We start from the raw sequence: 72,089 nt of genomic DNA, 5'->3' as shown, positions 1-72,089 counted from the left end.
CAGAGACGATTGAACATTGTTTTATTAGCTGCACCGACGCCATACTATTTTGGGATGTCCTCCAACGGACTTTAAAAAAAGACTTGGACATCAACGCTAATACTGTGCGATACCTGCTGCCGATCGCTGATAATAGTGAAGCTTTCGATATGTTTTTTTTCTCTTCGGAATGCACAGTTTGTGGAATACGCGAATGATGGACCGAAACGCCGAAACGGTTGTACCTACAAGGGTGAATTTCATCCAAATGACCCTACACCTAAAGCAGGTTTATGATGGACTTGATACCCAGCCGGACTGGTACCCCATTTTGGTGAGGTGCCTATCCTTACCACCCTTCTAAAGTGAAACCACATTTCTACCCACAGTATGAACGATGCCTTTTCTCTGAGTGACTATCATCGTGCTCTCCATTCTCTGACTATGCACAACTGGTGAATATCGGGTTGTTGCTACTGTAATAAATACCAGGAAAGAAAAAAAAAAGATAGCGTGGCGTAGTGGTAAAGTGCCGTGCTTGGGATCTGTAGTTCGGACGTTCGAATCCTGGTCGGAGCAGTTCTATTTTTACTTTTCTTACTTTTTTTATTGCACTAAAACGCTCGTTTTTGCTTTCTGTATTCCAAAAAATATATACAGTGTCCAAGCACCGCGCATTTAACGCGTTACAGCTGTTTTTCGCACGGGCATAGCCAGTGCCTCCCAGTACGCCGCGCCTTCCCAGCGCCCCAGCGTCCAGCGCGCTGCACTGGGCCCATAATCCGGCGCACTGGGTCCCAGTGGCACTGGGTTTTGCAATAGGGAAGTTTGAGCTGCAGTCTTTAATATCAAATTGCATTCACAGGCAGAGGAGAAAATCAGCTTTATCGCGCAATCCCTGGTCCATATACTTTTGCTCACGGGCGTACATGGCATCCGCCCAACTTTGTGTTTATATCGGCTAGCTGCACCGCCCACTTTAACTACGCGCACCAGGTATGACTGGTATAGGCTCAGAAATGGTCCTACCTTCGTTCGCGCTCAATCTTCTACCATATATGGCTCACTTCCGCGCCACATTTATTCGGCCTCCTTCCCTGCACTCTAGGCTGCGGGCGTGTGCGTTGCGCAACGCCTGCGGCTCACATTTGCACAGTATTCATAATTTCCTGGCCCGCCACCATGGGAAATTTGCTATGACCAAGTCCTGCTGAGCACGATGTCACTGAATCGGTTCCCCGCAGTAACTGCCGCATTTCGATGGGGGGTGGAATGTAAAAACGGTCGTGTACTGCGTTTTTAGTGCATCTTAAAGAACCCCTGGTAGTCAAAATGAATGTATGAGCACCCAACTGTAGCATCCCCACAAACTCACTGGGCAATATCGCGACAGTAATATCCGTAACCTTCTTTTTTTTCCCCTAATTTCCGAGCGCCGCATTCGCCAAGCTTTTCGTTCGCAAATGGTTTTTGACGTTGGCGTGCCGCCTTCTCTAATAATATAATGAGAATAAGATCAAAATTACTAAAAATTTTCTCATTGTGATCAATTCTAGCTTAAGAGGAATTTGTGAATAGAGTGACCGTTTTGGGATTCTTACCGTCATATGGCAAGGCACCTAAAGCTGAGAGCTCCTTCATGCAAAATTGCACACTGAAACGTTTTGCTATATTACGAAGGATGGCTGGCACTGAGGGTAACCTTCCTCATTTCATGACCTCATTAAAAGCGGCATCTCGCAAACTTGTGACCAGATTTTACTATAGCTTCGACGGGCACTTTAGTGAATTTAATAGCTTCTGTCGCAAGCACAATCCTGAGCATAATTCCTTGGCCAAAAGCAGTCGCCGGAAAACGAAGTGCGGAGGTGCTGACATAATGATTGTATTTAAAATCTGATATAAGAAGAAATATCAGAAAACGCGTCATTGAAAACTGCATGGCCACCGAATATTTCAGTTTGAGGGAATATGTGGAAAAGGAAGGTTGGGGGAGCATACGTAAATTAAACATCGTTTTTAACTGTAAGTTCAGTAAAGTGGGCAGCTTGTTAATGGCAGGCATGTGCGATCGGAAGAACGAAACAAACGAACTACGCGTGAGCAGAATCCACGTACAGTCATCGCTTTAATATATGATGTGTATATCTTTTCGCGAAAATGGCACCATTCCCTTTTATTTCGCGGTGGAATCTCAGAGCGAGCGCTGCGAGAAATCTTTTCCAGTACTAACGTCCACCTAAATGAAAAGTCACGAAAAAATATTGTGCAGAGACCATCGACTATGTACGTGAATAGTCGAACACTTCTGGAACGCTATTTGCTTTATTGAACGAATGATGCGCTTGAAGGCGTGTATTGGTTGCAGCGAGAATAATAATTAGGCAGCCTTTATTGCTACACTCTAATTGCACAAAGAACAGAGCCCTTTACCAGCACTTCTTTCCCTGTAGTATAGGAGGGCAGCAGGCGCGTCTAGGAGGGCTTTCTTTGTTGGCGTTGGGTGGCGTATGGTTGCGTGAGGGCGCGTGCCCCTTTTGCTCGAGCCTTCGCATCGGTGGGGAAAAATACCACCTCAAACATCCAAACACCAACCGGGAAAACGGGCGACAAAGTGAAAGATAGCTATTCGATAAAAATGAAAAAAAAAAAGATGGAGGTGGTTAGCACGTGAGGTCGCCATATAGCTTCATTGTTACATTACTCAAGGTGTGGTCTACAAAAGCAACCGGAACGGTGTTTATTACAGAACCATTCGCGATTCCAACCCTCTGTCACACTGTTCAGTGTGACAGAGGGCTCACTGCATGCCTTTCAACTCGAGTTGATGAATGAAAATTGTAACATTTCCTACCCGGTTTATATCACTGGCATAGACGATCGACGACAGAGCACTGAAAGACGAACCAGCTAGAGGGCGGACGCGTGTATTTCCGATAAGTCCAGGTCACCGCACTGAGATCACAACATGCTAAGCACGGATGCTGCGTTGTCATCGAAGCATCATGCACAGCTTTTATTATGCAGCCTGCACCGTCAATGACGCGGCCGCGTAGAAATGACTGTCCTTGGTGGGTTCATAATTAACTCGCTCACTTTGACTTACTTGCTCGGAGTAGTCGAAAACAAGCATGCAACAAGTAATCTAGCACTGAGCAATAGAGTCATATAATGCACATTACCGAATAGGAACGTCTTGCCGCGGGGAACGATGAAAACAAAACTAACGGTAAATGCGGTTGTTTCGCCCTCCTACAAAAACGCAGGCGCATGTCTTGACAAGCTGAAAACGCCGCAGGAAAACCCCTCAATTTGAGGGTCCATCGATAGCAACTATTATTGCATGTTATTGCTCGTTGGTCCTGAAAGTGAAGCTTATATTGCGCTGCAAAGTGCGACTACCCTTTTCTTGCGGGCTGAATACAGCACTAACGTATCGCAAGACCTCTGCTATTTATAGATGAACCTGGGAGAATTTACCTTGTACTTAAACCGCGAAACGTTAAAGTCTCGACCATGTCGTCCATCCTGTCTTAATTATCAAGCACCACCGGTCGCATCAGGTTTAGACTTCGCAATTATTTTTTTAAAAAACATACGTAAACAAGCATTTCTTAAGCTATGGTCAATTTTATACTATGCTATATTGGGTGTTTCACGTAACTTGAGCCAAACGTTAAATATATGCAAATGCCACGAAGCGGCACCGCACCAATGTAATTTCGTTTGCCGTCGCTTGTAGATACTCAGATTTTTTGTATTCTGCCTAATTATATAATTAGTCTAAATTCATAAACTTCTCAATTACTATAATTAGATTAAAAGTGACAATGAGAAAATTGTAGAGCAACATGAAAAACTCCCGATACAGCTGTCTGTTGGTTAATACTAAAGTGTTTTTCCGGGCATGAAAGAAGCCTACAAGTACACGCAACAAATGCACGACTGGTCCCTCGAGGCACTTTGGATGTATTGGCGGGCTACTTTCACAAGTGAAACACACATTCCTGTTAAGTGAAACACACTGTATAACCCAAGGCAGAGGTGTTATTTACCTGGGTGTGTGGGTGATATGATCTGCTTTTTATTGAATTGTTGATACACAGTAGCTTCGATTGATTATTTCAGGCAGATGGACGAGCTACGCCTTAAGCTGACCTTCATCGACGACTACATAAGGTATCTCCTGGGAATACTCCCAGGCAAACTGTTCTACAGTGATATTCTTCCAAGCCCAGCATCGAGACGTTCTGGGCATCTTTTTCCTGTGAGTAACAAACTGCACAGCTGAAAAAAATATGTATAGCTTTCCTGCTTTGCCTTTTTTTTATTCTGCGCATGGAGTACGATAAAAGTAGAATTTCTATAAATTATATACAAGAACGCATACTGGAACTGTAAGTTGAGACAAAAGCGTCTCAACTCCGTCCCACACACTAAGCAAAGGAGCCGGGCGATGGTTTACCCTACAACATATTCTTAGAGGCTTATACTGAATGAACGCCCACAAAATGTGAATTTATCGTCGTACCTCGGCGTAGATTAAGTAAGGAATAAGTTCCATGCACTCAACGTAAATACTATTGGTATCGCGTAGTGGGAAGGGAACCACACTTAGCGCGTGGTTTTCGCGCAGAAAAGATATCAGCATCGTGCAGTATCGAAGGTACTCAACCGAACAATATCCGTGTCACATGGGCACGGAAAGTGGTATTAACTTCCTAATACCTTAAGTTTTAATGTCATTTTCATGGTGCCACACGGGTAAATCAAATGGCATTCGCCTTAATGCCACTGGCCATCGAAGGTGTTCGCCAGAACTCGTACTCTCGACGCCATAGCTTGCTCAATGCGGTTTACATAAATTATGTGAAACGACGTCCTATTTAGCTGGAAACAAATTTTTCAGGTGTTTAAGCCATACAGCACGCATAAACATGATCATCAAGATTTATATAATGCAAAAAACAAAACGAAAAAAACGACAGATCAGATGCCATTACGGCAGCGCATGATTTATCGTGACGTCACACGAAGCAGCTACTAGTTTCGGTACCTTGTTTATTAGTTATTTGAAGTTATTGACGAGTTTGTAACCAAATCTAACCACAGTATCGGTGACAGGACTGGCAATGTCATTTGAAAATGTCAGTATACTAATGTGGTTAAAGAAACGCCGGAGTTGACCTTTAAGCATCAAGTGAACTCGTTACATAGAACTTGTTAGAAGAAAGAATAGCCGGTGAGACACGGAGTGCGTAAAGAATAAACCCGTGTGCAACTTTAGTCTAATTTCCTAATGGAATTAAAAACGAAATTTATTAAATTCTTGAGTTTTTGTGTGCCAGCCAACGATATGATGATGAGGTGCGCCATAGTGTTGGACTCCGGATTAATTTTGACCACCTGGGCATCTTCGAAATGCACCTAATGCACGGCAGACGGTCGTTTTGCATTTTGCCCCCATTAAAATGCACCTAGTGTGATAAACAGCTCAAAGACATTGGAAACCATGAAATAACGAAATGTCATCCGCTTGAAAAATTTAGGAAACAGAAAATGTGTCAGACTAATCTTAGTGCATGTCTCCGCGCATCTATTGTTGCCGGAACGGACAACTTGATCTAGATGTGTAGAATAAGCACGATTTGTCAGCGCCTTAAACCTTAGGCGCGGTTGCGTTTATGTGTGTGCTGGTGCGTTCATTTGGCTACGGCCGCGCAATTGCGATACTCGGAGTTCCAGTGCATACAGTGCACCAAAATCGGAATGAACGCGAAAGGCCTACGATGGAAACTTCAAAGATACCGAAGTATCCTCTGCCATCTTTATTGTTCGAAACGCACCCACACCCGAGTGCGATGGGACAGTATAAAACAGTCCTAAATCAGTACTCCATGCAACTTAGGGTTGCAGTTCTTTCATGAAGTCTTACAATACATACAAGATATAAAACTGTTCATAAAATCCATTAAAGCACACTGAAAAACCACGTATATGTATACCCCACTCATCATAATGATCTACTGTACGACTACATTAATGGCCTACAAGAGAAGTGTGTATAAATGGCAGACTAAATTGAAGGCATAAAAGTCGTTTCTCCATTTGCAAGGTTACATATTACGTTAAAACATGCACATTTACAGGCCTAAGTGCAACGCGGTGCCTTAAGTATTGGGAAGAATTTCGGTAAATTTAATCGTCCAGGAACGCCCGCGTGGCGCCCTTACTAGCAATAAAATCGAACATTTTAAAACGTCTACAGGGGGACAGCATGATAAGACGAAGGACAAGAAAGGGAGCACATACCAGAGCTGGTGTGTGTTCCCCTTCTTGCCCTTCGTGTTTTCGCGTTGTTCTCCCGTAGAGTATACACCGACTAGCCCAAGCCGCCACGGTGTTGAATTTTAAAACGTGGCAACAGCGTAGAAGCGCCACACAGAGATGGCACTGTAACGTTTTTGGTAAAAGTTGCAGGAAAGGCGCGTCCTGCAGCCATAGGAGCATAGAGTTAACTCTTGTGTGCTCACACGTCTTAGAAAATGGAATAACGTTTGCACAATATCAGCGTCTACGGGGCATCAGCGCAACACCAAGCGCTTCAAGATAAGCACCCTCGTCAGTGTGGCTGAAACTGGAGCCTCCCAGTTAAGTTCCCCTCTCGTAGAAAGCTGGCACGAGAACAGACACGGGAAATACAGCGGCACAGGGCAAACATTCCAAGGGCCGAAAGATGATGTTGAACGCTTCGCTCCAGAAGGCAATACCCAATAATGCACGCGAGTACTGTTCACTCCATAGGCTGCTGCCTTTGTGCCCGCGGCGATCCCGACCCTTCTCGGGCACTTGTCACAGAAAAGGTCCGCGCGATAGCGTTGAGGCATCTCGTGGAAGCAGGCACGTGTGGCACTGCGGCTCTGACGTTAATGTAAGCTCTGCTCACAATACGGCGTACTTCCTCCAGTCGTTCCCGGCGAAGCTTCAGCGAGAAATCCTTGCTTGAGAGTGCTGAATCTTCAGATCCACCCGGTTTTTTCACGTTGTCACTGCTGACACAAGGAAGAATAAATGCAATTTCAGCAGTGATTCTGCTACCACTCGTTGTAGACTTGCAATATAAGCTCTAAGAATAATCCCGATGTATATTATTGATCTACAGTGGTTGAATAAAGGATGTGTCAGTCTGGAGCGAACGTTTCGGCAAGAAACCATCTTTGTCAGGCCTTGTCTTCGTGTGAGTATTAGTACCACGAGTGGTGGCAACGGCATAAAAGTACTGCATGGTCACTGCATTTCTAAGTATTGTTAAAATTTATAACCAACTAATGGCTGAGCGTCTAACGGAGAAGGCGCTGTCAGGTCTAGCAGACTTTCGATTTTTATCCTATTTATGCTGCAATAACGAATTCTCTGACGTCAAACTTGAATAGTTTTTGTTTACGCTCTACAGTAGCCTCTAAGTAACACGGTAATACCAACGTTTCAACGAAGTTGCGACCAAGAGGCGTTGGTGACATTTGCACACGAGCCTTGACCTCATGTAAGTAAGGGAATGCATGCGAAAGGCACGTGTATTATTTCTTTAAGAAAGAGTGGAATATCGGATATTCGCATTAAGACGGAGAAAATGGCTAGAATAGCAGCTTGGGCTTGTTGGTTTTCCATCCTGCTATTAACAGCGCAAAATGCAGACAAGAGACGAGACAAGAAGACGCCACAAGCCCTGACTTTCAACAACGTTTATTTTGAAGTAACACGGCTTCTTATAACCATTGCCCACACGTGTCGCAGTCACGTGATCGCAGATCATGCGAAACATGCATTTTTCTTTTTTGCACTCAAAATAGTGGTTGCACATGCAAAAGCTGAAGTTTTTTTTTTGTCAGTAACAAGGACGGCGTGCTAACGCATTGGTCACGCAGTCTGGTAATCTCGGCTGCCTCAATTATCTCCCGGACCAGCTGGTCATTGTGTTTCTTCAGCACTTCACAGCATCGGAATTCTGCGGCGCAACCTTTTGAGGGGCAATCCCTGACATGGATGCCTAGACTCCTCTTAGCTTGCTCGACGCTAAGTTTGTGTTCCCTTTAGTCTTTCATTTGTGCATCTCGAAGTTTGCCCTATATACCTTTTTCCGCATTTCAAAGGTATTGAATACACCACGGCTTCTGTGCACTCCACAAAACGATTCTGGTGATTTATCGTGCACCCTTGCTGGTTTATCGGCTCTTCAGCGTTGACGCGTCGGCAGGGGCTTTTAGTTTTTTCGGGGCAGTAAGCACTACATTAACTCCAGCTTTGCGCCCAATCTTTCTCAAGCGGTGAGATAAGTTGTGCACGTATGGCAGGGCCATGGTTCTTCGCTTTTCTTTCATGCAGCATACTCTGTAGACGTTAAAGATTTATATTATTCGACCCCCCAAGATGAAATTTTGGAGTGCGTGGAAGAATGTATAGATGCACACGGTGCTGTCGCTTTTCAGAATGCCTCAGGGATTTCAACTGGTGGGTTCCTGGAACTCCTTTCTGTATATTTGAAGTACACTTATGTTACGTGGGAAGGGAATGTGTACCTCCAGCAACGCGGCATCTGTATAGGGTTCATGTATTGCGCCAGCACTTAGCGATTTGTATCTTGCCCAGAAAGATAGATTACTTCAGAACGCCCTAGCGAGAACAAGTTTCCGGGGAGTATTTCGGTATGTTGACGATTAGTTCTATGTGATGGCTCTGGCACGAATTCAGATGCCGCAGTTTCGCAGGCAGTAACATGCTTTAATCATGTGCTTCAGCCGCTTGCTGTTACCCACGAGGTCCCCACGCAAGGGTCTTTGAGATTCCTTGATCCCAGACTCGAGCTCTCCAAGGGGAAGGTCTGCTGGGCCTATGAACCCAGAGGCGACAAGGCGCCACTGCCATTCGAATCAGCGCATTCAAAACTGGTGAAGAGAGCAATTGCAAACCTTTGTCTAGCAAATGCGCTCAGAAAATCGTACATGTATCCACGCAATGGAACATAGTTTTCTTCGGCAGGTTGACCGGCTTACTAGGCCTGGTTACCCGTCGCACCTTCTTGTGTCCGTTGCAGAAAAAACGAGCAAGAACCTAAAACTCGAGCGTGTCCATGGCGAGCCAGGAGGCGAGAAGCCAAAAATGATAGAAAAGCGAAGGACCGTGGCCCTGCCATACGTGCAAAACTTATCTCACCGCTTGAAAAAGATTGGGCGCAAAGCTGGGGTTAATGTAGTGCTTACTGCCCCGAAAAAACTAAAGCTTCTGCCGACGCGTCAATGCTGAAGAGCCGATGAACCAGCAAGGGTGCACCATAAATCACCAGAATCGTTTTGTGGAGTGCACAAAAGACGTGGTGTATTCAATACCGTTGAAATGTGGAAAAAGTTATAAAGGGCAAACTTCGAGATGCACAAATGAAAGATTAAAGGTACACAAACTTAGCGTCGAGCAGGCTAACAGGAATTTAGGCATCCATGTCAGGTATTGCCCCTCAAAAGGTTGCGCCGCAGAATTCAGACGCTGTGAAGTGCTGAAGAAACACAATGACCAGCTGGTCCGGGAGATAATTGAGGCAGCCGAAATTACCAGACTTCGTGACCAATGCGTTAGCACGCCGTCCTTGTTACTGACAAAAAAAGAACTTGAGCTTTTGCACGTGCAACCACTATCTTGAGTGCAAAAAAGAAAAAGTGCATGTTTCACATGATGTGCGATCACGTGACTGCGACACGTGTGGGCAATGGTGATAAGAAGCCGTGTTTCTTTCAAAGTAAACGTTGTTGAAAGTCACCGCTTGTGGGGTCTTCTTGTCTCGTCTCTTGTCTACATTTTGCGCTGTTAATATCAGGAGAAAGTGGGCTGTGCTTGCCTGCTGCTCTACGCAGCCGAGACAGCACAAGTAGAAAAGTGCGGTTGGCTCATGCTATTCTGCAGAGTTTGAAAGCCCGAGGAATTCAGTCGAAAGTGTAAATACACAACAGTGCAGCACCATGTATTTAATCTTTTCGTCACAGGAGTACGTTATACCGGCTTAAAAATTAAATTGTGGGGTTTTACGTGCCAAAACTAGTTATACAGCCTATTCACGATGTTGTTCCATAGTAAGCCATGATACTAAATTGTCTACAGACAGCAAGACAAAGAATATATCTGAACACATTTTCTTGCCTGCTTCCGCGGATACTCGAAGCGGTCGTGTTTTGGTCACTGTCGACGTCGGAGGACAAACTGCTGTCTGTGGATCCTGTATCTTTGATGATTTGCCAGCTGGAAGAAAAAAGGAAGAGAAATCGTTCAAGCTCTGGAAACAAAAAGGTTACGGAAGTAATGTGAAGGGCATTTATCAGTACTGTTAAGCGCTACCGGTGATGGCGAGCCTGCAAAAATTACACACGACTAAGGAAAGCTCATGTCCATCTTTTCTCGCAAGCTGCTGCCAGCACGCGCATGGCTAAAGAAAAGCGGGACAAGGGAGTGGAGAAACGACCACTCGAGAAAAAAAAACTCTGGGGCTTCACGTGCCAAAGCAACGATCTGATTATGAGGCACGTCATAGTGCAGAACTTATTAATTTTGACCACTCGGGGTTTTTTAACGTGCACCCAATGCACGGTGCACGGGCGTTTTCCCCCCGTTTGGACCCCATCGAAATGCTGCAGCCGCGGCGGGGATTCTATCCCGCTTCTTCAGTCATGGCAGTGCACTGCCAAGGCCACTATACGCCACCACGGCGGGTGACCACTCACGAAGTCTGAATGCAAGTAGCCTACCTTCCACCTATCATTTACTGCACATCTACCACTCACTAAAGCTAAAACGCCGCTTCCTTGAAATTAAGTATTTATGCAAACAAGAAAGAAAACGGGAAAGGAAGCGGAGAGAGAGAATGTCTTGTACTGAAAGCTGGACACTGGATTTGCCGTGACGGCTGATCTGTCCTTTCCATTAGGCCATCGCTGCAACTAACTGCTTGTTTGCGTTATCGTGTCGTCATCAAGCAGCCTCATTCTAATCCTCATTCTCTTTAGGAGGCTAACAAAAAAAATTACCGACGATTACGTTACTTCCTAATGCGAAATTTGAGCTCAGCAAATAAGCTGTTTCACCTTTTCGATAGATTGAGGCAAAGAAATCGAGCAACACATGTATGCGCTATCACAGAATTTTTTTTTATTTTTCACACGTATTCCTTTAACAAAGACTCCACTAGGTAAGCTTCTGCTTCGGCGGCACGCACCTCTGGATTCTGACGGCGACGGCGCTGGGCCTCTGCTCTGGCAGCTCGTTTAGCAGCAGCAGCAGCAGCAGCAGCAGCAGCAGCATCAGCAGCAGCAGACGGAGGACTTCCATCGGTCGTCTCGCTCATGGCTCAGAAAGAACTGGCAGATAATTTCGCAGTGGCGAACGGCAGCGGCAATTTCGGCTCGGGCGGTGCACATATACAGATCCGCCGCCACCGATCTGGCTCTCTGATTGCCACCGCACAGGGCGAACGGCAGCGGCAATTTCGGCTCGGGCGGTGCACATATACAGATCCGCCGCCACCGATCTGGCTCTCTGATTGCCACCGCACAGGGGTTGCATTGGAGGAGGAGCGAAGAAAGGAATTAAGTTCGAGCCGGCGCTTTGACAACCGGAGACTCGCAGGAAGAGGGGGGAGGCGTGTACACCCAGCAGCAAACGATGGGGGCAGAAGCGCGCGCAGCAAGCGGACAACACGATAAAGGGAGGAGGGAAGAGATAGCAGCGACTGACTGATGCCGCTGAGCCGATAGTGAGTCAACCCCAGCTGCGGAGTTGGTTTCAGGGACAACGCCGCCGATGCCGACACAAACAATATGATACCCTCGCTTCCGCAGCGCTAAGAACCAGGTCTAGCCGTGGGAAGGTGGTCACGTATTCGTCGACGTGCCGGGGCCTACGTGAAATAACCGGCGCGTCGGCAACTGAAGAGCACCCTATCCGCCACACAAGAACAGGGGGGGGGGACCCTTTCCTCCTCTTTCTGCATCGCGGCGACGGTGTTCTATGCAGTGACGTTATCTTGACTCGATAGCGGCGTCAGCGGCATCCAGCGGTATCAATCGGTCGCTGCTAGCGCTGGGGGGATGAAAGGGGGGCGGAGCTGGTTACGAGGCCGACGACGACGCGAAACCCAGGAACGGACGCCAAAGAGCTGCGCTCTAAAACGCAACAATAGCCACGGGGTTATCTGGATGCACTTTGCAGCGTTGTCGCGAAGCTTAGGCGTTTTGTCATTTGTGACGGCATTTGTCCGACACGCTTAGTTAGTCGTGCTGGCTCTGCAGTGATTTCGGAGGTCTGTTCCATATATGCTTCAGTGGACCAAGACGACATTGTACCGGGTGGTCCTTTATGAAAGGGAACATGCCAGCGCGTGGCCTGTGCTCTGTGGAGGCTGCTTAGAGCGCCAGCAACAGGCATCAAGGGGAAGCACGTCCGCTTGTAGTGCCATCTACTGGCGGCCAGAATAAGCAGACACGGCTGATAACCAAGCGGACGTGGGCTGCCTCCCACGCCAGGTGGATGCGCAACAGACGGTGCCTGCAGCGCAGCGTCTGCTGCTACCAAACCGCACTCGGTACACTAGCACATTGGAAACGTGAAACGACCAACATATGCCCGCTAGTTATTAGGCACTCCCAGCGTACTTTTATGCGTAAGCATTCTTCGGCGTGTACCTCAGCAAGATGTGTCCGCCAGATGAAAAGTGTAATGCCTTGTATCTGCACAAAAATGCGTAATGTGCGAAGTTACGACATTTATGCATTATAATAGTGTAAGTGCAGATTGGTAGCTTTATAAGCGATGAGTAACAAGTGAAAAAAAGATTGATTAGAGAGAATAACCATACAGATACATAGGGCCCACAGAAAATCCATGGGGAAGCCTATAGTAGGGGTGGGCCAACACAAATTTGGGAGTGGGCCAATTTATATTTAGGGGTGGGCCAATTTATATTTAGGGGTGGGCCAACTTGAAATTTGGAGGTGGGCCAACTTGAAATTTGGAGGTGGGCCAACTCGAAATCTGAGGGTGAGCCAACTCGAAATTCGAGGGTGAGCCAACTTCAAATTCGAGGGTGAGCCAACTTCAAATTCGAGGGTGAGCCAACTTCAAATTCGAGGGTGAGCCAACTTCAAATTTGAGGGTGAGCCAACTTCAAATTTGAGGGTGAGCCAACTTGATATTTGAGGGTGAGCCAACTTGATATTTGAGGGTGAGCCAACTTGATATTCGGGGGTGAGCCAACTTGAAATTCGGGGGTGAGCCAACTTGAAATTCGGGGGTGAGCCAACTTGAAATTCGGGGGTGAGCCAACTTGAAATTCGGGGGTGAGCCAACTTGAAATTCGGGGGTGGGCCAACTTGAAATTCGGGGGTGGGCCAACTTGAAATTCGGGGGTGGGCCAACTTGAAATTCGGGGGTGGGCCAACTTGAAATTCGGGGGTGGGCCAACTTGAAATTCGGGGGTGTGCCAACTTGAAATTCGGGGGTGGGCCAACTTGAAATTCGGGGGTGGGCCAACTTGAAATTCGGGGGTGGGCCAACTTGAAATTCGGGGGTGGGCCAACTTGAAATTCGGGGGTGGGCCAACTTGAAATTCGGGGGTGGGCCAACTTGAAATTCGGGGGTGGGCCAACTTGAAATTCGGGGGTGGGCCAATCTAAATTTCTCGGTGGGCCATCTTGAAATTTGGGGGGTGAGCCAACTTGAAATTTTGGAGGTGCACCAACTTGAAATTTGAGCGTGGGCCAACTCAAATTTGGTATTGGGTAAAGTTGAAATTTGGGGTTGGGCCAATCTAAATTTGGGTGTAGCCTTATGCATATTTTGACAACTTCAATAGTTTCTGCGTACTCTTTGCAGTACGGAGCCCTGGCTACACCCTCCCCCCATAGTATGAATGAACGTCACCTGATTTGGAGCGGTTTAGGATTGAAGTGCACTCAAGTGTATCGTAAGCTTAGCTAAATAAACGTAATTATTTTCTTATTTATTATTCAGGCTTAGGTATTTCTATAATGACGACGTTGCTTAATTACTTTAGTTAAAATTATGATGACGTTTATATATGTACTTAATAATTAAGATTACTTAATTAGGTCAACCTAATCTTAAGGTACTCTTAATTCTTGATTAGGCTCCGTTGATCTAACCTAAGCAACTTTGGATTAGTCTAATAATTTACCATACATTGCTTTTAATTAGCCTCAGCATTCCTATTTACCCTCCATTATTCGCCGTTAAAATTAGTTACGATAAAATAAGTGTATTAGTCTATTAACCTTACTTACACTTGTACCTCTCAGTACTCATTATATATAGTCAAAATCATAACTCTCAATAGTCATACGTAGTTATAAGGCATTCTCATATATACCTCCATAGCACCTCATGTATATTTATGCATGCAGTGCATCGTGTCACGCGTTACAGACAGAAAAATTGGACTGACGGACGGACGGACAAAGTTCCGAGGGAAGAAGCCCTAGAATGCTTACGCATTAATATAGGTACGCCAGGAGTACTTAATAACTACCGGGAGTATATTGATGCTCCCACGTTTCCAGTGCACTTGCGTATCCAACGGGGTTTGCTAGCAACAGCGCTGCAGCCCCCGCTCCTTGCCCAACAGTCATACGAGGAGGGTGGGGAGGAATACCAGCTAATTCTAGCGGGTGCTTGCCTGTCGGCCATGCCTGGTTATTCTGGCCGCCAACAGATGACGCCACAAGCAGACGTGCTTCTTGCTACTACTTGGTGGCGCTCTAAGCGGCCTCCACAGAGCACGAGCCACGCACACGCGTGTTGCCTTTCAAAAAGGACCACCATGTACACACTGCAAAAGAGTAGCAGTTGAGGAGGTGGTGGTGTGCGACGCTACGAGAGCCACCTAGTGTTGCAATAAATGAGCGATTTCTCCGCTCCTGAACTCAAGTCGCTACAGTTTTTTTTTCAAGCGCTCCAACACATAGTCCAGATCTAAAGGTTCTTTGTTGTTTCTAAAGAACGGCTCACGAAGCAAAAAAAAAAAGGAGAGAGAAGCAGGAATCGTGTGCACCGTATACAACGCATGTCTAGCGCATTCATTGGTTGCCTGGTACTGCAATGTGCAGGTAGTTTGCATGGTGTATGGTTTGCTGATGTGGTTTTAGTTTGTTTCCATGGGGTTAATTTCCGCTTATTTGTAAGTGATCTTTATGTTAATGTTTCAATAATTGTAGTTCTATAACTTGTTCGAAACTCACTCACTCTGCGCCCCTGTAAGTTATCGTTAATGGGGCCACGCTCAAATTTTTGAGCGTGAATTATGCATCGCATGTTGCACTGTACGCGTCCCACATCAATACGGCAAACTTTGAGCGCATTCGGCGTAGCAACAAATTTATATTAGAATTTTTGATATCGTAGTTGAACCGCAATACAGCTGTCTGACAACACTAACTGGTGACGAAATGACTCAAAATCCCAGTTACGGCTCGCTCGGAGTAACGAAAGCCGATCGTGACGGTCATGTTTTTCTACACTGCAAGCACGTGGAAGCAATTGCAGGAACCTGCAATGTGGCATGGTCCGTTATGCAGTGTTGTTTTTGCATGTGCATCTCGGCGGTCGCTTCGAGATCATTTCTCTGGGCCTTGTCTGGTTTGTGCCGCTTTTACCGCGTGAATGAAAAAAAATTGAGGGCGCAATTCAACGGCGACACCTTCGCCGCATCGTTGCGTGTCTGAGCGCGCGCACCAAGACAGCCGATGTGGGTTGGGTCTGACGAAGCAGTCAGCACAGTGGAAACCTAATACTTTCTGGCGTCACGCAGTCCATGCCAAAATGGCGGTCGTAGTAGATGGCAAAGGTCTAGAAGCAGCGCGATTTCAAACCTAAATTTAGAAACAAAGTTAACGCCGAGAGCCAAGTTTGTGTGTGTGCGCGTGTTACTATATTTGCCCCTCTACTTTCAGTTACAGTAGTAAACTAAGAATATTTCTAGGATCATGTAGTCCCGTTAAATAATATAAAATTGGAAAAAAATATGTTGCAGCGGGACTTCATCAGTAGTGAAAGAGGAGAGAAATGGGGAGGAGGAAAAATGCGGATAGGCAGCAGTTTTCTCGGGAGAATGGTCGGCTGGAAGGTCTACAATGTCGTGTCGACGCTGTCTCGAAGTATGACTCCCGTTGTAGATACAGGGACACTAGGTACATAGAATCAACAAACGTTTGAGGGTCAGTTTCTGCGCACTCACGACACAAGTGAGATTTGGTACGCACAAGCCTGATTTTGAGCGCCCATTATTTAGACGCAGTTGTTAAAAGGCTGAAGGAGTGCCGGAGGAATCACAAGTATACAAGCAGGTGTATGCTCAGGCACCGATCTGCAACGACTTTACTACGACCCACATTTTGTGAATGGCTGTGAGCTCGTTTAAGGGAGGGTTTGATGACACTTGCGTAAGAACTGGCATCTCGACTCCCTGGACGTCGTTACCGGTAAGAATTTCGAGACCGGCGACATCTTGGCCACACACAGAGGACGAAGTTTTTTCGGCTGCCTCGTTTCTGCAGAAAAATGAGCATTGGGCTTCAAGGCGAAGAAATGTAAATCCTATTCGTAGGTACGTTGAGTTGAACAGGATGCAACTGGAGACGTTCGAAGCAGTGCACCGCCAGTTATTGCATCTCACATGAAAAACTAAATATGCTTTAAAAATTATTAAATAAAAGACGTTTAGGCAGAAACCATCGGTAATTGTGTAAGTCAGCATTGACTTGCTCGCGTAAACTGCTGCATATACCCATGCCAACCATGAATCACGTAACCTTATGGACACTTAGCAAGGTGGCTGACTGGGTCCCCTTGTTTCCTCTTGCGCTGTACACGCTCCTTATGGGCACATCAGCAGACGCACGCAGTGGCAGTCTTGTTGCCAACCGCAATGCCGAATGATCCTGTCAGGCAGAGCGACGCGACGCCTGTGACAACACGCGAATGCAGCGGCACAAATGCCGATGTTGGCGACTCCTACAAATTAAACCAAGCTGCAGGCGTAATGCATTGGTCGGCATGGGCCGCAGCTTGCTTCGGCGGGGTGTTCCCGGAAGCTCGCCCTCGAACCCGCGTAGCAATGTTGGCCGGAACGTCTCCGTTAACGGCTCCCACATCATGCGGAGCTCGCAAACCAGTGCGGGGGACACGAGCAGCAGTGATCGTTTTCTCAACGAGCGGCGGGACACCGATTTGTGACTTCGAGTGCAGGCCACGGGACTGCGACTTTGCTGAGTGTCATAGCGGGCGACGACTACGGTGGTCCTACTTCACGACGGCTGGAGGCGTTTCAGCACTGTGGCTTGGCGGTGGGCAGGTGGTGACTTTTGCCCTGGACAGCCGTGAATGAACTGGAGAGGACCCCGTGAAGCAGGGGTATTACGCAGACCTTAGTGAAGTGTCCGGCGAGATGGATAGGGGAAGGCGCCCAGTGCGGATCATACACACACACAAAAAAAACACGAACTCCATTTACTGCAGTCCGAGTCTAGTCTCATCAGCGACATATACAAGACCCAGCTTTCTTAGTAGCGGCCTGCCGTGGAGAAAGGCGCTCGCGAACATCACTGAATCCACGAGAACATATCTTCTCGTAGTCACTGTACCCGAGTTTAAACTTCGCATCAAACCCCGTTATCCCAAGTACCTGGTTAAAAGTTTATTGCAGTGAATATCCACCAAGCAGCCGCGCTCAACGCGGAGGTTCGCTATTGCGGATGGAGTGCTATACCTTTAATATATTTGTCTACATACTCTTGCATCACACCTTGGTACACCCACTCTGTGGAATTGACCAAAAAAGGGCACATCATCATCAGCCTGATTTATGTCCACTGCAGGACGAAGGCCTCTCCCTGCGATCTCCAATTACCCCTGTCCTGCGATTCCAACCGATTCCAACTAGCGCCCGCGAATTTCCTAATTTCTTCGCTCCACCTAGTCTTCTGCAGTCCTCGACTGCGTTTGCCTTCTCTTAGTACCCATTCTGTAACCCTAATGGTCCAACAGTTATCTAACAGGCGCATTACGGGACGTGCCCAGCTTCATTTTTTTTCTATTGATGTCAATTAAAATATTGTCTATACCTGTTTACTCCCTGATCCGAACCGCTCTCAAGAAGCTCATTCTCAAACTTCTTTGTCGATCTCCAAGACTGCCCAATATGTAAGCACTGGTAAAATGCACTGATTGTACACCTTCCTTTTCAATGATAATGGTAAGCTTCAAGTCAGGAATTGTCAATGTCTGCCGTATGCGATCAAACCCATTTTTATTCTTCTGTGAACTTCCTTCTCATGGTCTCGGTTGGCTGTGATTAGTTGACTAGGTAAACGTACTCCTTCACAGACTCTAGAGGCTGACTTGCGATATTGAACTCTTGTTCCCTTGCCAGGTTATTTATCGTTATCTTTGTTGTTCTGCATATTATTCTTCCGCCTCACTCTTACACACTCCCTGTTAAGGTCCTCAATCATTTCTTGTAACTCGCCCGCAGTGTTGCTGAATAGAACAATGTCATCGGCAAACCGAAGGTTGCTGAGATATTCGCCGTCGATCCTTACTCCTAAGCCTTCCCAGTTTAATAGCTTGAATACTTCTAAGCACCCAGGGAATAGCATTCGAGATATTGTCTCCCTGTCTGACCCCTATGTTAATAGGTATCTTCCTGGTTTTCTTGTGTAGAATTAAGCTAGCTGTAGAACCTCCGTGGATATTTTCCAAGGTATTTACGTAAGCGTTCTGTACTCCTTGATTATGTAATGCCTGTATGACTGCTTGTATCTCTGCCGAATCAAATGCTTTTCGTAATCTATGAAAGCCATTACAGATGTTTACTGCACTCTGCGGATTTCTCGATAACATGATTAATGACTTCGATGTGATCCATTGTAGACTATCCCTTCGTGAAGTCAGCCTCTTCCATCGGTTGGCTAAAGTCCAGTGTTGCACTTATTTGATTGGGAATTCTCTTGGTCAAAATTTTATATAATACTGGAAAAAAGCTAATGGGCCTATAATTTTTCAATTCTTTAACGTATTCCTTTATTTGCGTTAGTTTAATGTTGGCATTCTTCCAGTTCTCCTGACCCTTGAAATCGTGAGATAGTTTGTATAAAGGGCCGCCAGTCCTTCAAGCATTAGGTCTCCTCCATCTTTGAATAAATCGACTGTTATTCCATCTTATTTTGCCACTTTTCTCCTTTTAATGTCTTGTAAGGCCCTTATAACTACATCGTTAGTTATAGAAGGAGCCTCTGTGACCTGTTCATTACTACTTCGAATGGAGGTATCGTGGCTGCTCTGGGTATTGTGCAGGTCAGTAGGGAATTCTTCAGCTGCTTTTACTATATCTTCGAGATTGCTGATGATATTACCCTGGTTACCATTCACTGCATACATCTTGGTGTGTCCTATGCAAAGTTTCCTTCTCACTGATTTCATGCTGCGTGCATTTTTTACGGCTTGTTCAGTCTTCCTCACGTTATGGTTTCGAATATCACTTGTTTTCGCCTTGTTGATCAGTATTGACAGTTCCGCGAATTCTATCCCATCTCTTGCGTTGGACACTTTCATTTTTTCTCGTTTCTTTATTAGGTCCTTTGTTACTTGGGAGAGCTTGCCTACTGGTTGCCTTGCCTCCCACTTCAATTGCTACTTCTGAAGCCAGCCTAGTTACGGTTTCATTCATCCCCTCTATGTAATCTTCATCTCTATGTTCTAAGGCTGCATATTTGTTTGGAAGTGCCAGCCTGAATTTGTCTGCTTTTACCCTTACTGCCTCTAGGTTGACCTGTTTCTTCTTGAACGGGCACATACCTATATCACAAACGCTGTGCCGAAGTTGTATGCTCTGTGGCACACATGCAGTAGCATACAGCATACCATGGCACATACCCGGTAACCAAAGTTGTTTGCTCGGCAAATGAGTGGCCAGCCCGTACCTAGTTGCCCAAGCTAATATACAACTTCGGTCACATGGGAATGTGCCGCTGTTTATTGTACGAGATTGTCCAACTATCCTCCGCGGCCAAAGTAGCCAAAGAGCACTCTCACTTTAAAAACAAATATTATTTAACAGGCGTAAACACTAACACATACAAGAGAAAAGAAAAACCAAAATATACGAATACGAGTCACTCCACGGAATGATCCGCACGCTAGGCACCATTTTTTCTTGCGTGCAACCTATGCGTCTCATGCGTGTTGAATGATGGGCGAGGACATGGCTTACGTGTTGCAGTAAAGTTGCAAGTAAAGGAAACAACTTTGCTACAAACTTAGAGCTCTGCGCAATCTACGAGTATCAATTTTGGCCATGGCCAGCTAGTGCCCTTGAAAGCACACCTTTCAATGCTGTGAAAGACTATTAGTACAGCTTATTGGTAAATGCTTGCAATTCGGGAATGAATATTTATAAAACGGAGCATGGTAAATCTAGCGTGATGGTGCTTCTAGCGCACGACCTGATAGTTGCTGTGCCATAAAGCGACAATGCGGCACCGGTATGAAACTCTGCTACAAACACAGAGTACTTATAACCATGTCTTTAGCCTCTTAGTTCTCTTATGGGATGAATAGTCTTAGGCTCGGGAAAATAAGCGTTTCTTAATTAACGTGTTCAATTTGTACGCGCGACCGAGCACAGTGTGAAAGCGAAGCTACGGAACTTCTGCTCACATCTTAACCGCATCCAGGTAACGAGCGCCTTCCGCGACGGCTCTCGGCCGCTCACGTGGTGTTTTGCAAGTAGGGTATCAAACCAGGACTGAACTATAACGTTACACTGTTGGCTCACTCTGGAATGAAAAAAAAATTGATTTTGGTTCAGATTTACGTCAGCGAACTTCTCGAGGGCTTTTGAATCGTTCCCTACACTTGTGGCTAACCCACGTTATCTCGTGTGAAAATGCACACGAGCTCGCTGCTATTTCTTAGGTGTCGCGTTGGGAATCGGACATGTTAGTAACTAAATACATTCGCGAACGATTGAAATTGACGACTGTCAAATAATCCTCGGGTAGAGAAAGACCTACATAAGGGTAAACCCTGACATGAAAAAAAAACGCTCTATAGTTAACCAGTCACCCTAGTATCTAAATTTAGGTGAGATAGAAATGACGGATTGCTTCTGAGGTGTGCTTCTGAAATGTTTCTTTCGCAACTACATCCGGTCCGAAGTAAAGAAAGCAAATCATTATCTGTCCTTCCGTGCGGCTCAGGAGCACCTTTGAGTTTCTTCCGTTGAATCAATTTATTCTGTTTGCGTGTTTTATTCTTAATTTATTTCAACAGTTTCTGTTTGGCTCCTGAGACGAACCGGAATTGAAGTGTTATTGTTTTAACGGAATGTAAGCTGGAACGAAAACAAATTTGCTCGAAATGGTTTGCAACGAAACGCAACGTGGCACTTCTTATGTTCAGACCACTGGTGTAAGCACATGCACCGTCTCAGAGCAAGGCGCGATGAAACGATCATCCGAGTGTCACCACCTGTCTGTTACGCGTCGCGAAAGCGCTGCTGATGTTCTTGCGAGCAACCAGCCTTAACGAAACTTTGTAAATATCTACGCGCTATATGTACGTGTGTGACTGTATGTGCTCTTTATGGGTTTATCAATGTATATATCATAACAATAACCCAGCGCCTGGAGTATCAGGTCAGGCGACACGCCAGGCTGTCATCTCCAGCACGTCCTCAAAGCTTCTCTCTCTCTCTCTCTCTCTGGAGTGTGGAGTAATACTCGGAGTGGCGGCACATATGCAACGAATCTCCATTTTCGATATGCATTCACTGCGGCGGCAGTGTCGTGGCACAGTTGCGTTGGATTGTGTTGAACTTGCGCACCGGTTTCTCAGCAATCGAGAGCGATCAGGGTTCTTGTTCTCTGTTTGGTGGTTACTTTGCTAAAGCATCCAGTAGTTATCGAAAATTCTACCTACGTACTAAATGACCAATTTTTGGGGTTTAACGTTAAAGAATGCACAAGGGCTCCGATAGGCACCGGAGTGGATGGTTCCAGAATAAATTCAACTCAATGGGTTTCTTTGACCTTTATAGAAAGCGAAGTACACAAGCGTTTTTTTTTTTTTGCATTCCGCTCCCGCCCTAACTTGGCCGCCACGACCGGATTTTTACCCACCGTCAGATGCTTCTCAGGAAAACGCCATGGTCACTGAGCAACCGCCGCGTAGGTATATTAAATTTTGAAGAAGAAAACACAAAAATAAATTACATCGGGACCGCCATTGTGAATGATTGCGCTTGAGGCAGAGAATGTATTGGTGTGTTTATCGAACATCCGCGAGTGTTACATGATTATTTAAAAAAGAATCATGCCCTTACGATTTATCCATTTACAAAAGTGCTTAAACCGTCATCGATGTGAATTCACAAAGGCGATGCTGCGGTGTGGTGCTTTGGATTCGTTACTTTCATATTGATGTAGGAACAAAATCGGAAATTAGTTGAGCGGAATATAAATAGAAAGGTTTTGTATTTACCCTAATTAAAATGCCCTGTTAGTTGTGGAGATAGTTGAAAGCACCCAGAAAGGAACAGAAAAAGACGTCTACAAAAAAAGCACACCGCATACTTTGCATCAACATGACAGTAATAAACATTGTTATTGAACGCGAACTCGCATCGTTGTGCGCATCAAGTGCGCACAATGAGTGCGTACGCGATGTGCAATACAATACGATACGCGTGCGCATCGTTGAACACACTCGTATTGCGTTTCTGAATGAACGAATGTGTGGTTTTTATTGGCGCAAGGGCCAGGTATGGCCAAAGAGCGCCACGCAAGTGTTGGTGATTTCGCGGTGGAGTGATTGGTTCTATGAAGTTGATGTGACGTGGCTTCAAAGGGGCCTGAAAATAACCACTGTAAAGTGCGTAAGATGTGCGTGTAATAAGATTATGGCGATGGCAAACGACGTGTACTATGAACATTAAGGCGCATTGGAAATAATGACACGACATAACAAAAATATGTTAGATGCTGAAATTCACTAGAGTACCACTGTCTTGTTAGAGCCCTTGAGACACAAGGGCCTGGAGGCATGCGCTATACAAATCAACTATCACAGCGGCATCCTCTGCAAAGAGGATGCGCAACGAATTTAATTGGCCGATAATATGCAGGACAACATGATTTAAATAATTTAGGACTGTTTTGGAGTTAAAAACCTGTTCTTTACCAAAAACATAGCTGGGTGGAGGGGGACGCAATAATGACACGCAAAAGTAAAATGTTTCTTTCAGATTCGTCTTTGCGACACTCCAAGAGGACGTGGAAGCCAGTCAGCCTCTCATCACAGGGGCCACAGGTTGGCGGTTTATTTCCAGTAAACAGAAAATTGTGGGTACCAAATGTGTGCTCTATTCTGAGGCGACAGAATAGGACATCTGTTCGCCGTGATTTTGTTGGGGAGGGCGAAATAGCTAACTGGCTTTATAACGTGCAGTTTATTTCTGCATTCCACATGCGTTGCAAGTGTTGTTTCTTTCTTAAGAAAGGCTTAAGATATGTGACAGGGACAGCAGCCGTAGGAAAGGTGGTTAGTGATGTGGCCATTATCGTAGATTAATGTGGCCTTTATTACATTACCGTACATTATCCTCGACGCCTCTATGGCCAGGCACCCAGCATATTACTACATATTTATGTGATAGATAAATATTGCATTAGAGGGAGTAGAGTCATTCAAGACAGGATTTGTATGCTTTTGTAAAGAAATTAACGCTTTTACAAAACTTAACGAGTCTGTAAATACTATTGTCTGCCGAGTTTTAATTTATTTATATGTTTTACTGCAGACAGTACTGCATAGGCTTCTGCAGTGAAGATACTTGTTAAGGTATTCAATACGTCAGATTCCGAAAATGAGGAACCAACAGCAGCAAATTATACGCCAGAATGTGATTTTGACGTGTCTGTGTAGAATTCTGAGCACGGGTACTTCGATTGAAGTTCACGGAAATGCATAGCGATATCTAGGTGAGGTGCGTGCTTTGTGACCTCTACAAAGGACACGTCACAGTCTATCACCTGCCCCTCCCAGGGCGGTAATGGCTTAGCTGGAGGCATTAGACGATGTTCGAGAACTAGGACATCCATTTCTTCGCTAAGTTCGCTTGCACGGAGTGACAAAGGAAGTCTCATGGAGGGTCTCTTACGAAAGAGTGTTTCACAGGTCGAGTAGTTTACAGTTGTGCAACACGGATGTTATTTATTAGAGCGCACTTTGAGAAAATAGGTGAAGCTGATGTATGTTCACTGAAAATGGAGTGACCACTCATCTGACTCTACGTATAGACTTTCGACACGGCTTGTTCTAAAGGCGCCAGTAGCCAGGCGGATACCCAGGTGGTGGACGGGGTGTAACGTCTTTAGCGCGCTCGGAGCGGCAGAGTGATAAACCACGCCACCATAGTCCAGTCGTGATTGCACTAGGCTCCTGTAAATATTCAATAAACACTCTCTCGCTACCCCCCAATGTGTGGCGATAAGATTTTAAGTAAGTTCATTGTTCTAGGACATTTTTCTTTAAGATATTATATGTGATGAATGAAAGTAAGCATGGAGTCAAGTATAACACCAAGAAATTTGTGCTCTTTGTTTACAGGAATTTGTTGTCCTCGCAGTTCTACGCAAGGATCTGGGACCAGGCCTCTCTTTCTTGTGAAGGAAACACAAGAACTTTTGTGGGGGTTGACTTTAAATCCATTTTGGCCTGTCCATTCGGACACCTTGTTTAAGCCCTGCTGTACCTGTCTTTCGCATACTGTGAGGTTGCAGGATTTGAAGCCTATTTGTATCTCGTCTACGTATACGGAATAAAAAATGACCGGTGGTAGTGAAGCACGTAGTGTGTTCACCTAAACGATAAAGAGAGTGCAGCTGAGCACGCCTCCCTGGGGTACACCAGTTTCCTGCGTAAAAGGACGTGACAGTGCATTGCCAACTTATACACGGAAGCTACGATTGGACAAATAGCTTTCAATTATTTTCAACATATTTCCACAGATGCCCATTTCCGACAAGTCTTGCAAGATCCCGTAATGCCATGTTGTATCATATGCCTTCTCCATATCGAGGAATATCGAGAGGAAATATTGTTTGTGTACAAAGGCAACGCAGATATATCCTTCAATGCGCACAAGATGATCACTTGTCCACCGCCCTTGTCTGAAGCCAGACTGATAGGGATCGAGCATATTGTTGAGTTCCAGGAAGTGCATGAGTCTGTGATTAATTATTTTCTCAAAAAGCCTACACAGACAATCTGTAAGAGCTATCGGACAATAGCTTCCTGCCAAGGAAGGGTCTTTTGCCTGCTTCAGAACAGGAACCACAGTTGCTTCTTTCCATGTAGATGGGAGTTATCCAGCAGCCCAAGTAGTGTTGAAAAGTGGGAGTAGTGTAACTTGTGTGTCAGTATGTAAGTTTCTGATCATGTCATACATGACTGTCAGGTCCCGCTGCAGTGCTTTTGCATGTGTTCAACTCGGCAATACTGAAAGGCCGGTTATAGGGTTCATTCTGTCTGTATTTTCGTATTATTGGCTTACATTCTACTATTTGTTTATATTTGAGAAAGGATTGAGAATGATGGGTTGAGCTCGACACGCTCTCAAAGTGCTCCCAAAGTAAGTCTGCCTGATCTTGCAGGGTATCGTCTTGTGTGTTTACCAAAGGGAGTGAATATGCTTGCCGCCCTCTTATCCTATTAAAATACCCTGTTCCAGACTTTGGCCTCATCTGTGTGCGAGTTGATGCCCGATAAAAACTATTGCCAACTCTCTCTTCTAGCCTGTCGGCGCGTTCTCCTGCCTTGGGACTTTACTTTCTTAAGGTTAACAAGATTCTCCGCAGTGGCAGAGGCGCGTAGCAACCCCACGCTTTGTTCTGTTTTTTACGAGCGATCCTACATTCGTCGTTCCACCACGGGACACGCCGTTTGCACGCCAAGCCATTTACTTCTGATATGCATTTAGAGGCGGCATCTATTATGAAGGCTGTAAAAAACTCCACTGCAGCATCAATTCCTAACAAAGACATGTCAGCCCATGAGATACTAGTAAGAGTTCGAAATTTCTCCCAATCAGCTGTCTCAATCTTCCACCTAGGAGCTTGCGGTGGATATTCGTTTTCTTTGGGTGATGATAACAGTATGGGGAAGTGGTCGCTCCCGTAAGGATTGTTGGTAACTTCCCATTCGAGTTCCGCACTATATACGTAGAAACTAGGCTAAGATCAATTGAAGAAAAGGTTCTGTTTGCAAGACAGTAATATGTGGGTTCCTTCTTATTCAGCAGACACGCACCGGAAGAAAAAAGTAACTGTTCAACGCGACGACCTCACGCATCCATACGAGAGTCTCCCCACAGGCTGCTGTGTGCATTGAAATCGCCAAGGACAACATAAGGTTCTGGCAGTTGATCCATAAAGGATTGAAATTCATGTTTGTTTAATTGACAATGCGGGGGTATGTAAAGCGAGCAAATGGTGATGAGTTTGTTTAGGAGAATAGCATGAACCACCACTGCTTCAAGACGCGTTTGTAGCTGCAAACGTTGACACGCTATGCCTTTATGAATAACAATGGCAAGACCGCCCGATGATGTGATAGCATCATCGCGATCTCTGCGAAACGTAACATAGTGTAGGAGGAAATTTGTGTGCTTAGGTTTTAAGTGTGTTTCCTGTAAACACAGTACTTTTGGATTGTGTTTGTGGATGAGTTCTTGCACATCATCAAGGTTTCTAAGTAGACCTCTGACGTTTCATTGAATTATTTGTGTATCCATATTGGAAGTAAATAGGTGCTGTGTGTACAGAAACAGAAGTATTAATTACAGAGATTTCAGTGATTAGACTACATAGCACTTTCGAGGCCCTGTAACCGGGGTTTTGCCCTTTCTGAAGCGTTCGAGGGAGCCTCGCCGCTCCTTAGGCGCTTGGCGCGCCGTGAGGGTAGGTGTAGTGTCCATTGCCTCTTTCGAGGCGCCGGACACGCGCTCTTGCGAGCGAGAAGCTTTCCGATAGAGTCCTGCCTCGGAAGGCAAGACCCCGCGCCCACCAGCCCGGAGGTCGATGGGGCTTCTTGAGGGATTTGGCTGCACCGGCTGTTGCCAGCGCTGGAAGGGGCCGGGGCTGCGCCCACCTTCGGGGTCGATGGTCGCTTCTGCTGGACTAGCAGAGCAGCGGTAGCTGCAACTGCCGCGGGGGCAGATGGCGTAACTGCCGACTCACTGCTTGTGGGTCGGACATCTGCCAGAAGCCTTTGTGTCGCTGCCCCCTGGGCATGTAGGATACCCGCCTGCGCGCCTCCTTGAAACTTATATTTTACTTTACTTTGATCGTTATAATTTTTTTTGCTTTTTTCCAGGATGGGCATGACCGCGAGTACGCGGCGTCCTCTCCATCACAGTTCACCCAATGGAGAGTGTTTTCACACGATTCAGCGGAGTGCTCATGAGCACTGCATTTTGCACAAGTTTCGCGGCCGCGGCAGTTCGATGAGCTGTGGCCAAATCGCTGGCAATTAAAGCATCTCAGAGGGTTTGCGACATATGGTCTGACCCGGATCTTCACAAATCCTGTCTCAATACTCCCAGGGAGTACACTTGAACCAAAAGTAAGAATTAGATATTTTCTTTTAATCTCTTTTCCATCCCGCCTTAGCAGAATCCTCTTACCATTGATTACGTTTTGATCGCTCCAGCCTTCTGATAGTTCAACGTCCGCAAGTTCCATCAGATCATGATCTGAAACTACACCACGAGTGGTGTTCGTCGTGCGGTGCGCGGTCACTATCACTGGGACATCTCCAAATGATACAAGGTTAGGCAGTTTCTCGTGTTACTTTTTGTCACGGACTTCCAAAAGGCGATCACCATTAGCCATCTTTGATGCTTTATAACCTTGTGCAAGTGCCTGAGTTAGGGTTTTCGAAACAACAAAAGGTGAGATAGTTCATGCTTGTTTTTCAGAATGAATTGCATGGAATCGCGGGAATGTTTCTTATTGGCATCCAAAAAATTCAAAGATTTCTTCGGTGCGCCCCCTCTTCAGGGAGTGATCAGGTAGTGGAGGGAAAGAACTAGCCATAAGTGAGGGTATTTTTCGGCAGTAGCGCCAGCCACCCACCATGGAGCCCAACAGGGGGACGCTGTAGGGCCTGTAAAAACAGGGCCTACAAACGCCAGCTGTACGCTACCGCTATAACCAAATATGGCATAACCCAGGTTGGCTACTCACACAAGGTTAACCCTTGCTGCCAGGAAGATCGGAAGTAATAAAGAAATGAAAAGGAGACAGGAAAGGTGGAAAGTGTGAGAAAGACGAAGGTTGGAGGGAGATGGAGACAGGAAAAGGCAACTACCGATTTCCCCCGGGTGGGTCAGTCCGGGGGTGCCGTCTACGTGAAGCAGAGGCCAAAGAGGTGTGTTGCGTCCGCCGGGGGCCTTAACGGTCCGAACACCCGGCATCGGCTCAACCCCCAGGATCCCCTTTTCCCCGGACACGGCTAAACCGCGCACGGTTACACGCGGGAGGGTCCCACCCTCGTGTGCTCGGATACGTGGTGTCGCAACACACCAAACGCCTGCTGACGCAGAAGCCCCTGCGGGGTTGTATTGCGTTGAGGAATGCCTAAAACGAAGTCAGCGTTCGTTCGGGTTCCGAAGAGGCTGCCTCGCTGCTTCGTGCTTCGGCGCACAATACATGCTCCACATTCGTCAAACATGACGTCAGTGTTTTTAGTTACCACAGACAGCCTGTCCTGTCGCCTAGTTGGCGTAAAAATCCACAAGCCTGCTTAAAAGAAGGTATCCACGTGCCTTCAAGAAAGCGGCCAACAATTTAGTGTTTACGGACGGGGGCATTATCCATAGGAAGCAGACTAACCAGAAAACGGTGGCTGAAGAGAAAACCGGAAGTCTTCCACATTCCGGTTGATGCACCCCGAACAGAACACGGTTAACTGGAAGTGTCGTCTTCTTAAAATGTGGTCTTTCGTAATAGCCAATAAAAAGGAAGCTCGGCAGCGAGACGAGTTTAAGTACGTTGCCTGCACTTGGGAATCCACTATACTGCATTTCGCTTGCGGGTAACCAGCAACGTGAACGAGCGTCTTCAAAGCGCGCAGCAGAAGAACGTAAAAGACTGCAGGGTGCGGAAGTCGTCCGCGGTGACAAACATTTGGTAAGTGCGAGGCTGCGTGGCAACGGGCAGGCTTAGAGGAGCGCTTCCTCTCCAAACTGCTGCGCGATAACGTCCTAGATACTCTCCCCTCCTTCCCTCTTTCCGTCATGTGAGACTCCCAGCTACGTCTCGGATAAACAAGCTACGCACAACTCGGATAAACAAGCTAGGTCCCCATACTACACCTGAGCAATTGCAGTTTCTTAGGATTATCATGATCGGGTCACCAATGCCTTTGATTGCAATGCCTCCAGGACTGGTTCGCGTTAGAGAGAGAGGGCGGAGCTTTCTAATGACTTCTGTGTATGTTTGCTTAGTGTTTGCTTACTCCAAATGAGAATGGTAAAATCTCAAATGATGCGCATAGATCGTATCAGACAAACATTCACGGACACAGAACCACACGCGACATACAAATTGAATAAAATATATCATTGAAACTAATCTCTTTCAGTAAAGTTCAAGGTGCCTTCATTGCGCAGGATGCGCCGGCCCAAGTTACAAGCGGCGTTGAAACCCTTGCAAGAACAGATATCGGGCATTCGTGTCAAGATCAGCTCTCTAGGCCGCCACTTTTTAATACGTAGCCTCCGGGATTGGCCCAGTTTACGCTGTCTCCAGAATTGCCTCAGTTTCGTTAGCGAGATATGACAGGTCTAACATATGTCATGGGTGAAAAAGAAAGCTTCAACTTAATATTAGATTTTAACGCAGTCGTGTGAAGCAGGCCAGTATAATGTTAGACGCATTTGTCAGCTTCACTGGTCCAGGCAGAACACAAACACTCAAGGGGCATCATTTTTTTCCCGTTAGAAGCGTACACGGGTAATTAGGTTTGCCATATAGTACAGTTGAAAAATTATTGCTGCAGCTGCTCACACCAAAGCAAAGTTTAGTGCAATTACTGTGAAGACAAATGCAACCACATGTGTTAAACCTAATAATACTAAGGACCGGAAGAGAAGCATTTTGATGTCATTATGGTTCCGCGTTTTCTATAACTGATACTAAGCACGTACACGTTGAACTATTATTAACAGTTGTAGTTGAAAAAGGACATTTTATCTCGAAAGTCACTAAACCGAGCACTACCGAACGTCTTCGCCGCGTCGCCAAATATCTGTTCGACTCAACGGTCTTGAGAAATTTCCTAACAACTAACAAGTAAGTCACTAACACCTAATAAGACTGTAATAACAGCTTGAGATTAGGGACTTGACCTTGCTGTTATTTTGTGGCCCAGTTTAGGCGACTACAGCAAAGCGCAGGACGAGTTCACACCTGCTGTATCGGCCAATAACCGGAAACGAAGCACGCAGGTGGGTTCCGCGAAGAAGGGACGCGGGAAACACCCACGCGTGTAGAGAAAACGGATTAGTGGCTGCGCCGTAGAAAAGACACTAGATCTGCACCCTCGCTCGGAACAAAAGGATAGACGACCCGATCTGAAGGGGAACGTTCGGGGAGACGGGCGTGAAGTGGGAAGGTAGGGGCGCGTCCCAAATGTCCCGTCGAACTTCTCGGTCACGGAAATTGGGCGACGCGACACTGCCCAGCTGATCTGATGTTTGGTATCCGCGTGCGCCTTCTGAGAATGCCCGTGAAAACGGCGGTAGCCTTAAAGGCCGCCCCACATACAGCGTTTCTACCGGCGTTTTTTGGCGTTGCGTCTCCCGGCGTGGTCGCATGAACGGCGCCAGGGAGGGCGTCCAGCCACACGAGCGGCACGCGGACCAGCGCCAGCGCAGCGTCGCACAATGTGACCAGATTTATTTTGCCAGATACCTCCTAAGCTAATTGTGTAATATCAATGAAAAGAGCTGTCATAAGTATTCTTCAATGCAATACTTATACCTTTTGCATAGTTTTACGCTAAATAAAATATTCAGGGCTGTGTAGAAAAATTACACAAGGCTAAGCTTCAGAAAACTGGCAGCAATATCGGCGTGAACATCACGAGCGGTCGGCGCGTCGGCGTGCGAAGCTGAGCATCGAGGGTTCTTTATTCTATGATAGAGGGGGAAGTAGGTGCTTTTTATTGCTAGACGCCATACGCCACATCATGGAAAGAAGGCAGCAGCTTTTGCTGCTAAAAAAGAAGCTCCTGCTTCTCATTTGGTACACCCGGCAGGACGATGGCGGCGACTTCAATCCACAAAACGTTTTTTTTAACACGATTCTTGTGTTCCTTGTGTTTGGTCTGCCACAATATCGGCCTTGCTTCTACAATGGCTATAAGAAGCTCGTTATCGATGTTCGCCGGTAGCATGATTGAAGCGACCAAACAAACAGCAATGGCGGCGCGAACTGCGAATCTGCGGAAGTTTCTTGCAAGAGTTGCCAGCAGCGCGGCCACGCCCTGCCACGCGCTGATTGGTCGGTGCTGTCGAGCCGCTTCCGACGGCGGCGGCGAGATCTGGTGTCCCTTGAGCACGACGTTTTGGCTTGGCGCCAGCCTCAGCGTCGACGCCGAGCGACGCCGGGTGACAAAACGCCAGAAAACGCCGGGAAAACGCTGAATGTGGGGCGGCCTTAATACCACTTAGCCGGCGGCGACCGATGGATGCTTTTGTGTGCGATCGCCATCGGGTCCCAATTATGGTGTTCGGATTTCAAGCAAACCGGCACACAGCTGCACGGGAGACAGCTTTCTGAGTACTGGCAGGGTAGCCCGCTGTCCGGCTGATATGCAGTCAATAAGCCGTTGTTTCATGGAAAAATTCGCGCAGCTTGCATGGCGGCCGCTTGCAGATGAAAAGAGGAGGACATCAGGGGCCGATACTCGCAGCACAACGTAGGGGAGAGGGAGGTGACACGTGTCTGAGAAATCCTATGCCCTGGCGTGTTGTAAAGAGTGCCACTGTTTCTACCAATGCCGTGTGCGGTGCGAAGGTGGTTGTGCTATTGGTTACAATGATGTGAACTCGCATGTGTGATTGGCTGGTTTGCGACTACTTTGTGCAAGTGAGGGCTTAAAAAGTCATGTTTGGTTGTGTGGGAGGAAAAGCGGAGCTTCGGGCTTGGACTCGGACTGACGCCTTGGCGTTTGAATAAAACGTCCCTTCGTCGGACAACGGCTCTTCCTTCGCGCTGCCACCGTGCACTCGAATCATCGAGGGGCGCCGACTTCGGACCTTCAACACCTTCCCTCCTTGACTAGCGTTGAAGCTACCAGAGGACAAAGGGAAAGGAAATTACCTGCCTTGTTTAGAATCAAAAACACACCATAACCCACGAGCACGACCGCGCGGACAGGTTTGCCGTCATGATTGAAACATTAGCGGCGCCACAGGAGGTTTTACCTTTACTGCGATAACAAATATATGGGAACTCCAGGCGCATTCCAGCCGTCGTCGTCACCGTCGGCGCTGCGGTGATGTTCCGTATAAAGTCCAAGGGTGATAACGTCGTCCTCACGCGCCGTATGCTGTATGTGCAAATGAAAGCGTGCGAGGGTGCGCCAGCGATGGCGGCGCAATCTCGCGCGCGCAAGGGAGAAAGCTGGGAGGAATTACTTACATGACATTCAGCAAACAGTCTGTGTAGAGGGCGCTTATTCCGAGTCAAAAGTTATTATTCAAGGGGTACCACACGGCTCAGTACTGGAACCCTTGTTTTGCATTTGCATTACCGACTTACCTGATGTTCTTAATCTTTTTGATGCTATTCTATATGCTGATACTACTATTTACATGTTAGATAAGTATTCAACTAGCGTATTCTTTGAACTCAACAATGAACTAGAGAAAGTTGTGGAATGGTGCCTGTTCATGATATTTACGTGATATAAACTCAGTTCATGAGATTCAAAACGCAACAGAGGATGGTGTCGTGTATCCCCCTAATAATCCTCGATAGTGAACTTATTCCTGCAGCGAACTGAGTGTCGTTTGTTGGCGTAAAATTAGATCCTAACTTGGAGTTTACTAATTCTATTGCGGTTGTTAAACAAAAAACAACTTTTGGCATAAGAGCACTCATTGAATCACGCACATTTTTTTTTTCAGAACACGAATTATTATCTTAATACTTTGCGTTCATTCATAGTCGTATAACCCATGGTATAGCTTCCTTAGCTATTCACGTGATCACCAACAGTTCACATTACTCAAATGCTGTCCCGCTACTCCAGGCTAACTTTATACTATCTGTATCTGGCTTGTTTAGGTATAATTTAAGTGTTATATTTTTAAAATTACTTAACAACCAGCTTGCTCACGAATTTGCGGACTGCAGATTACTCACTAATACTAACCACGCTAGGTTTGTGCTGAATTTCAACTTTTCACTACCTAAAGGTAAAACCAACTATGGAAAAATTACATGCTCGTTTTTAGCATTAAAAATATGGAATGACCTACCACATTCACTTAAACTGACGTCATCCTTTAATGTATTCAAACATGAATTAGTTATTTTTTGTAAATATTTTCATGCCCTATTACATGTTCTTCAGGATAAGTATGATTTTTGATATATGTACTTTTTTGTTTTCTCTTACCAATGTATTGCATTACGCGCGTTCATTTGTTTTCCTTGTACTTTTTTTCTATTTTTGCAGCTTTAACCACGCTTTGAATACATCTTTTTTTTAGAACCGAGGGTCCCGTTGCGGTTATTCACTTTGGGACCCTCGTCTGCATACTATGTGTTACTCATTCATTCTTGTTGAATGAAGAATAAGCAATCTGACACTGAAGCGTGCCGTCTTTGGTACGCAAAGCACCGGGAGGAAGGGAGGGAGCAGGGGGAGGGGGGGGTTGTTCTACTCTGGCGGGTGCTCCGTATGACACAGCCCCGTGGGCCCTATCTTGAAAGCGATCTGCGATGAGGACAGAGTCTACGCGTCAATGTGTGAATGTCTGTCTTGCTCACGGGTACGTCAAAGCCGTTCGGTCACATACAGAATCGCAATCGCGCCAGCGTCGAACACAGCTCGTCTAGTTCCAAACTATCTACCTGTGCTGCCGCTAGACTCCCCTAACTGGGCAGGGAATTAGCAAATCTCGTGCCGCATTGCGATCCGCAACTACGAAGGAAATCTTTCGCGTCATGCTTAAGACAGTGCAAGCGTAAAAGTAGTATTGGGCGGCCGCGAAGACCCACCCAAGACCAGAACGACGTAAGCGACTCTTCACGCGGAACATGAGAGGTGCGGAAGTATAAACAGGTTCAGCAAACGACAACAGAAGTTGGCGGTATGCTCTTCGTAAAACAGAATGAAATTCTGGGGTTTTACTTCAAGAAACCACGATTTCATTACGAGGCACGCCGTAGCGGAGGACTCCAGATTAATTTTGACCACCAGGGGATCTTCAACGCGCCCCCAATCTTCATAAAGTAAGAGCAAAATTAAAGGTGAAGAAATAACTTCCCGCCCGCGGCACCCTAACCCGCTGCCTCTGCATTATGCCAACGGTCCTATAATAATTGTGCTACAGCGACGACCGGCACTCCGTGTATTGGCTTAAATGTTTACGTGAGCTAACCCAAGAAGTTCTTGGAGCAAGAATTTAGCGACACAGTGCGACTGCGCCACTACCCCAAAGCCCTAGTGAAAAAAATATTGGTTGGGCAGGCCGATATGACTTTTCATTCGAGGAAAGATGCACACGGTGAGCCTAAATTAATTATTTTGTCAAATTCATAGTTCGAAAAATTTTGTGGTTGTGGTACCAAGTTGTGGCTTCAGGTAGTGCTATACCTGGTTCTCTCAGTATTAGCCAATGCCCCTCGCGACCACGTTGACTGATGTGGAATTGCATTTAACACTGGCGTCACGTAGAACAACATTACCTTTTAGAAAAGTTAACGTCTTTCACTATCCAATCATTAACAAGCAAACAACTGTCAAGGAACTTGCCCACTTCTTCCACATTCGTCATTGGAGTCGGCTGGCGCAGAAAAGTTTCGCGGTGCATCAGGTCCCCGACTGCTCAAGGTGCTTTCGCAGCTGGCATCGTGGCTGGTATCGCTATCGAAGCCTTGCACTGATGGCCCGGCACTGGTCGCGTCCACCTGCAGCGTCTCTTGCCCGGTGTGGCTGGTGCCGGCTGCCGCAATCCGGTGTACTGAACAGCTGGCATCGGTTTCCTGAGACTCTTCCCCTGTAGCGGAGAAATAGCACCAAATCAATTCAGTGCCCAATAAATTGTCACTACCTGGGGTTATTTGATGTGAACCCAATGCACAGAACACAAACTTTCGTTTTTCTTTTTGCATTTCGGCCTGATCGAAAAGCGGCCGCATAGGCCGGGATTTGATCCCGCGACCTCGTGCTTAGCAGCGCAACGCCAAAGCCCCTAAGCAGCCAACGGTGGGTTCTGATGAAGTATGCCTTCTATGAATGAGCGAGATTTCGGTAACTCGACCACTACCGCTCAGATCGTTGAAAATACTGCCTAGCTACTCTTCTCTGAACGCCAAGCGATAGGCTAGCTCCGACTGCGTCATGTGAAGCGCTGCAAAGGCGCCATCGGCGCACGCGACATGCATGATCGAGTAATGACTTCTTTCCGCTACACAACAATTCCAAAGCAAAGCACACAAGTAGTACGCTTGCAAAGATGTAAGCGATCATACAATAACATGCTTTCCTTATATGCGATCTTATCTACTGACCCCCTCTGGCCCATTCTAAAGGCGCGTAATGTCTAAATTGGCTGCTGGAAAAAAAGTAAGGCCACAGTGGAACGCTCCGCGTCTGATGATGTACTGCTGCGCGGCGTTAAGAGTGCCGAATTGTAGTTTGTTTTATCTTTAGAACTAAAAAATTCACGAAATTCACAATCAATAGTAGCCATAAAATAATTTTAGAGAATACAGGAATCGTCTAGCAGATTTGTTTTTATCCTAGCTTGAACGGAGGGTAAATGAAGGTGATGAATGTGCTGCAGCCTGCCTCCTATGGAGACTTCCCCTCTAGACACAGTGCAAAAAAGGACTTCTTGCGAAAGTTGCTTAGATTTCCTAGGTAAGAAATGTATTTTGCGCCACAAAGTACACACAGTGCACAGTTCCGAAGGAGGTGTTTCTCCACCGAGCTCTGCGCATGTCAGAACCGCACCCCACGAGCAGTGCTCTCTCCATAACCGTGGTTTCCCTTTCCAGAGGAGGTGTCAAGGCGCATTTGGAAGGGTCTGGGCATGCAGACTTTCTCCCTCCGCCTCCTAGCGTCAAGGGGGGCTACAAAAAAAAAAAAAAAGGCCAGCATATGTGGCGTTAGGTGTTCACCCTTGATATACAAAAAAAAGTTTTAAATATTACCTCGCCGCTGCCTGGATGGGGGAATATTTACAATAATGTTATACTTAGTGGCACGCTTGTGAACCTTTTCGGTTGGTTAGTAATTTAAGAAGCGAGGCGAGATTTCTGAAGCCCGTGAATACAGTGCTTCCCTTAACCATACCTACGCACTCCAACTCCGTGTGCCGCAGTGCGTACGTTTATTTAGAACTGCACAGCTTGTGCAGATTGGCTAATGTTCTGCAGTGGCTTCTGTGCATTTTGCAGAAAAACAATGCAAATTGGAAGGCAAGAAGAAGAAAAAGTTTTGTTTCGCTAATCTCATCCCTTCAGCTGCTCTTATACTAAGAGTCGCCGACTCGATGTGTGCGATTCGAACTGCACAAGCCAGACTAATACCTCTCAGATGAATGTGAGACACTGTCCGCGATGAGGGAAGCTTTTGTGAAGGTCGTAGCATTCACTTGCTGTAGTTAAAGGCGTTGAAGGCCCCTAACCAGTTTTGGGCGTTATAGACAGACACGCACAGCGCGTAGATCACACGGTGGCAATCGCATATCTGACAACTCTTCCGATTAACCAGGAGACTCCTGAATTCTGACTCATCATTCGGAGTGTACAAGCACGGCCTTAAATCTCCCGAAAAACTGCCTCACTCCCACCGCGAAAAAAAAAAAGAGTAACAGAAGATAACCGCGTCCTGCCGCACAACCACATTCTAATTTCCATTATACGCTAGATAGCTCGCGTAAGTCAGATTTAAATGCAAGAAATTTGTGTATAGGCAGTGTAGACCTCAGTTCGCTTCAGATCGAGGCATGCGTGAGGAGTGCGCGTGTGGAAAAATCCTAATATGCGTGGCGAAATGGCAGTCTATTTTAGGCCATCTTCGCCGTTATGCTACCCTGTTAGGCAGCCAAGTATATTATAAGTTGTAAGGGGACCACTTTCACGGAGCAAAGTATGTGTTCCTCATTTACACACGTGCCATCTCTGGTCACAGTACGCCCGCCACGACATGTGATAACTGCGCTAGAAGCCATTCAGAAAAGTTTCCGATGGTGTTAAGGCCAAGGACGAGCGAAGTTTTTTAGAGCGCAGCTCTTTGCCGTCCGTTCCTGGGTTTCGCGTCGTCGTCGGCGTCGTCGTCGGCCTCGTAACCAGCTCCGCCCCCCTTTCATCCCCCCAGCGCTAGCAGCGACCGACTGATACCGCTGGATGCCGCTGACGCCGCTAGAGAGTCAAGATAACGTGACTGCATAGAACACCGTCGCCGCCATGCAGAAAGAGGAGGAAAGGGTCCCCCCCCCCCTGTTCTTGTGTGGCGGATAGCTGGGGTTGACTCACTATCGCCGTCAGCGGCATCAGTCAGTCGCTGCTATCTCTTCCCTCCTCCCTTTATCGTGTTGTCCGCTTGCTGCGCGCGCTTCTGCCCCCATCGTTTGCCGCTGGGTGTACACGCCGCCCCCCTCCGCTTCCGCTTACTGCTGGTTGCTCTCGACGGCGGCGATGAGCCTCCGCTTCGGCGGCGCGAACTGCAGGGTCTTCTCGGCGGCGGCGATGAGCTTCTGCTTCAGCCTCGCTTACTGCTGGTTGCTCTCGACGGCGGCGATGAGCCTCCGCTTCGGCGGCGCGAACGGCAGGGTCTTCTCGGCGGCGGCGCTTAGCCTCTGCTTCCCCCACGGCTGTGACAACCTCGCGAGGCACTTGTATAGATCTCGTCTGAGAATCAAGCATTGGTGTACCAAGTCGAACATATATCAGTCTATTTCTCCGACCACAAAGCTTCCTTCATGACTGTCAAGAACTGTTAGTGGAGTCTTTGTTAAAGGAATACGTGTGAAAAATAAAAAAATTATGTGATAGCGCATACATGTGTTGCTCGATTTCTTTGCCTCAATCTATCCAAAAGGTGAAACAGCTTATTTGCTGCGCTCACATTTCGCATTAGGAAGTAACGTAATCGTCGGTAATTTTTTTCTTGTGTCGTCGTCCCGCTATCGCACCTTCCTCACTCAGCTACCGCGAAAGGAAGCGCTATACTAAGCGAAGGATACAAAGTGACATAAATGCATTGTTTGTTAACTGAGTCGACACTCCTGGCTAGCTTACTCGCTGCTCTTAGCCATAAGGAACGTGGTGCGAACAACATCCTTGCTGGCCATTACTACTAAGCAAACGATTCAAATTGAGCCTGCAAGGAACGTCGTCGTTTGAATTCTACGTTTAGTGGGTGCTTTTTCGTGGAGTGCTGCAATTGGAAACATTTTGTACATAATGCTCAGCTTACCGAACTACGCACCACATACCGCCGAGCAAAGGACGTTTCGCACCCCTGAAGAACTGATAATTTTTGAATATGCGTGCAGCCTGGCTTCATAAAGAAAAATGAACAACCAAATGTGCCAAGGAAGCCATCTGAACACGCTCTCAAGAAAGAACGCGGAACGGGGAAGTTGTGATTAAGTTTACGTACCCGAGGCCTTGGCCGTTCCAATACTTTCAGGGATCTTGTTGGCGGTATTACTGAAAATGTCGGGGGAAAAACATTTAATGCTACTATGGTCTCTGGTGTAAATACAAAACAAACTTACAGGCTTAGCGTTGAAAACTCTTCCGTGCTGATATACTTCAGCATGTTGAAGCAGAAGAAGAATATCTGCAAGTAGAAGCCAATGCAGGGAACAATAGATTTTTACAAACGCGGTTATCAAAATATTCAAGGGTACAAGTCTTCCTAGTGTGGTGGCACACGCAACGGCAGCCCTTGCTGAATGTCGATACCACCGATCCATGTACAGCTAGGAAATGGCTAACGGAGAAAGCTTCAGCTCAATAGTAGTAGTAAAGCTCTTGCTCTGCTGCTTTTTTGAACTGTTTGCGTGACACGAGAGTTTCTATAGCAATTAGACATATACCTAAAGATGGTCAGTTGTTATGTGAAGCATTCGCTGTGCTCTATTGCCTCTAATTTCTCAAAACATCGGAAATCTTGAGCAAACAACAGTTCCGCAAGAATGCCGACGAGGTTGTGTAGTTTCTATTTTTGTGTGAGAAAATGGCATATGTCACATCCCAACAGTAGCCCCCTCACTGGCAAGCATAACGTAAGATTCTACAACTGTGCCTGTAACGTATCTAACTTTGCCCCCGTCTGGACGCACGCTACACTATTGCCGCCACAAAATCCGACGCGCCACCTTCATTTACTCAAACATTCCGCCAAACAATATGCACAAGCGACAATTAGAAACAGAACCATGACCATCTTTGCGTAACTCGTCATTATTGAGTGACAAATCAAGCCACTTGGTTTCACCATTTACTCACATCAATATTTTGGAAGCACTCTCGAGCCCACCCCCAGCGACGATTTCACGATCTCGGGACCCTCAGCAACTCTCAATGGTTTAGAGTTTAATCGCCTAACTTTTTCACTTCTGCCATTAACTACACTTATTTTTCTCACACTCCAGCAATTTTGTACGTCAGACGGAGGAACTCCGGATGAATTCTTAAAGCAGGAAGAAGAACGAAAAAAGCTTTCGATACTCAGAGCAAAACTCACCTCTTCGTTTTTTTGTACCCGGTCAGGTAGATTATGACTGAAATGGCAGAAAAATGTGAGCATAATTAGCACAGGCGGACAATTATGGGAGAAGACATCTAAACGATCGCTTGTATTTGACAACAAGCGATCAACTTGCCTGAAGAGGAACCAGTCATACGCGGCAGTTAGGTAGGCCATCTCCAATGCCGACAGGTTCTGGTGAATCTTGTTATCGGCCCATAGGGATAAACGCAGCATTGAGATGAACAGGGCCGTGCGGTCCCAGCCGGAGATACAGTGAACCAAAAGGCCGGAATCACCTAAGTGTGTGTCATGTTAGATTTGGCAGTTAAAGCCGCAGTGCATACATAAGCAGACATTCAAAGATGTCAACTACAAACCAATTTTACGGATCCCAAAAGGAGAGAGCTTAGTGTTCCGAACCGTTCTAGAGTTTGGAAGAGCTCAAAAGAGAGTCAGACGAATCAGCGATACATGTAAATTAAGGGGTCGGACGACGGATCGAGAAGAAATATTCTAGTTGAGGATAACATACGTAGTCGCGCACGTAACGTAATGCGTATAACAGATCATCTGAGTTGCAGTAGAAAGAGAAACTTCAGCAGGGCAGAATTTTAGAAGAAATTATGAGATTATTAAACTTGTAGGCATCCAATGGAGCCTGTTGACGTTGGAGGTCGCTAGGATGGACTCATCCTGCCGGAAGGAGAAGAGGGGCTACAATGGCAAATGTACATGATCGTGCAGAACTGAGATTTAGAATGAAGGGAGAGTAATTTCGAAGAAAAATAGTTACTGCCATGGTGCACGTAAATTAGCATTTTTTTTTGTCAATATAGATAACGCCCGTTTTACGACATGGCATAGCGCAATATTTGAAATATCTCACGTCGAACGCGAAGACCGCCTTTTCCGCGCAGCTGCAGTGACTTACAGAAATTACAATAGGGCACTCTTGGATGAACTGATACTCGTGTGCTGCAGCAATGTCGCGCTATATGCTTAAGCGAACATGAAAACTTAGGCCACAGCTCCAGCCGTTAATAAGTTTAATAGTGTGCTTAAGAGTACAATGCACAACGAATGCAGTCGTATTGTTTAATTAAAACCACAGTAAAAAACGATTTAGTCAGCTTACAACCCTGATATCTGCTCATTTCACGTTATGCACAGGCTGTGCGCCATACCAACCATAAACTCGAGCGAGAAACTGACGTCTTCAAAGTGCGTGCACACAACTAAGCTATAACGAATGATATGCACTGTCTGGCGCTGTATTTTCTACGTTGTCTAACCAATCGAAATAATACTTACTCAGTATATGTTTAAGGCCAAGAGTTTGCATTCATTGACACACAATCGAATGCTCGTCTATAGATTTCCACGCTGAGAGGAAATCTCACGCAAAACAAGAATGGCCCAGAATTAGGCAACTTGACACACTCCACATATTCGCGAGTAGCTTCTTGCATTTCTACAAAAAGAACCTTGGCTTACCTCTAACCCTTCATTTCATGAACGCTACTGTATAGGAGGCGAGTAGCACTTTCAGCGGCTTTATGCTCGACCGTCTCATGTGTGGCAGTGCTGAGACCTCAGGTGAGAAAGGTGAAGCTCACCCAAATACGCTTGGGCGCTCAAGATTACCAATACGGGGAATATAATTAAGTTTTAAGAAAACATTGGACGGAAACCCAAGTGGTCACGTTAGAAACCCAAAGGTCAGGTAAGAAACCCAAGTTATTAACGCGTAGCCCCCCCCCCCCCGCTTATCACGTGCCTCATTTTCAGATCTTCCTTTTGGCACGCAAAATCCGACATTATTTCCCTATATAAAATACACATGGCGCCACAATTACGTGGGTAAGGGTACGAATGAAATTTAGTTGATGAGCAACATTATTTACTGCGTAGCACATCTGTGGCGAGGACTGGAACTCCACATTGTTGTTAACTTGATGGAACTAGCCACGTGAGAATGGAACGTCTTAAAAGGCCATCTCGCAAGCCATTGTATAGTGTGCTTCAAATTATAGCATCAAAATAAGTACAGTAACTTACTGACAAAAAAAATGGTATTAAACTCGCCACTGAGTAAAAAGACAGCTAAGTGGAGTAAGCAAAGAGACCGCCGCACGACTTGACTTAAATGTGGTCGCAAGGGTCATGTAGAGCAAGAGGTCGGCATAACCGGTGAATTTCATTCATGCGGATGTTTGAGTGTCATTTTTCGATTGCTTATTGCGGCTATAGTGAAGAGCCATACGCATTTTGGAAATCAACAGACTAAGGAGTTCCCCTGCCCACAAGCAGAGGTCAAAAGAACAACTTAATTTGTATTCCCAGCATAACACGCGGCGGTAAACATCTAGCGTACCGAGCGCGGACTAATGTGAAGCGAACTGATACTGACGATTCATGAATGTAAAAGCAAACCTTACCGTCGGTAATGACGTTCAGTAAGAACTTAAGGTAATTTTTGGTGAGCTCTACCAGGTCCCAATGCTGAAAAGAAAAAAAAAGCACTAATGAACAGCTTTCTTTTTATTGTGTCCGGAAATATCCTGTCATTGCGATGTATATTGCTTTCTACTAAATGAAGATTACGTTAGAACGTTCGTAAAACGATATTTGCTTATTGACTGTCAACGTAGCCACTGCAGCCTTGTAGACGCAAGTGAGATGAACTTCTGGCTCACCCACTGGTGTCACTTCTTACGCTGTAGTTCTGAAATGTACTGTCATCCGTGAACGCGTATGAATGAAGAAAAAAAAATCGGCCCGAGGTTGGTGGAAGTAACAATGGTGGAACTAACAATGCCGAGGACAACAAAGATATTTAAAAGCTGCAGTATTACTCTCCCTTAAGGCCTCGGCGCTGGGATTTAGCCACAGGGAAAATGTGACGCTGTGTGGAAATTCGTTCAGGCAACAAAACGCATATCACGATAATACTTTCTTTACCATTCCATATGTTAACTTCTAAATTCATTCTATTGTAAATTATTAAGTGAATCCTTTCTTCCAAAATGTATTCGCCCATTCGTCTTAACCGATTTCTCAGTTAAACTATTTTATTCTCAGTTTGGCCTCTTCAAGCTGATTTCTTCTGAATTCATTAAGTGTGCGCACAACCACCAAATTCCTGGCACATACTCCATAGTGGGTACGAGCCATGTCCTGGAGACATCATCTTCATTGTTACAAATGCGCAAGTAAAGCTTTTATTTCGATTTTGTACGCTCAAAGTACACTATATTCGAGTGTAATAGCGATACATTATTTAGTCAGTGCCGTACTAAACTGTTCTTGACGGTGGCTGTAGCATTTTCGTATCTTCTGCAATAGGAAAAGTACCTGGCAGTAGTTTCCTTACAAGCACTACCTTGTAGATAATGGCTGAAAGTTTTTTTTTTTTCTTTTTACACTCACCTTGTAATTCTTCCAGTCAATGTTGAGCTCCGAAGAAATGCTGGTTTCGGGAACTTCCAGCTCGACGTCCACATTATGCTTCGCAAAGAAGAAACACACAGCAGTTCTTAAAACTACTGCAATATCGTATACAAAACAGCTTTTCCAGCAGCATAAAAACTTGCTGTGTTTGTTTGCGACAACTCAATTCACTTTTTTTTTTTACTTTTTATCACCTAAAATTGTACCTATTGCCGCAATGAAGGAGGCCAATATTTTGAGTAGCGGATGCATTTGTGAACAGCGAGCTTGTAACTTAAGCAAAAATGAAATTCAGATCGTACAAAGATTTTATTGATAAGAAAGACAGAGGTCGTCTTGAGGTAGTATGCTCTACGGACGCAGAAAGGGGAGTGAAAGTGAGAAGCTAGATAATGATGATGATGAGAAGAGAAGTGAGTGCTTATTTACATTAGACAGTAGCCCTGCTAGAGCCGCTTGTCTGCTTTGGTGATATGCAGGAACTTTAACAGAGCTTTAGCTGTTCGCATTGAAGTTTCAGTGTCAGGCCATGGGCCGATAAAAGGATGTTTGCCTTAACGTCTGGAGCTGGCTATCGTCGGATAGAAGCTCAGAAGGAGTAGAATGTGTCACGGAAGCCCGTCTGGTCAGGATGATACGTATTTCAAGGAAGGGGCCAGGTCACCTACTAATATAGTCTTAAAACTCGTTTTTAACGTTTAGTCGTTTTAACAAAGCTCCTGCGAAGGAGCCGAAACATTGGAAACTATTTGAAATCTTCTTCCGGCTGGTATCATGCGCCGTCCTTTAGGAAGCGCAAAAGAAAACCTATCGTCAGGCTCCCATTGCTGAGCATGAATTTCATTTGTCACTGAACCCACCAAGCGTTGATAGGTGCTGTGGTATAGCTGGTATATTATATGCAGCACCAATTCGGCCAAACAACTTATCAGCGCCAAGACTGGCAGATTATTTTTAAAGTGCACTGCGGAGCCAGCCACACCGGTTCCCTTTACGAGTCGCTCTAGCATTTCGGGATCGCGTTTCGTGTGACGTGGCACAATTGACTGCAGCCGCAATTGTTAAATATTAATACCCCAGGTACAATACATGCTGTGATGCCTTGTCTGCTTCAAATATTTATAATTCGGTGTTGTAGTACGTGATTAGTTTTGCTATTTTAAAAGAGCACTCACGTAACTTCATTCCATATGTGCTCGGTAACGAAACCTGTTCGTTCTACAATGGTAGCCTCGAAACACTGGCGCCATTGGCAAGACCTATACCGAGACGAGCTACTAGGAGCTATTACGGACATGGAGGAACGTACCTGCGTCCAGTCGAAGTAAAGGCCTTCAGGATTGTAAAGCTGCTTTACGTACTTTTCGAAGAACTCGCAACCTGCAGTGGAGATTCAAGGGAAAAAACTGTAAAATTCAAAGTGTGTAACTTAAAGTTATTAGTGTATACCAAAGAGAAGCTACACAACAAATAAGCGAATGTCATGCTCAGAAAAACGCGCAATAACGTATACGGAAGATAAATAGAAAAAAGTACACCGCAGAACATCAGCTCGCTTGTGGTGAAAGTGCAGGAACAGGTGCAGTGCTTGCCTATCAGTCACGCCACAACAGTTACGACATGTCAGTTGGGCAATATTGTTAGTCGCAATATCCTGCAGGCATGAAAGGAAAATCAAGCAATGAACTGCTTTGTACACTGGTTGAGCAGAATGTCATGGCGAGCCACTAGGTCTCTCCGCCCTTATTTCGCTCAGTCACACATGATGCAACAACTGGCCCAACGCTCAACGCTAGTGGACAAGGGCTACAATTAGATGAGAAAGTCGGTACATATGCCAGCCTTTGTCCTGTCACTTGGTAGACTATGTCTTGTTCTCTTGAATCGGAGTATTACACGAGGACAAACGAACTCGCTCGTTGAGCAGTAACCACATGCAACACTTACCCGACATGTCGCTGCCAAGTAGCTTCCCGCGGTGGATTTGTTGTCGCAGGATGTGAATGCAAACCGCACAATTCAATAGAGCATGCATCGTGTTCCGCAGTACAGGTGCTTCAACGCCTCATCATAAATACGTGCAAAATGCGTTCCGTGTGGCGAAAGCTTCTCTATAAAAATTTTACATAGGTGATGCCTCTAGTCAACAGTAAGCACCCTAGGGTGATTCAAACAAAGTTTAAAGAATAGTGGCGCCGGTCACTTTGTAGACATGAACGCAAAGAGCAGGGCGCGAATGGTATATAGCAATGTCATGTAGCACCGAAAACAATGTCAATGAGGAATTTGTAAAGTCTGCTTCTTTCCCATTCAAATAAGATTCCCTAACAATAGCATATCGAGCGCCAAGACAACTCGCTGGCAACTACTGTTTGTAGGCACATACTTTGCATACTTCAATGCAAAAAGCTCTTCCCTTCCACGACAATTCCCGGCTAGCTAGGAAAAAAGATCACAAGCTTACCTGGGTAAGGAAGCTTAAAAATGGTGAAGTCGCGGTATCTCCCAAGCTTGTCAACCTTCTCCGAGGACGTCATCCTGCAGTAAGGTAAGCTTTACATACAAGCAGATTCAAAGGCTTAGCAATAAACTTGTAAGGTTGCACAGGTTAAAACAGAGATAATGTGTCTTCAAAAAATTATGCAGAAGCCATCTATGATGATTGTTAGTGTAAGCAAATAGGCGAACGCTTCTGGATAGCTCTTCGCTTTATTAAATAAATTATGGGCTTGAACGTGTATATATCATGTAGTGAAGATATTAAGGTGTAGCTCTTCTTTTATTGCGTAATAACCGTAGAAAATAGCTGTTAACCAGCCCCCCCTCCCCCTGCAGCGGCAGTGTAGGTGGCTGAAATACTAGCTATAAGTCGATTCTTGATATTGTATGGACTATTAACATACTTCGTCGTTTTCATGTGTACATAGCCATCATCATCTTCCCGGTTCTACTTATTCGCGCATGAGCTGGGGCGTTCCCTTTTTTGAATAAAAAGCGCTTGACAGCTTGGTCGGTCTCTGTCTTATAGAGTGGTGGAGGTACATCAAGACCCCAACATCCTCTCGCGTTCCCGTCCTCCCTGGAGCTACGTTCCGGTCGCCACCTGCGCCTAGCTACCCCTACAACGATGGATACTTCCAATCCGCGGCTCTTCTGGTACCTTTGACCCTCCGCACAGACGACTCCGCCTGCGGTGCCCTCTTGGACTGTGACGAGCCCTCAATGCGATCCCCCTGTCCTTGCGGGACTCCGCGGAGATGACGTCGACGATTGGATCGACCACTACGGCCGCGTGAGTTCTTGCAATAAGTGGAACGACATCCAGAAATTAGTCACGTTGCGTTCTACTTGACCGGTGTTGCAGAGACGTGGTATTTCAACCAGGAATCCGAAATCGCGGATTGGTCCACGCTTACCTCGAAGCTGCGACAAATCTTCGCTTCCTCGTCTGGCAGTGCGGAAGTCACCAAACAGAAGCTGGGCACGCGCCTTCAAGTTCCACAAGAGTCTCATACCTCATACATAGAGGATGTCTTGGCTCTGTGCCGCCATGCGAACCCTAGCATGATGGAAGCCGAACGCGTTCGACACATATTAAAAGGCATTGGGTCTGTCCCGTTCAACGCCTTAATCGTGCAAAATCCGGATTCTGTCCAAGACATCACTTCTACGCGTCAGCGCTTAGACGAGCTGCAGTCTCTTCGTCTTCAACACACCAGCGATCCTCATGTTCCCCATTCTTCAGATCTACTTGCTCTTATCCGCACCATCATCCGCAAAGAGCTCCAAATACAAAACCTGGGGCCTTCACCTCCTGCCTGTGCCCCAACCCCCCCCCCCCCCTTTCGAATTGCGCGAGGTCGTAAAGCAAGAGTTGACAGCGCTGACTACACCCACGACGCATCTTGCTCCGGTAGCGCGTCCCACACCTACCTACGCGAATGTTGCTTAGCTACACACCCCTACTGTGGCCTCTGTGCCTACTGACAATACCTATGACCATTTGGCTTCGATGGGAACCAGAGCACTTGCTGCGCCATCCTACCCTCAGTGGCGTCCACCTCGTCCGGTTTGTTTTTACTGTGGTATACGCGGCCAAATATCTCGTTTCTGCCGCCGTCGCCAGCAGGATGAAAGACGAGGCTGTGCTGAGCACGAGAGACCGCACTCGCCGACCAGACGCCTACTATCTCAATCGTACTCGTTCCCTCAGCAGCGTTCTCGGTCTCCTCCAGCTGCTGCTAAACTGCCTCATAGTTCCCGTTCAGCCAGACGTCGTTCTCCTTCGCCTTACCGGCGCTCTACATCACCGCTTCGCCCCACTTCCCATCTTGCCCACCAGCGCTCAGAAAACTAACTGTTGCAGTTTTTTTGGGGGAAAACTGCTTCCTATCGGTCTTCAAAAATTCCTCCTGTTCGCCCGGCCAATTACTTTATGTAACTGTTGAAGGTGTTCCCGCGTCAGTTTTCATCGATACTGGTTCCGCCATTTCTGTTCTTCGTAGTGATCTGTGTTCCCGGCTGCGGAAAGTAAAAACGCATTATCCTAGACCTATTTTACGTGGTGCTGAAAATGCATTCATTCACCCCGACGGAGAGTAGTGCTCGTATTCTCATCGACGGTATTCGCCACCACATTGAGCTTATCATACTTCCAACGTGTATCCATGAACTTGTACTCGGTTGGGACTTCCTACATTCTGCTTCAGCCGTCGTTTCATGTAGAGAGGAAGTTGTCCATATCACGTACACAGCGCTTGCACCTGTTACGGACTCTTCACCTTGATGCGTGAACTTGGCCATCGCTTCAGACTACATCCTGCGTCCTGGTCACGAAGACGTTTTCGCCGTAACATCCAGTCAGATCGCCGATGGAGAGGCTCTATTCGTCCCTTCTTCCCGCTCTATTTCGCGCAGAATTCTCATTGCCGCCTGCACGTCCAGTTTTCACGTGGCCGCGTCCTTCTGTCTGCTTGCAACACGACCCCAGATCCTGTAATGCTGCCCAATGGGTTGACTGTGGCAACCCTCGCCGACACTCAACCTGTCTCTATAGTCACGCTTTGCCCTTCTTTATCGCCAGCACCAACCTCAGGTTTGGATGATTCTTTCCCTCCCCCAGCCGTTCTTGGTTCTGACCTAACAGCGGCGCAGTCCAAAGCCTTACAGGTGGTCTTGGCGAAGCACAAAGCATGTTTCGATAGCTGTCCCCCTGTGTTACGCCAAACTTCTGCGGCTACACGCTGCATCATAACCGATGGTTCCGCTATAATATGACGACGCCCCTGTCGTGTATGGCCGTCCGAAAGAAAGGTCATTGAACAACAGGTTGCTTACATGCTTGCGCGGTAGGTAATACGAGTATTAGAGGCACTTCACGACGATGTATCGGCTGGCCACTTAGGCTTCCACAAGACTTACGACCGCATCAAGACCCGCTGCTTCTGGCCTGACCTATCTACAACGGTGGCCCAATACATTGCCTCTTGTGCGACATGTCAGCACCGCAAACGCTTGACATTCCCTCCTGCCGGTTTACTCAAACCTCTCCCTTGCCCAGACGCACCTTTTGAATTTGTTGGCATTGATATATATGGCCCCTTGCCTTTGGCACCCTCCGGTCACCGCTGTATTGCCACTTCGGTCGACCATTTAACAGGATATACCAAGATTGCCTTTCTGCGATACGGTACCGCTTCTGAGTTCGCTGACGTTTTCTTGCGCCCCATCGTCTTGCGCCACGGAGCTCCTCGTGTTCTTATGAGTGACCGTGGCAAGGCGTTTATTCCCCAAGTTCTCGAGGAAGTTCTTCGGGCCGCTGATACCACCCACAAATCTACTTCTACCTATCCTCCGCAAACCAATGGCTTTACTGAGCGCTTTACTGTTCCTTACTGTTCCAAACCAATGGCCTTACTGTTCACCTCTCGCGGATGAAGCCCTTAACTCCCCGTTTAGATAATCTCTAATCTGCGACCAGGCTGGCCGCTTCCATGACGGGGGGAAGTTAGTGCAAGCACTATTAACATACTTCGTCGTTTTCATTTGTACATCGCCATCATCATCTTTCCTGTTCTACTTCTTCGCGCTTGAGCTGGGGTCTTCCTTTTTTTTTGGAATAAAAAGCGCTTGCCAGCTTGGTCGGTCTCGGTCTTATAATATGTGGGTTGTCTCCAGCGGCGCGAGCATCGGTATGAAAGGTGGCTGCTATCCTCCCTCTGTCGCTGCCGGACCGTCTCGCAGCTGCCACAGGTCGGCGGCGGAAGAGGCCTGTCCTTCCAAAGAGCTCCACAGGATCATTACTTTAGACCTTCAGACACCCCAAAGCTCTCACGTGACAGCACATGCGTCTTAAAAAGCTATAATAGTTGGCACGCCCCGCAACTCGGCTGCCCGTGAGCATATGCCACCACCCCGACAACGAGAAAAAGAGCCAAACAGCTATTCGCATTAATACGTAGCCAGCCGCGAAAGACAAGCAAGGGGCCTAAGAAACATTACCATAGGTAGCTTGCTTTGAAAATTGAAGTTGCTTTTCTATCTTGCGCTATTTGGCTGAAAAGAAGAAAAAAAGAGGATGAGTAAGAAACAGTAGACTCACTTCAAATAGAATTTTTCCTTTTTGCCTTCAACCATCAAGTCGCAAATCCGGCGTACTGACAGGAGCCTGAGGAGCTCTATGTCTTCCTTCCGCAGTTCGGCGTGCAGTGAAGCATCGCTGTGGGAAGAAGTTCAGTACAAATGGGCTTGCAAATAGCGTTTATGGAGCAACATCGAGAAAAATCAGGCGAATATATAGGGGCGCGGTTTTGAGTAGGAAGCATTAAGTCAAGGTATAATCGAGCTAAGAACAACACAAAGTTGGTTTCTTTTTTAATTGACGTTTAGAATTAGGAATGTATTCGGACTTTACGATAACGCACGCGCTTTTAACAAAGTTAAAGTACAACGAAACAGCATTTTCAGCTGGATAAGTGCCGAACGCAAAATATCCGCGTGACGTGTGCGCTTCTCGAAAAGTTGCGCTATTATGGCGGCTGCACCTTCTTGCATTTTCTACGGTCACTGTGTCTATTGGGCCTAATTGAGTATTACTCAGCGCTATCGCTACAATGACGGTGGATGTGAACAATCATTTCCGTCAAGCTCCTAGAACAGGCATAGGAAAAGGTACCTGCTACGGTGTACAATTAAAACTGAACGCAAAGCAATTGAATTGATGCTTAGGAACGACGTTACAATCTTCCCTGACACCTTATCCTTCCCTGATAAGCGTTCGGAAGCTTTAAATGTGCTTTTCCATCCTACAGCTTGAATGCGCCTACCGTGACAGAGTTGAACCCTGAGCATATTCAGCAAAATTGAAATTTACCCACCACGAAGGACATACCTTGGTTTGTGTGAATTTATATCAAAGCGAAAATGCGTGAATTGGCATCAGTCAAGCAGTAGTTATATGAAGCGAACTCCAAAAGAAGGATAAAAACAAAGGAAACGCAGGTTAACCAGAGGATATCTACGGTTGGCTACCCTGTACCGGGGAAGGGAGATATTGGTGCGAAATACAAGCGATAAAGAAGAAACGATAGAACTGCATCTGTGGGTGCCGTCAGTCTCCGAAAACGCCATGTAGTCACACACAGTCTCAACGTCCCACTAATACGGTTCAACGTCACACAGTGCAAAGTGACAACTGGCCACACAGTTCACTATCTCTTACATAACGCAGCAGCGCCTTTATAGTGGCTCGCGCTTGTCCGTATAGGTCAGTGTAAAAGAATTTTACTTTCCATGAGTGGGCACGTGTCCATATGATCGAGCGTGGCTATTTGGTAGTTTTAACGAAGGCACTCGCAAATATTGTACGTGATGGCTTCGTGGCACCCGCAGAAGCCAGAGTGTGCTATTGGGCATTCCAATCATGATGGAATATGCATTTGAAAACTCTACTGCCAGCCATAGATGGGCCAGAAAAGTGAAGTCATGTCAGGGAAGGTCGGACGGAATACGAAGCTTCAAATTAGGGTTCAGGGTATGAACACGCGCGCTTGAGCAGTTGGATGAATGCCATTGATGAAATGATAAGTTCCGCGCAAGAGCGCCAAGTTTTTTCGCTTTGTGGGCTCTCGAATGAGGAATGGCAATGCAATTGATGCTTTTATGACGCATGGGCAGATCGGACAGCTGCCCCTGTATGGTCATTTTCATGGACGCCACCGCGACTAGCAACCATGGAAATGTTATCTCGGGTCCTTCGTCAACCACTCGATGGTGAAATTGTCTTACCTCCGAGACGAACTGCTCACATGATCTATGACGTACTCCAAATTGCAAATGAAACTGTAGACATCACACTATTTGCATCAAGCGCTGCTTTTGAGTGCTGAAACGTGATGTCTCGCAAGAAATGGCCTTTCTCAACCATGGTGCGCGGAACTTCACCGTCTGCTTTTGAACAGATAAAGTTCAGTTGTCTTTCGCGGTCACTAAGAACGTTAAGAAACTTATCGGTTGAAGTTTAGGGAAAATTAGTGACGAAAGTTGTACGTGCGTGATTAGTTGACTCACATGTATTGGTAGAGTGTGAGGAAATGATTTGAAAGGGCAAGTTGTTTCTCACTATTGAGGCAAAGGCGACGTGCTTTCCGCTCCTTGAGAGAGGTCTTCGTATTCCTCTCGGGCCCCGGGGGTCGACGGAAGACCAGGGCTGTCGGGCTCGTCTGCGCAGACAGTGTAGCTTTGGAAGGACAGGCGCATGGCATTCCAGCAAACATTGCGTATTTGCACCGTCCTATTTACGAAGCTTTGTAGATGGTTCCGTATAATTCAGCTAAACAACGCAACTGCCGAAGGCAAGGAAAATTACAGGCGCTAACTTTATGGACTCGTTAGGCTCCAGGTAACAGTGGATGCTACTGTAGTTCAAATTGCGAAAATTGGTGCTAGTAATGTCATGTGACACCTACGCGGCCTGCTGATAGATCATTGTTACTATGACAGAAAGTGTTAAAGAAATGAAGAGATGCGTTCATGAGATCCGGGAACCTGTTAGTTTCAAACGAATTTCATTTTCGCAGCACAGGGGTAAACAGGTATACCTACAGGAAAGGTCTTTGCGTTGCAAAAACCTAATCTCGTAATGCTGGCAGATAAAGTTGACAGTCACTTATGGAGCTGACTGATACATGCAACTGTTGTCTAGGCTATAATAGTAGACATTCAGTACAAGTCGGAAAAAATTCTGAGGTGTTACGTACCAAAAAGCGTAATCTTATTATACGGCACACAGTAAGGGACTCCAAATTAATTTTGATCATCTGGGGCTTTTTTAACGTGAATCTAAATGTGAGTACGCGAGCGTTTTTGCATCTTATCGTCATTTGCATGTGGCGGCCGCGGCGAGGAATCAAACGTGCGACCTCATGCTTAGCAGCGCCACGCCAGAGCCGCTAAGCCACCGCGGAGGGTTCAGCATTAGACAAAACAGGAAAGCTGATCACTGATAAGCAGCCGAGTTGCAAGCTTTCGTAGCGTCATTCTGAACGTTTTCACGTGTTACAATTACGGACCCAAAACTTGTATTTGAAGCCATCTATGCTGCCATAAGATATAAAGGGCCGAATAGCTTCATCACATGAATAAAGTGAATTGTGCAAATGTTAGGATTTAAGTCGATGTTTTAAGGTATTCTGGGTTTTTTGGGGGGAAGTAACTATGTGAAATTTCTGAAATTCAGCACTACGTGTGTGGTCATGCTTCAACACAAAGGGTATGTACATGAAATGGCCAATTCCTATTATCCCACGCGTTGTTGTCAGTTGATCAGAGTTCTCAGTCAAAACGCTGTAAGGCAGAAAAACATGCCAAATGCACCTTCGAAAATGAATTTTGCAGACAAAAAAAGGTCTCAGTAGAGATTAGGGCAAGGATGAATGCGCAACTTACCACAGGAATTTTGTTGCCCCAGTTTACGCGTTCTGTCACTTTTGCTTATACATGTGTACATGTACGACTGAATTTTTATTAAATTTGATCTCCTTTCTGCAAGTTCTTGCAAGTTTCGTTTGACTGAGAGTCACGTCCATCGACTATACGGGGCGCTGCACACCCGCTCTTGCGAGGGGCGCGCTCGCCTTGAAAGTCTTACGTCCAGAGACTAGCTTTCGGGGCCCACATCCCCGGAGGTCGATGGGCTCGCCTTAGCCTCTGAGCTGCACTTGCTGCTACAAACGATAGCAGAGGCATCTGGTGTGACAGAGTTTAGGGAAGGTAGGGCAGCCTTGGCTTCTTCCATGGGGGCGCGGGGCGGTGCCGCGCGCTCGCTGCGCATGACGCGGGCAACCGCAATGTGGCGTTGTTGTGCTGTCCGCTGATGCACCACTACGGCAAAAGATATGTTTTGTGCGAATGATCGGAAAATATCTTTTAGGGAAGCACTGCAATCTAAGTTTTCTTTGACCTTACTAGCTATATTCTCCTTTTCTTGCTTCCAGACTGCACATGACCTAGAGTATGCAAATTAAGCCACTGACAGTAATCATGGTTCAGTGTGCGGTAACGGTGATGGAAATGTATATCCCCAAATGCAACAAAGCTGATTCGCACTGCGCTTTGTCTCAGACCTCGAGTGGCAGATCCCCACTGGCCATCTCGGTGGCTTTGTAGCCAGCTGTAAGGGTCTGAGAGACTTCAGTACTGTGAAGGGTCAAATCATGCTGGCCTGTTTTTCAACTCTCACTACAGACAACGTGAAACTTCGTGAAAGTCTGTTCTTCAAAAACTGGGACGCAACATCCGTGCATTCCTTTTTGAGGGACGATCAATTATGCAAGGCATGGAACTTCCCATGCGGCGACGATGCCAGTCACCCAGCACCGAGCCCAACGAGGGGACAGAGCAAAGTATGAAGTGAAGCCAGCCCTACCATGTGAACTGTATATTGTCGCTATAACCATATACTATGTATAACCAAGGATGGTTACAGCACACCAGATTAATCCAGGCCGACCGGGAATACGAAGACAATGGGGGAAATAGGAGTAGACAGCAGAGATTGTAGAAAGAAGGCAGGAGAAAAAATAGAAGGATCGATAGGAAAAGATAGGAAAAGGCGACCGACCGATTTCCTCGGGCTGGGTCAGCCTGGTGGTGCCGTCTACGTGAAGCGGAGGACAAAGAGGTGTGTTGCCTCCGCCCAGCGGTCACAAAGGTCCAAACACCCGGCGTCGGCTCAAGCCCCAGGATTACCTTTTCCCCTGACATGGCTAAGCCGCGCGCTGCTAGGCACGGGAGGGTGCAACCCCCACGTGGTCGAGTAAGTGGTGTCGCAATGCAGCAAACGCCTGCTGACGCAGACGCTTGTGCCGGCCCAGTGACATTAGATTAAACGCGAATGATTGCTGCATATATCGTTAAGTTAATAGTGACAAGGATACAACTGTCTGCAGAAATACACCAGCTCTGTAATAACATGGTGCTGTAGATGAAACATCAGTCATTCCCAAATGCAGTGTAGCCAGGTTCACGAATAAAAAGCGGTCGTTTGTTAAGAATGATTTTAGGCATGCACTTCCTTATCTAATGTGACGCAGTACAAAGCTCAGACGCTCTTCTGATGAGTCATTTGTCCTGCAAAGTCCACGTTGATTACGTAACAGCAAGGGCAAGCCGATTCCCGAAGTTTCTTCGGCTTACCTGCATACGAGAACCTTTAAAACCAAATAAAAACACTGTATATGACGCGTACAAGGGTGGAAGCGTCGGCGAATTCGTAATAGTAAATAAGAAGCGCTCTCTCCTCTCTTTTTCTTAAAGCCATTCACGCGCTGCGCATAACACTGTTATGTACTGCACATGACGAATGTGCACCCAACCCTGCAGCACGTGGGATCCTTCTGCGATCACGTATGTTGATATGCTGCAGTTGTTTCAAAGGCAGGCAGCTCGGTTTAAGACCTGCAGCTGTGATTTACGAAGAAGTTCATCAGATATAGTCATATCGCAAAGCTGGCCCTTGCTCTCTGTAAGGCTTAAATTCTTAAGGCTGTCATTGTTGTAGAATATACTAAACAAACTGGCATTGACAATGACAAGTATTACAAAAATCGCACCTGCGTGTTCTCACGCGTAGACCACGCTCTAAACTACGCGAGTATAACAGGCGCATTAACTTATTCGAGTACGCATTCATTACCCGTAGTGCACATGAAAGAAACAGTTTACCGCAATAAATGCTTATTGCGCTTCATTCGTCTTTCTTTATTGCTAACACAATCTGTTTGGAATGCTGAGAATTGAAGTGATTTTCGTGTTTTGTTTATTTGCACTATAGTGCAACTGTTGTGTCGAGCACCAGCAGTGTTTCACGTTGGATGTATTTTTAATCTGTTTTTTTTTTTACTTCCTCCCTACGGTAATGCCCAAAATCGTGCTGTAGGAATCTGTATAAATATAAATGAGTAGGCGAACTTGTCACGAACAAAAGCCGCGAGTCCCTAGATCATTTCTCATAATTACCAGGATAACGGAAATCTTTTGTAATGATCCGGCTTTTCAAGCGGATGTTAGAGCAGCCAAGATTTAAGATTAGGTGACACTGACACACGCAATATTTCACGACCTATACCTGGGGACTAAAAGTGCAGCCGAAGGCAGCCGATGCAATCTGCATGCATGCGTGTCTAGAAGTATAGAACAGCACCAGCGAATATACTTGCCTATGGACTCTGGAGATTCGGGGATTAGCTCATCAGTAGCTTCACTGCTACTGTCTGTCGGGCGTTGAACTGAAACAGTAAAAAGTTACGAATGGTAAATGTCAGGCTTCAAGTGACCGGCCCAGCGCACCAACCATCTTATTGTCCTAGGAAGATGCATTTTAAGAAGGGTTACGAAGCCTGCGAAACAATATCTTGAGTGATGCGTGCTGTTTAATGGCGCAACGGTCAGCTGTGGTCAAAGAGCACCATGGCATATGGTAATAAATAGAATGTTTTCTGTATGAAATGATCAAATGAGTTGCAAATGGCAGTTGTAATGTGGCTCTAAGAAGGCCTAAAGAAGGGTCGCTGTGAAATGCATAAAATATATAAGCATGAAACTAATGTCTATGACTCATGATGTCAGCTATGAGCATAAACGTTTCGCTACGTTGAAGTACTTTAACAAAATGTCAACAATCACTACTGCCTGCGCAGGACTCTTAGAGTCAAAAGCTGAGGCACGCGCTGTAAAAATTTGTCAAGACTGTGCTACACATGACCTGGCCAAATGATTTCCAGGAGGTTAACTTCACCTAAAGAGCTAAAAACTGATTTCATGTTCAAAAAGTGGTTCGTTACTGTGAAAGAATGCTGGGGGGAGTGGAATATGCTGAAAATACACAGAATTAATGTACTTTTTCCGCTCCCTTTCTCGTTCCCTGCACTGGATGAGGACATGGAGAAGTGTAAGGCTTTCACCACACCTTCGACATGACGGATGATTACTTCCAGTCTGTAGGTAAGAGTGGGTGCCGAGGATATGAGCTATTCTTAATAGACAGAGGAGCACTTCGTTGTATCGTGCTGTTTTCTCCGATAACCAGTAGCCTAACTTGGGTTCGATCAGGTGTAATTTCTTGGATTCCCGAGTATCCCACTGTTTCTTGCCAGTGCTTCAAATTATGCCGCAAGTATGGTTTATAGTCTGAGGTTGTAATGGGTGTGTTTATGTCGGTGTCGCTAAAAACTACTGCGTAGCGTTCTCGTCAGCAGCTTCATTGCCTTTTATGCCACTGAGGCCAGGAACCCAGCATGGGACGATAACTTGTTCACCCATATAAGCTGAAGACAGTAGTGCATATAATTCGTTAAATACAGTGTTTCTATGTTTTTGTAGACTCATTGCGGCTTGGACTGCACTCAATGAGTCCGTGAACACAATAGCCCTAGGGATATTTGTTTGTTTCACCGCATGAAGGATCGCATATGCTTCAGCCGGAAAAACACTTGTATATCGATTCAATGTACCGTACATTAGAAACGATGGTCCTAGCGCTGTGTAAAACGAAATATCTACCTTACGTCTTAAGGACATTGTATACTATATGCAATATAGTATTATATATATTATATTGATATTATATGATATTAGCAATTATATGGACACTCAAAGCGCACTTCTGCCGTCGGCCTCGCTGTGAAGGTCTGTGATAAGCACAAGGGCGATAACACCGTGGCCGCGCGCCCTTCGCTCTATATGCGAGTGAAAGCGGGCGGGGGGGGGGGGAGGGGGAGGAGCCGGCGATCGCGGCTCAATCTCGCCCACGCGAAAGGGACGAACGTAAAGAGGAAGCGCGCCTATCTTCTCTCGCGCGCGAGGTACCTAATGTTGCGAGGCACCTAATGTTACGTGTAAGTACACGGGTGTTTTCGCATTTCGCCCCCATCGAAATGCAACCACCGTGGCCGGAATTCGATCCCGCGACTTCGTGCTTAACGGCCCAACATAGTAGCCACTAAGCAACCACGGCGGGAAAACATACATTTTATAAGGGGCTTGTAACCTTCAGGTTTACCGTCTTTAAGCCCGGACTTTACGGACACGGCTGTACCTACATTTTAAAAGGTGTCCCAAAGATCATGCACCAAGGTTTTGAAATATGCAAATGCCACGTAGCTGCACATAATCAAGGTAATGTTTGCCATATCGCTTAGAGATTCTCAAATTATTTTCTGCATTCAGCTTAATTACATTCTCTTAACTACTCGCCTGAAATAATATTTATTTATTCACCCTCAGGGCCTTTCGGCATTAGAGAGGGGAGTGGGTTGTACAACAAATAAGAAGGAAATAAATAATGTGGTTATACGCAATATTTGCTAATTATACAATGTTAGCTGAAAGTATGATAAATGCAGTAGTAGAACATGACATAAAAGTAACATTAAACAAGAAAAAGGAAAACACCAAGAGCAGTTCGTACAAATGTTTGCTATTATGCATTGTTAGCTTGTGCTTTTCGAAAATTATTGTTATTAATGGAAACAATGTTAGAAGGAAGTTCATTCCAATCTTTCGACGTACGAGGCAAAAATGAGTGTAAAAAGTGTGTCGTGTTACATGCGACAATTCTAACTTGATAATGATGATCAGTACGGTTAGATAACTAATATGGTAGCGACATGAATTTTGGATGAAGTGTAGGGTGTAATATAATTGTGTAAAATTGTCATATGTTTAAGTGTAATATAATTAGATGAAAAGTGTCAACGAGAAAATTGTAGAGCGACATAAAAAACTCCCGATACAGCTTTCTGTTGCTCAATGCGTGCTACATAAAAGTCGTTCCGAGCATGAAAGATGCCCGCGAATACACGCAAAGTGCTTCGGACGGCCAGTTGCGTGGCCATAAAACAGGCACAACACTGACGTTCTCTTACCTAGTCCTAAGGAAGCCCGAAATTGTGAAAATGAGCAGCGTGAAGGACCTGCATAATAAAAATATATATATCAAGTTGATGTATGTAACTAACAGCGCTCGCTGCCTCAGGTACCACGTACTAACGTGAAGCGAAACAAGTAGACTAACATGCAGAGATTTATTTTAAACTCGTAGAAAAAGAGGTCGTGTCTATTACTAACGAAAAGATAGCAAAAGCTTCTCTCCGAATTAACTAAGATTCTAGTAAAGACAGTTTCTAACCGTGCAGTAGTTGCTTTTACTACCCAAATAAGTGACGCAGACGACCGGCACAGGTAGTTAGTTTACAAACCACAGGTAGTAATGGCACAGATATGGTGAAATTTGCTACCCAATCAGGTTAGTGGGCATTTTTCTTTGTAATAGGTGCTTCCATTGCCACAAGTTAGGTCACTTCTGTTCTAAATGTGCATTCTAAACACGTACAAAAGAAATGAAAAGCGACAACCTCATTGCCACTCCGTTTAGTGATAATTTATAACTCCAATTAACGGCAAGTAAGAGTCATGACAGGAACACCAGGTTTCGTGCAATAAACTGCACCGTACAGATGATGTATGGCTTTTAATGGCGCAAGGGCCAGCTATGGCCAAATAGCGCCATGGCATAGGGTGATGAATGGTGTAAGTATGAATGTTTGATTTTTAATGGCGCAAGGGCCATGTATGGCCAAAGAGCGCCATGTCGATGATAATGGGTTTGCAATATACTTAATGACTTCCATGAAATTGGGCGATGTGGCTGTAAAGGGGCCTTAAAGTGTAGTTGCTCTAAAGTACGTAAAATCTGTATAATAAGATTATGGCGATGGCGTATGATGTGTGCTATGAACATTAAGATGCATTTAAAAAGAATGATACGATGTGTAAAAATATATAAGGTTATAAGATTGGCTGGAGCACTACTGCCTCCTTAGAGCCCTTGAAACGCAAGGGTCTGGAGGCATGTGCTATGCAACACAATTATCGTAGCGGCATCCTCTGGAACGAGGATGCTCTACGAATGTAATGGGCTTATAACATGTAGGACAACGTCATTTAAGAAATTGAGGACTGCCTTGAAATTAAAAAGGGGCTCTCTGCCAAGAAACATAGCCGGGTGAAGAGGAATGTGGTAATGGTATGCAAGAGGAAAATGTTTCTTCCTCTCCGCTTCGGCTTTCCGGCACTCCAGGAGGACATGGAGGACGGTAAGCCTATCCCCACATCTACCACAGGTTGGAGGGTCACTTCCGGTGAGTAGAAAATTATGGGTGCCAAACGTGTGTCCTATTCTGAGACGACAGAACAGGACATCCGTTCGGCGTGATTTTGCTACAGAGGGCCAGAATCCTAATTGTGGTTTTATCACGTGGAGCTTATTTGTTTCCGCGTCCCACAGGCGTTGCCAGTGGTTCCGTAGTTTTCTTCGTAAGAGAGGCTTCAGATCAGTAGCAGGGACCCCAGCGGTAAGAGTAGCTTGCGATGTAATTGATCTGGCCATTTGGTCTGCTAGAACATTTCCCTCAATACCTCTATGGCCAGGTACCCAGCATATAATGATATGCTGGTTAGATATGTATGCTCTACACAAAATGGAGTAGAGCTCAACAAGTACAGGGTTCTTGTGTTTAGAGAGTGAATTCAGGGCTTTTACGACGCTTAGAGAGTCTGTATATATGACTGTTTTTCGAAGTTTTGATTTCATTATATGCTTCACTGTCGACAACAGTGCTTGGGCTTCTGCCGTAAATATACTAGTTTCCGGGTGCAGTGCGCCAATGGTGTAAGTAATGAAATGATCAAATTGAGTTGCAAATGTAGATCTTATGTGGCTGTAAGGAGGCCTAGAAACTGGTCGCTGTAAACTACGTAAAATATATAATAATCAAAGCAATTACAATGACTCATAATAAGAAGGGCATAAAACTTTCGTTATGAAACGTTGATATAAATAACAGGATGCATACACGTGCCATACATGTGGGGGTATGTAAAGCGAGCAGATGGCAATGAGTTTGTTCAGAACTGGAACCACCACTGCTTCAAGGGTTGTTTGTAGCTGCAAACGTTGACACGCTATGCTTTCATGAATTACAATGGCAATACCGCCTGATGTTGCGAAAGCACCATCGCGATATTTACGAAACGTAACACACTGTCAGATAAAGTCGGCGTGCTTCGATTTTAAGCGCGTTTCCTGTACACACAGAACTTTTTGATTGTGTGCATGGATAAATTCTTGCACATCATCGATGTTTCAAAGAAGATCTCTGACGTTCCATTGTATGGTTTGTGTATCCACACTGAAAGTTAACTGGCCCTGTGTGTACAAAAACGGAAGTGGTGTCTTAAATTACAGAGCTATCTCGAGGCCCTGTAACGTGGGGTTTGTATTTTCTGGAGCGGTGGAAGCAGTCTCGCCGCTCTTTAGACGCTTGGTGCGCCGTCAGCATAGGTGTAGTGTCCATTGCTTCTTGTGAGGTGCCGGAGACGCGCTCTTGCGAGCGAGAAGTTGCGCGAGAGAGTCTCGCCTCGGAGAACGAGACCCCTGAGTCGACCAGCCCGGAGGTCGATGCCTTTGGGTCTGAACTGCGCCATCTGTAGCCACCGCCAGCAGAGGCCAGGGAGGGTGAGGTAGCCTTGACTGCGCCCATCTTGGGGGCTGCTGGCGGTCCTGCAGGATCGTTACGCGTAGCGCAGGTTGCCGCCGCGAACTTTTGTGGTGCCGGCAACTCCAGGGTAACCTGGCCTGTTTGCTGATTGGGTGGATTAGGCTTAGCTACTTCCACCCGGGGCACGTGACCCGGGGGCAGGAGCCACAAGCGACAGCCCACTGCGCGCGGGCTGGGCACTTCTCAGTGGCCGCTGCGACGCTGCCCCCTGACGCGCCGCATCAGCATAAGGTGCGCTGTGGAAGGGTGAACGCCTCTTATGGGCGTCCTTAAAAGCAATATTTTCTTTCACTTTTAAGGTGGTTATCTTTTTTTTCCCGTTCGGACAGGAACGTGAGTAGGCTTGGTGGTCGCCACTGCAGTTCACACAGTGAGGTGTGTCACTACAGTTGCCGGAAGGGTGGCCCTGGACTCCACACTTTGCACAGGTTAGTTGACCACGACAGCTCTACGATCGATGGCCGAATCTTTGGCATTGGGCGGATCGTCTAGGGTTTGGGATATATGGTCGGGCTGTTAACCTAATGCATCCTGTTTCAATGGTTTCCGGCAGAACGCTAGATGCCAATGTTAGGATAATATGTTTGGTGGGGATTTCTTTGTTATCCCGTCTAGTAATGATACGTTTAACATTGGTGACATTTTGATCTTACCACCTTTGCAGGAGTTCAACTTCTGACAATTCCAGGAGGTCTGCTTCTGATACGACTCGGCGTGAGCTATTCATTGATCGGTGTGGTGCGACAGAATTTGGTATGTTTCCAAACGTCACAAGACTGCCGAGCTTCTCCTACTGATATTTCTGAGGGATCTCAAGAAGGTCTCCGCTAACCATTTTCACCACTTTAGAACCTGACACTAAGCTTCGGTCAAATACTTTGCACCTACGAATGGAGAAATTAATCTGGCATGTTTTTCGGTTCTCATTGTCTACAACATGGAATTTCGAATAGGTCTCTTTTGGTCGGTTGAAATGTTTAGGTGCTCCTCGGTGCATCCACTCTTTTGAGGGTGACGATCAAGTATGCAGGGAAATACTGGTGTTCCCATAGCAATTCGGTTTCTTTTCGGCAGCAATGGCGGCCGCCCACCACGGAGCCCAGCTAGGGGACGCTGCAGCGCTTAACGCGTATGCTGCAGGCGCCAACCGTACATTGCCACTATAACCTAATTATTATACCCAAGGAAGGGCACACACACAAGTTTAACCCAAGACGCCTAGAAAAATAGGAAGTGACGGAAAAGAAGAGACGATAGGAGAGTACAAGAAAGAAGATAGGAAAGAAAGATTGAAGAGGGGGACAGGCAAAGGCGACTGCCGATTTCCTCCAAGTCGGTCAGTCTGGAGGTGCCGTCTACAAGAAGCAGAGACCAAAGAGGCGTGTTATCTCCACCGAGGGGCCTTAACAGTACGAACACCCAGCATTGGTTCAACCCCTCAGGATCCCCTTTTCCCGGACACGGCTAAGCCGCGCACGGCTACATGCGGGAGGTACAGTCCTCGTGTTCTCGGGTACGTGGTGTCGCAACACACGAAACGCCTGCTGACCGAGACGCCCCTGCGGGGTGCACTGTACAGAAGAAAAGAACAAACTACAAAGGGGTACAACGCACCGCACAGTACAACGATCGGGATACTATGGGTGGCGCGTTTCTAGGAATGATCTGGTGGCGCAGCACATAACTATTTAGACGCAAGCCTTTAAGGGCTCATACTCGCGGCGTCCGACCGTCCGTTCGTCCGTGCCCTGGAAAGGTGCCAGCTGTGGCCTCTCCCCCAACAGTTGCGCCGCTACGGCTGTGGCTTCTCCCCCTTACACTCTCTTAGCAATCACGTGATGGCACAGCGGCGGATGCGGCAACGCTCCTTCGTCAAGGCGGAACCGCATGGCGCGATTTCAGGCGCGATTGACGCGCGGATGGTGGGACGAGCGCGTCATTTTGACGCGTGCCCAGCATGATCCGTCACGAAATCGCGCCGCCGCGTGCTGGTGCTCGCAGTAGTAAAAAACGCGTCGCGCGGCGCGTCCACCAATCAGAGTTCAGGTAAGTCACGTGGTATTTGGTCACGTGGCATTTTGGTTCTTTTTTTGCCACCAGATGGCCTTGCTCTCTGCGCATCTCGACGGAACCTCCTTGGCGGAATTTTTTTTTCTCGGGAGAACTGGCGCGCGCGTCAAGGAAAACGTGTGCTACCATGATTTCGTTCGCGCATCGTGTTGGTTCGCGCATCGTGTTCACCTAAAATGAACAAAGCAACCTTCAACGAGGCCCTAATAACTAAAGTAGAGAAGCGTCGCGTCTCATCGCTAATACTGGCAAGACAATTTGCTAATAATATTACCAGTGTATGGTGCTCGCTCTCTTCTCAACCAGGCAGGCCGCACCCACATGTACCTCCTGACCCGCATTTTTTCTTGCTTCAGTATCAGCATCCCCTTTAATAGTAGCAATCGCCTCTTCTGCTCGGTAGTAAGCGGCCGACCGTCCTTTTTATATGTGAAGTTGTAAACAAGCAGCGGCTTCTCAGCATGCGGAAGGTACATAGTCGCAGTTTCGCACACAATATTGCTGCTTAAAATTAAGCTTGATAAATACACTTCGGAAAGAAATGTCGCTGTCTAATTACACTCAAATTACTTTTATTGTTGTGTTCTGTAAGTTTAAGGGCATATTACATATGCGGTAACAGAGACAATACATGTCGTTGAGAGTTATGTTGTCTGGCAACCCGGAAAACACGGCGTGAAAGCGCCGCTCCATTTTTTCGTACGGGTGCTCGCGCGTCGGCGGCAACGCGGGCGTTTGCCGCCCGTCGCGTTTTTCGCTCGCGAAAAACGCGCCATGCGGTTCCAGCATCAGACGTCTCGGTGCAGTAGTCGAGTTAAGGCGGAACCGCATGGCGCGATTTCAGGCGCGATTGACGCGCGGGTGGTGGGACGCGAGCGTCAGTTTGACGCGTGCCCAGCATGATCCGTCACGAAATCGCGCCGCCGCGTGCTGCTGCTCGTAGTAGTAAAAAAAAGCGTCGCGCGGCGCGTCCACCAATCAGAGTTCAGGTAAGTCACGTGGCATTTGGCCACGTGGCATTTTGGTTCTTTTTTTGCCACCAGATGGCCCTGCTCTCTGCGCATCTCGACGGAACCTCCTTGGCGGATTTTTTTCTTTTTTTCTCGGCAGAACTGGCGCGCGCGTCAAGGAAGACGTGCTACCGTGATTTTTGTTCGCGCATCGTGTTGGTTCGCGCATCGTGTTCACCTAAAATGAACAAAGCAACCTTCAACGAGGCCCTAATAACGAAAGTGGAGAAGCGTCGCGTCTCATCGCTAATACTGGCAAGACAATTTGCTGATAATATTACCAGTGTATGGTGCTCGCTCTCTTCTCAGCCAAGCAGGCCGCACCCACATGTACCTCCTGACCCGCATTTTTTCTTGCTTCAGTATCAGCGTCCCCCTTAAAGTAGCAATCGCCTCTTCTGTTAGGTAGTAAGCGGCCGACCCTCCTTCTTATATGTGAAGGTGTAAACAAGCAGCGGCTTCTCAGCATGCGGAAGGTACATAGTCGCAGTTTCGCACACAATATTGCTGCTTGAAATTAAGCTTGATAAATACACTTCGGAAAGAAATGTCGCTGTCTAATTACACTCAGATTATTTTTATTGTAGTGTTCTGTAAGTTTAAGGGCATATTATATATGCGGTAACAGAGACAATACATGTCCTTGAGAGTTATGTTGCCTGGCAACCCGGAAAACGCGGCGCGAAAGCGCCGCTCCTTTTTTTCGTACGGGTGCTCGCGCGTCGGCGGCAACGCGGGCGTTTGCCGCCCGTCGCGTTTTTCGCTCGCGAAAAACGCGCCATGCGGTTCCAGCTTTAGACGAATGGCTGTCAAGCGGCCCGGTGATGATTCCACGGCAAGCGGTTCGGAGACGCGCCCCAAGAATGTGGATTCCCCCGATACCAAACGCCAGAAGAAGAATGAGCGAATGCGCATGCGGCGGGCTAACATGTCGCCGGGCACCAAAGCCAGGGAAGCGGAATGGAAGCGATTAAGGCGAAAGCCTTTAATGGCTCATACTCGCGGCGTCCGACCATCCGTCCGTGCCCTGGAACGTTGTCGGGGATTTCAACCAATACGCTATAGGAACAGACATGCATTTGTCAGTGGTCTACAAAGTTCACTAGCGTTGCAGTTGGTCACACCGACGACAACAGCCACCACGCAGCATGGCAGCTGTCTAGATCTCGTCTTCCAGACATACCCAACCACCAAAGATCTCGCGTACATATCAGTACATTTCAGTGATCACAAGGCAGCTATCGTAGACGTCGACCCAGCCAAGCATAAGGAATTCACGGGGCATAAAAGCAAAGACACAAAGAATTCATGAATAAACAGTCCATCGTTTACTTCAAACCACACTTTATCAATCTTTGTCAAAAAAAAATTGAACAACACTTTGTAAATTCCGAAGTGTCTTCGGCAAAAGCCTGCGCCCATTTCACTGAGAGTGAAATGAGAGTGAAACAGTGAAATGAGAGTGAAAAAAAAAGACATGGCATAGTCAGTCGAATGGGCACAGCCTTTAGCGGAACACACTTTGGAATTTGCAAAGTGTCCTTCAATTTTAATCGAACATAATAGAACATGTTAGTCTATCTAAACATTGCATTCAGACCAGCACTACAGAGCATAATACACCCCGGGTCAGGCGAGGTACTACTTTTTACTAACTCGTCTATCACACATAGTAACTTCTTCGTAAAAGTACCACTTTGTATGACTAGATTATTGAAGATAGTAAACAGCTAGTCAGGTGGTAATAACGAGTGGTATATTTAATAATGCACCGGTTACTACCTTCTTTTTTTCGAAGAAGATAGGAACATTTTGTCAAAGTAACACTGACAACATTTAGGCATTCTGAAGCTTGATCACTTATCGCAAGAAGACTCTGCTCCGACATCAAAATGTAAGTCAGAAACCACAGTATTAGTTGAAATAGGCACGAAAGCGGCAACAGATGAGGGTGCGGGAAAACTGAGTACCTACCGCTGAGATAATCCGACAGAGTTCGTGTGTAGATCTCTATTCCTCCAGAAAGCGTTGCAGACCTGCATATATGCTGAGGTGAAAAGTAAAATGCGCAATCCGACATAATATCTAACCAATGAATCATACAGCATTAGCAGCTCAAGTATACACCTTTGTATGCCGAATGGAATAAGCGTGCACGTGCAAGTTATTGTGCAGTTTCGAAGTCTTAAATAGTTCTAGGAGCTGCGGCCTCTAGTACCTGTAGCGTCGACCGAGGAAGTTGCTTGACCCAGCTCTCATTGTTCCTAGCTCTAACAGCCAAAAAGCGCGTCTTACGCCTGAGCACATCGGGTAAAAATGATTCGCTGATAACGTTATTGTGTACAGACGCTGGAATACTCATAACGCAGCAATTAAAACCATAGGCAGACAAATTAATTGAATCTCTTATCCGCACCCATCGTCCATATCAACATACAAGTTTCTCAGTGGTGCAGTCGATATTCGGTAAATATACACCGATGATTTTCGTAATACCAAGCTGTAGCCAAGCGTCATCCAAGGAATACATTTTGTGCGAATAGTAACAAGAGCTGGGCTAATACATCTTTCAAGAAATAGGAGGCAGGATCTGATGTTCACAGGTGCTACTCTAGAGTATTCAATTCTGGACAGAGTGAATAGCAATTACTGCTTTCACGGGGTGATAGTCAACCGTTTTACGTGAAAAATATTCTTTAGAGGATCGTGCACAAAGCGTGCTCCAAGGCCCAGCCGTCGTACACATGCGAGCTCATCATACCTTTCCGTCGTATAATATGACGGGAACAACAAAGCGTGTGCGTGCCCGGGCCAGTCGCGACTTCTGCATGTGCACCCGAAGTTCGTGAGTGCGTCGTTGATGGCCATTACTGGAAAGAGCGAGACACGAGCCAAGAATCGTGGGTGAAACCAGGAACAGTGGGGTGCATGAAAAAGGTCAGCAACGCGCAATATTATAGCGCACATCTGATTGTATTACTTAGTGAACTACATGTTAGTCTGAAATCAACATCCACGTTCAAGAGAAATTGCTTGTAGGTCACAGTAGGTGAAACGTGGCAATTCATGAACCACGTCCTGTATTTAGGCGACCTCGCCCTTGCATCAACAGGCACCATAGAAGGGAGCTTAATTTCTTAAGAATTACAACTGCTTCACAAAATCCAGATTTGCTTTTTAACCAAAGGACAGCACAAGCACAATAAAGAGTACTTCATAACGGCCGCTCACAATCAAACGCCAGGAGTTTCCGCGTTGGGTCCCCGACATATCATTGCTGAACTACTTGAATAACGCAAAATAGGCAGCATGTATCATCCGTGATGTGAATCTCTCGTGCACTAACCTCAAGATTGGCGTAGAGCAATTGTGGTCCCAATTTTCAAAGGCGGCAATAGAACAATGTTGAGCAATTATAGGCCTGTGTCTCTCACATCGGTGTGTTGTAAAATATTTGAGCATATAGTGGCAAAATACATCAGACAATTTCTGGAACAAAATGACTTATTATGTCCGTTTCAGCATGGATTCCGCAGTGGCCTTTCAACTGTAACGCAGTTGATAGAAACGATTCATGATTTCTGTGTTGCTATAGATGCCTGTGTACAAGTCGATGTTATATGCATAGATTTTGCGAAGGCTTTCGACAAAGTTTCACACCGTAAACTGCTCTACAAGCTTCGCAATGTCGGTCTTAGTGAGGATGTTCTCGATTGGATAGGAGCGTATTTAACTGATCGCCAACAAGCAGTCAGAGTGGCAGATACTATTTCAGGAAATCGTGAGGTGTATTCGGGCGTGCCGCAGGGTTCCGTACTAGGGCCACTACTTTTTCTGCTATACATTGATGATATCTCAGCGGTTGTCCAATCACCTGTAAAAATTAAGCTTTTCGCAGATGATTGCCTAATTTATTGTCCGGTAACATGCAGGGAAGATCAATTTAAACTCAACCAGTGCCTTCAAAACTTAAGCTCATGGTGTCAAAAATGGGGTATGGAAATTAATTTAAAAAAAACCACTTACACACACATAACAAAAAGAAAGGAAGTGATCTCGTTCACATATAATATTGCTGATAATATACTGGTAAAAGTATGTAGCTTCAAATATTTAGGTATAACCATAACAGATAAATTGAACTGGCGTCCTCATGTTGAAAATATTTGTCAATCAACGTACAGGAAGTTGTGCTACTTGCAAAGGAAATTACGCCAGGCGACGAAAGAAGTCAAGCTGATTGCATATAAGACATATATCCGTCCGAGCCTAGAATACGCTGGTGCTGTGTGGAGCCCCCATCAAAAGGTTTTAAAACATAAACTAGAACGAATTCAAAGACTGCCAGTTCGCTTTATCTGCTCTAAATATCGACGACGTGACTCGGTAACTGAAATGTTAAAAATATGTAACTTGGAACCACTGGAATCAAGAAGGCAGAAGCAGCGATTGAAATTGTTTTTTCAAATACTACACGCAGATGTGAAAATAAACAAGGATGATTATCTGACGCTCTTTCACAAAAGGTTACCACGAACAACACGCAGTACATTCGTGCAACCAATAGTAGCTCGAACAGACTTATTCCGCTTTTCTTTCTTTCCTGACGCTATTAAAATGTGGAATGAATTACCGAATGATGTGGTACAAAAAAATGCTATGAGTGATTTTGAGGTTGGCCTTGATAAGTATTTCGCTCACATTGTATAGCTTATATTTGTTCCTTGCATGTAGCTGTGTGTTTTTTTTTTTCTACAAATGTTCTATGTATTACAAATGTTCTACTCCAAATGATCTTCAGTGTTTGTTCTATGTACAATTCAATTACCGACCCTCCCTGTAACGACCCTCAAGTGAGGGTTAACAGTATGACTAAATAAATAAATAAATAAATAAATAAATAAATAATAAAAATAACAGGCGTACTGTTATCCCTTTAGGCGTAAAAGAAAAAGCAAAAAAATCAGTTTTACGATGCGAAACAGTAATGTGTGCCACGAGAGCCGTCATATGGGGTGATCAGGATTTGCCTAACGGTACCTAAATCCCACACACTAGTGCTTTTGCATTCCACAACCATTGATATGCGGGCCCGCCAAGGCCGGGATTCAACGCCGCCGACGCCGCTGCTCACGGCCAGAAACCGTGGGCTCTCGGACCCTCCAGAGGGTCGGAGACAAATGAAAGAATTAGAGGTATATAACTTGCCCGTCGCCATCATTACTGTCGCCGTGATCAGCCGGAAGCGCCAAGGACACTATCTTGTTGGGATAAGTGGCGCTCAGCTTCCCACGATCGTTGTCTATCACCTGTGCAGCAGAAAAGGACTTACAATAGAATTCCGCTTGCTTGAAAAAGTTGGCACGTTGTCAGACATTATCAGCCGTGCCTTACAAATAAGTACACTCTCAAGCAGTCGCGCGATTATTGGAAATGGAGTGGAGTTGAAATGTAGGTAAATTCTCGCTTTTTACGTACCTAAACCATGATTGATTATAAGACATGCCATCGTAGGGTGAATACGATATAATTTAGACCACCTTAGGCTCTTAAACGTGCACTTAAATACAAGTACACTAGCGTTCTTGCGTTTCGTCACCATCGAAATTGGGGCGCCGGGGTAGCGGTCACACCGTGACTTCGACCTCAACAGCGCACCACCATAGCCACTAAGCTACCGTGGCAGGTGGTTGGTGAGGAAGAAAGTCAAAATTAAATGACGGGGCTTAATGTGTGAAAGCAACGCTTGGGTTGTGAGAGACGCCGTAATGAGAGTTTGATCACTGCCGACACCTTTAACTACGCCGGGATTAGAACCCATAATCTCGTGCTTGACAACAGAGCATCACCACTAAGCGACAGCGGACAGGTGATCGTAAGCACTATGCCTCTCAAGTTAATTGTTTTCGTTGTACCCGCATGCAACCTGCTGCGTTTCGGGTGGCAGTTTTATTCATACAGCATTGGGTACTGTTATCTCAATAAGAGCGCAGTGGGGCGGCCAGTACAATGGAAAATATAAGCCGTGCACAGCAAAACCAACAACAAGAATATATATAACCACGAATGTAGCCCCAGTGTCTCATCTCCCTTCAGTTAAACAATTCCAATCACTTCAAGTCTGAGAAAAAGAAATTAACAGATCGGTACGTTCAATAATAGCACTGATGCTGTATTTTCTTGTTTTCCTTTTCTGCGGCGTCCGATAGGTCTTCTAGTTAAAGGTGATAAAAAATTGCTGGCTCTCGTAAGCATGAAATGGCAACCGGCAAAGAAGATTGATTGGAGACGATACTAGCCACAATATTAAAATGGGTGTAGTGAATGTTCCCAACGGCATGCCCCGCCACACCACAGCGCACCACGCCATACTGTGCCCAAGAAGAAAACCGGCTAAGGCCGCACGACAGGCAGCGAAAGACGCCAGGGAGACAGAGCGTACTACCCAGCCAAAAGAATGCATTGAATTATGGGGCATTACGTGCCAAAATCACAATTTGATTATGAGGCACGCTGTAGTGGGTGACTACGGATTAATTTTGACCAGAAGGGGATCTTTAACGTGCCCCCAATGCACGGGAATGCGCGTTTTTGCGTTTCGCCTCCATCTAAATGCGTCCGCCGCGGCCAGTATTTGATCCCACGATGTCGTGCATAACAGCGCAACACCATAACCGATAACCCACCGTGATGGGTAGAAACGCCTGAAAGAGACGCACGCAGCGTGGCGCCAACTCTCGAGGCAACGCAAAACCCGCACATCGGAACTCACGGACCGCTGGCGTTCGAAAAAGCGCTCAGCGCCATAAGGTGACAATGAAGTTTATGGTGCGCTGTATCTGCCTTTTTAACGTCGCCTGTGGGAAATGACACATAAAGCTTCAGCGTGCTAGAAGTTACACCTTGAGTGATAGTGTTAACAAACGTTAGGAAGAACGCGGAAGCAATGTTTTTTTGTAACTTGTTTGGGCAGTAACTGTAAATGTAATGCGATCCTGTACAATGGGTTGGGGGCTAGAGACCGCATTTTCTTAAGTTTTGACTGGTTGCCCGGATGATCGTTTTGTTCTCGCAACTTGTCCGGATAACGGCTCTGGCTTTAGGCCGAACGTCTGTTCAACGCTGCCAACAATACGAGCTAAAACCATTTCGTCCTTAATGTGATAATGGATCGAGGGCTAATTTGCTATCGCAGAGTTCAGAGATATAATCTGTTCTAAACATCATGTCTAAGTACTTGCAATAGTGTCAGCATGTGTCAGTAGCATCCATTAAGCCTGAGGAGGTGAAATAAATTAAATTCTGGGGTTTTTACGTGCCAAAACCACAATTTCGTTATAGGCACGCT

At 46.2% G+C, this 72,089-nt stretch overlaps 1 protein-coding gene across 1 annotated transcript; it reads right to left on the bottom strand.

Annotated features, from left to right (window-relative positions):
* Window positions 1-35,126: 35,126 nt before the first annotated feature.
* On the bottom strand, window positions 35,127-52,302 carry LOC142556974 (phosphatidylinositol-3,5-bisphosphate 3-phosphatase MTMR14-like). The gene is made up of 11 exons (XM_075671419.1): window positions 52,166-52,302; window positions 50,147-50,263; window positions 46,010-46,083; window positions 44,855-44,925; window positions 43,525-43,602; window positions 42,534-42,597; window positions 40,229-40,391; window positions 40,090-40,126; window positions 39,116-39,180; window positions 38,998-39,047; window positions 35,127-35,383 (listed from the first exon to the last, which is right to left on the bottom strand). Exons 1-11 carry the CDS (start codon window positions 52,300-52,302, stop codon window positions 35,127-35,129), a joined length of 1,113 nt encoding a protein of 370 aa, XP_075527534.1.
* Between the last annotated feature and the right edge of the window lie 19,787 nt (window positions 52,303-72,089).

The sequence above is a fragment of the Dermacentor variabilis genome, chromosome 1 (assembly GCF_050947875.1).
Source record: "Dermacentor variabilis isolate Ectoservices chromosome 1, ASM5094787v1, whole genome shotgun sequence".
NCBI lineage: Eukaryota > Metazoa > Arthropoda > Arachnida > Ixodida > Ixodidae > Dermacentor > Dermacentor variabilis.
This window is presented reverse-complemented; position numbering and strand designations above follow the sequence as displayed.

Excerpts from the sequence above, each read along its gene's own strand:
- LOC142556974 (XM_075671419.1), bottom strand. The coding sequence starts at position 52,302 with ATGCGCCTGTCCTTCCAAAGCTACACTGTCTGCGCAGACGAGCCCGAC. Across the intron at positions 44,926-46,009 it reads TTTTAAGCTTCCTTACCCAG|GTTGCGAGTTCTTCGAAAAG; the intron begins GTAAGCTTGTGA and ends TCTCCACTGCAG. Across the intron at positions 40,392-42,533 it reads ACTGAACGTCATTACCGACG|GTGATTCCGGCCTTTTGGTT; the intron begins GTAAGGTTTGCT and ends ACACACACTTAG.